This window comes from Triticum dicoccoides, chromosome 1B, assembly GCF_002162155.2.
Source record: "Triticum dicoccoides isolate Atlit2015 ecotype Zavitan chromosome 1B, WEW_v2.0, whole genome shotgun sequence".
Classification (NCBI taxonomy): Eukaryota; Viridiplantae; Streptophyta; class Magnoliopsida; order Poales; family Poaceae; genus Triticum; species Triticum dicoccoides.
The window spans coordinates 677,827,515-677,899,603 of NC_041381.1; the positions used below are offsets into that span (position 1 = coordinate 677,827,515).

General features: G+C 46.5%; 2 protein-coding genes, 1 long non-coding RNA gene and 1 pseudogene across 3 annotated transcripts; 3 read left to right on the forward strand and 1 right to left on the reverse strand.

Moving 5' to 3' along the window:
• Positions 1-8,254: 8,254 nt before the first annotated feature.
• LOC119350899 lies at positions 8,255-9,781 on the forward strand (annotated as a pseudogene).
• A 5,795-nt stretch (positions 9,782-15,576) lies between these two features.
• On the forward strand, positions 15,577-19,389 carry LOC119350900. Its single transcript, XM_037618514.1, has 6 exons — positions 15,577-15,671; positions 15,805-16,314; positions 16,432-16,554; positions 17,246-18,299; positions 18,383-18,517; positions 18,641-19,389. Exons 1-6 carry the CDS (start codon positions 15,577-15,579, stop codon positions 18,749-18,751), a joined length of 2,028 nt encoding a protein of 675 aa, XP_037474411.1. The 3' UTR covers positions 18,752-19,389.
• Positions 19,390-20,424: 1,035 nt separating this feature from the next.
• On the forward strand, positions 20,425-21,960 carry LOC119349606. The gene is made up of 3 exons (XR_005169465.1): positions 20,425-21,120; positions 21,246-21,332; positions 21,494-21,960. It is a non-coding gene; the product is annotated as an uncharacterized LOC119349606 (long non-coding RNA).
• Positions 21,961-47,795: 25,835 nt separating this feature from the next.
• LOC119350901 lies at positions 47,796-48,706 on the reverse strand. The gene is made up of 2 exons (XM_037618515.1): positions 48,488-48,706; positions 47,796-48,381 (listed from the first exon to the last, which is right to left on the reverse strand). Exons 1-2 carry the CDS (start codon positions 48,496-48,498, stop codon positions 47,796-47,798), a joined length of 597 nt encoding a protein of 198 aa, XP_037474412.1. The 5' UTR covers positions 48,499-48,706.
• Between the last annotated feature and the right edge of the window lie 23,383 nt (positions 48,707-72,089).

Sequence of the window (72,089 nt, forward strand, 5' to 3'; positions counted from 1 at the left end):
GCCCCACGCAGCCCATGTGCCCCCCCCCCCGGAGGGGTGGCCCCTCCCGGTGGACCCCCGGAACCCTTCCGGTGGCCCCGGTACAATACCGATATGCCCCCGAAACCTTCCGGTGTCCGTATGACAATGTCCCATATATAAATCTTTACCTTCGGACCATTCCGGAACTCCTCGTGACGTCCGGGATCCCATCCGGGACTTCGAACAACATTCGGTAATCACATACAAGTCTTCCTAATAACCCTAGCGTCACCGAACCTTAAGTGTGTAGACCCTACGGGTTCGGGAGACACGTAGACATGACCGAGACGGCTCTCGGGCAATAACCAACAGCGGGATCTGGATACCCATGTTGGCTCCCACATGCTCCTCGATGAAGTCACCGGATGAACCACAATGTCGAGGATTCAATCAACCCCGTATGCAATTCCCTTTGTCAGACGGTATGTTACTTGCCCGAGACTCGATCGTCGGTATCCCAATACCTCGTTCAGTCTCGTTACCGGCAAGTCACTTTACTCTTACTGTAATGCATGATCCCGTGACCAAACACTTGGTCACTTTGAGCTCATTATGATGATGCACTACCGAGTGGGCCCAGTGATACCTCTCTGTCATACGGAGTGACAAATCCCAGTCTCGATCCATGTCAACCCAACAGACACTTTCGGAGATACCTGTAATGCACCTTTATAGTCACCCAGTTACGTTGTGACGTTTGGTACACCCAAAGCACTCCTACGGTATCCGGGAGTTACACGATCTCATGGTCTAAGGAAGAGATACTTGACATTGGAAAAGCTACAGCAAAACAAACTACACGATCTTGTGCTATGCTTAGGATTGGGCCTTGTCCATCACATCATTCTCCTAATGATGTGATCCCGTTGTCAACGACATCTAATGTCCATAGTCAGGAAACCATGACTATCTGTTGACCAACGAGCTAGTCAACTAGAGGCTCACTAGGGACATGTTATGGTCTATGTATTCACATGTGTATCACGATTTCCGGATAATACAGTTATAGCATGAATAAAAGACAATTATCATGAATAAGGAAATATAATAATAACCCTTTTATTATTGCCTCTAGGGCATATTTCGAACATGTGGCGGCTGGGTTCTGTACAGGGAGGAGGGTGGGTGGAGGAGGCTATTTATGAGCAGTGGAGAGGCATCTAGAGTTAGTAGGCCTAGGTTTGTAAACATAACTGGGCCAGAACAAGCCCAGGTACAAAGCACTAATAAACACACTTCAACTATGTTTTAAAGATAAAAAAACACATAGCATAGTCCAGCAGTGCTTATCACTGACTCCATAACATAGCATAAGAGGGTCAAATACCAGTTCCAACATTCATTACAACATACTTCATAACTTAGCATTAAAGGTTCTAGCAGCATACTTAACATTGGCATAGACATAGACTAGATTAGCTTCACATTCCCCAAAATGTACACCCCATATCTTCACATCAGATTGTTAGGCCACATACTTATAAAGGCCTTGGATGTACTTCACCAACTGCAGAACACACTTCATGAATCAAGGATTTTCTCAAGTTTCTCCTTGCTTGCATGCCCATCATTCAGCAGCTCATTCACCACATGCTCAAGCTTGGCCTTCTCTATCTTAAGCAAATCTCTCTCCTGTTCAACCTCCTTCATCGCCTTCCTGGTGTTCTTGATAATGTGAGCTTGACTCTGTAAAATGCACCTCTGTTCCTTGGCAGGTTTGAGCTTCTCCATCTGAACCTCCAACTTAGCACTCTCTTCTACCTCCTTCTTCTTCTTCTCAAATTCTTCCTCCTCAACTGCCTTCTGGTAATCCATGTGGTCTACCCTACCATCCTTCCAATCAAACATCTTGGATACATCTTGGACAAGCTTTGTGTACTCAATGCACAACTTGTCATTTTCAGTCTTAACCTTGGCCAGATGCTTCTCATACTTCTGCTTATCAACTACCCTGCCACAATTCTGTTCATGGAACATGTCCCACAACCTTATCAAGCAATTCTGAAGAATTGGAGGCCAGGGCTGGTCAACCCACTCAGTAACACCACAGTTAACACCTTCACTCTACACAATTGATATACACATCACTAAGTGCACTGAATTTAATAACAACAAGTCATATCAGACTAAGTAACTGAAGGTGAGGCTTAATTAAACTGAATATGGTGTTTCATATAACAACTAAAACTGTAACTGAAACCCAACCTGCTTGTACGATGTTCATTCACAGATATATGCTTCCTATACAACAACTTGTCAACATAATACTATGTGGGTTCAATACCTTAAGGCATATTGCAGTTCATCCTTAAAAATACAGTGTAGGTTCAGAAGAGCAACTTGTCAACATAATACTGTGTGGGTTCAGAACAACAACTTGTCATCCTTGTAAAAACATGTGTGGGTTCTCTCAGAAAATGATTCCAAGTAAGGTACTATACCTGTTGCGCTGGACAACATAGAAACGCCTTCCAGTTAAGGTTCCTTCAAATGCCACACACTTAATTGGCCTCATGTGGTGCATCATGCAGGTGGGTTCAGAAAGCTTCCGCTGGCCACGGAAAAGAGGCTCCACGGTGGTGTCGGGGGTCTCCTACATGAACACATCAAAAAATCACCTTAGCTCACAGAACCAGACATAGATCAAAAATTAATTCCCCAATCCAGCAAGATCCCTAACCCTAACCCTAGTTTTGAAGCATACATAAACATAGCTCAAACAGCAACCATAACCCTGCCTACTAAATAACAGTAACCAAAGCTTACGCTAGCTCACAAAGATGAACCCTAACCTAATCTAGCTCCTAGATGAACCCTAACCCTAGCTCAGCAGATCGAAAAACTTACCCAAAGAGCCATGTCCATGCTTGTGATGTCGCACTCATCCTCTGAGCTCGTATCCTCGTCATTCCAGGAAGGCATGGCGGAGGTGGAGCTTCCACATCGCAAGTCACCGCCGGCGTCGAAGAGCAGAGAGGAGAGGAGAGTGAGAGTGAGAGCAGAGATGAGTGCGGGCAGGGGAGCCGAGTGAGAGGGAGGGAGACGACTTAATGAGCGTTGCCGACAGAGAGAGAAAGGGACCGAGCGAGCGGGTGCGGTCCGACCGCACCGATCGGTCCGAGTAACGGCCGTTAACAGCCTCGCCGTCACGCGCGGCGTTGACATGGCCTGACAGGTGGGCCTGGACCGTCAGAAAACGGTTTAAAATGCTAGCAACTGGCTATTTGGGTTTTTTGAGACAGCCGACGAGAAAAGTGATATCAGTCACAAATAAAAAAAGTGGTGATTTTTTGAAACCCTGGCATGAAAAGTGGTAGTTTCATGCTATTCACTCAGGCTAAGAACACAGGAGGAGCAGGCATGATCCTCCGGAACATGCGGGTGAGGTGATCTTTTTGTCCTGCCGCGACATTCTGTCTTGCTCTAGTGCTCTAGAAGCGGGGCTTGCCACGTACATGGAAGGGGTGGCTCTAGCGTTAGGATGGAGAGAGGACCTTTTTTTAATGGTGAAGACGGATTGTGCAGTAGCAGCTGACCTATGTTAAATGTGATGTAGATTAATAGGTCTCCGGCGGCAGTCTACGTACAGAAAACGAAGAGTAGCCTTAACTGTAGGGAGCATGTGATAATGCACGTTAGCAGAGACAGAAATGTTTTAGCCCCCTTCTTGCTCAATGGGGCGTTCTGTCATCTGTGCCCAGAACGCCGGTGAGGATTCGTAACACACCCGTTGAGATTGGCTCCTTATGCCAATTGGACTCTATTGCCAATGCTTAATTATTACAAGTCTGCTTTCGCAAAAGAAAGAAAATAGTGATAAGGGCATCTCCAATGTTGACCCGCAAAGCGAACCAACCTGTGGTTGGATGGTTAAAGGGACTGTGGTAACCCCAGCCCACCAGGGTGAGTGTATGCGCATATGAGCACTTGCGTCTGTACTATGTTAAAAAAAAACGTTGACCCGCAAATTCCTTCGGTATATGTCTGTTTTTATGTTTGGACATGGTCCGCGGACATGATACGGGAGAGAGTCATCCAACGCTGATTACAAAGTATCCAGCTGAGAGGAGAAAAAACTAGGTGGGGATCATGCATGTGGTGGGATATTTGTGGTTTAGTGTCTGGTTGGGAGGAGATACAAGAGGGGGACCATGCATGTGTGGTTGGGAGGAGAGAGAGAGAAGAGAGGGACACACATGTAATCGGTCAGGTGCATATCCGGACTCCGGCAAAACTTACTCACGTTTGTCTCCAAAATACTAGAATTTGGAAGTCCTTCACGGACGGATACGGGTATCTATTGGTTTACAAAATGAACAAATGTGTCCGATCGAATATATACTGTGTTTTGCGGGTCTCCCTTTGACATGCCCTAACACGATCTAAGATCTTAGTAAACATGAGAAAATCAGATGTTGGTTCCAAATTCTTCCTAGCGAAAATACACCCATGAGCTAAATATATGTGAATTTCATGTATTTTCATATAAATGTATTGTGCACCTAGACTGCATGTTGGTGCCAAATTATATTCTTCGCCTTAGGGTATTTCTAACCGAGTCCCTATCCTAACTTCTCAAATGCTCTCTAAATCTTAACTCCTCGAAACCTGACCGAATCCCTATATTTAACTCCCTAAAAAATTGATTAGTTTTTCCATCCTTTGTCAGATACATTTCAAATAATTGCATGATATGTCATCAATCGCTTGGATGATGCAAATTGGCCACATGCAACAATTCAACATACAAACATACATATAGTTCACCCAATGAAACAAGTCAAATTAGAACATGCATATCCAAAAGCCACCAAATCGATCAAGTTTAATTTGATATAAAAAACATGACGTAGCATGTCTTATGTAATGGATCAAGCCCTACCAAATTAACACTACACGAACTCAAACACTCCCATGCTCACCATCACCACAACCACCATTATCACCATCTCCACATCCACCACGACCACCCCACCACCACGATTGACCTCCGATTGGGCTAAGATCTCCCTAGGAGTGAGTCCCCAATACTTCCTTGGCGTGGCATTTTCGTGCTCGGATCCATGATAGCATGCTCTTAGGCCTTCTTGCTTTTTGCAAGCCTCTCCTCCTCGAGTGCAATCCTCCCCTCCTCTGCTCCTCCTTCCTCGCTTGGGCTGCCAGTTTTGCATTTCACTTCTCATCCTCCATCAACTTGAGATCGTTCCACCTTGTCGACTTGTCCTCTTCGCGTAAGATTTCTTTGTATCAATTGTAGCACGAATCTCCTCTCTTTAGGCGCCGACACCTATACATGCCTCTTCCTCTATTTGCAATTCTTTTGCCCATCCGGCCTTTCGTGAGGATTGTCATCCTACTCATCATCAGATAATTTGCCCTTGATCTTGTATTTCTTCCGGCAGTTAATTGCCCCCAATTAAGTGTTGTGGTGTATTGTTCAAAGGATATTCTAATTCGTGACCTTTTCAGTATGGTTTTGAAATTCCTCCAGATCGACTTCTCGTTGCCAACTATTACCTTGTAGCAATGGTGCAACATGAATGCTTTGCCGCCACCCTTTTTGTTGTGTTGCTTGTATAGATCTTGGATGATAGACTCATATCCCTTGATTGGCACTCCATTCAGTGGTGCATGCTTTACTTGATCAACACAACCGGACCACCGATTGCATTACTCTTCTATCACACTCCAACGGTGGGCAAGAGAGCCTCAAGTGCAGCAGGATTGGACGGTCACATTGTTGCAACTGTAGTCTCCAATCCTAGTCCAAAACCTCTCATTCGTTTGATATGTACCAACCGAGGCGTCAAGCAAGACATTCATCCAAGCAAGGCACAAAAGCAATGTCCTCTTCTTGGCGTAGTTCATTGACCTTGTCTTCTTACTGCTTGCTTGTGTCTCCACGAGATCATCGATCTCCTCCCTTCAGGATCATCGTCCTCCTCGCTGTGATGTTCTTGATCATACCTCGCGCCATCAGTTCGTTGACCTTGTCCTCTTACTGCTTGCTCGTGTCTTCACGGGATCATCAATCTCCTCCCTTCAGGATCATCATCCTCCCCGCTCTCTTGTTCTTGATTATACCTCGCGCCATCATCAAGGTAGAGTATGTGTGACTCATCCAACCGAGACATGAAAATTGCAACATTATGCTCCTCCACAGTACAATCACCAAAAACAAGCATATCACAAGATCATCGCCACAAAGCATTACCAACATCCATAGCAAAAAAAATTTACCTCTCGGGCATTTTGCTAGACACTTGGTGGGCATGGACCTCGGCCCCGGCTACGATGACCGTACCTGCTAGAGGAGGAGGTGCTGGGGTGTCTAGAGAGGGGCTACGAGCACCGGAGTGGGAAAAGACATCGGTAAAAGTAAGTTTGCAACTGGATAGTTGTTACACTCCTTTCCACTGCACCAATTGCTCTATTATTGCAGAGCAACCGGTTTGGATCCAAGCTGCCAATCCACATATGGCGTGTGAACAAGGAAAATTGTGTACAATAGTCAGTACTTAGGCCGCACGCCTCGACGTCACCATCTTCCAGCGACCGCGCACCTCAATGGCTCCCTCACCCAATGGCCGGATCTGGCCACGGCGGGATCCGATCAACATGCTTATGTTGCGCGCTGGAGCATGGTGACTCCGCGTCGAAGCTAGCTGATTTGGTTGTGGCCATGCGCTTCAATAGCTCCGTTGTTAGCTGAGTCGGACCAAGACATTTCTACCTAATTTTATTCTGTCAAGTGCGTGTTGAATCTCAACAACCGTTGATGCTAGCTTCAATTGCCGCCACAACTAGCTGATTTAGTTGAGCCCAACGAGGCAGCGGTTTGGCTGTCGGCCGGTAGAGACAACGACCGAACTATGCCCGACTGCTGCGTCAATCTGAATGTGTCTAGAATCTCTCGTTTCCGGTTGGACTTGACGGCTGACCACCGCAATTGGCGCCACATTTGTCGGATTTGACGCCAGAACGCTTCACGCCCTTCCCCTCACACATAATCGGGGGAATTGGGAGAAGAAGCACGGGGCTCCAACTTCAAGCACAAGCGGCCAAAAGGAGGTGGACTGGCCGTGGTGGCTTGCCGGATCTGGCCACGACGAGCTGGCGGAGCGGACGAAGGTGACGCAGACGAGGCAGTGGAGGGCGGTGTCGTCACCGGAGAAAATGATCGGCCGGAGATGTTTTGTTTTGTAACAAAGGCCATGTTGCAATCGCAACAAGCCTCTTCTTGCCAAAGGGCCCTATTTCAGCCTTGCCACGAAAAAACTTACAGTTTCTTTTCTACAACAAGATCTTTGTTGCGAAAAATTTCTACAACAAGACATATGTTGTGAAAATTTTCTGCAACAAGACCTCTGTTGCAGAAAATATTGGAACGCCACTTTTGTTGCAAAGGGGTAGCTGCTTATGCGGGCACATCAAACCAGTGAAGCTAGCCGGAGTAAGCTATGGGGTCATTGCTAATTTTAAGATTATTGTCTTCACAATATACAGTACTTATAACAAACGCCAGAATTGTGGGGTCAGCTTTACTTCAAAAGTTTTTAGGCTCTTTACTTCAAAAGTTGTGGGGTCAGCTGACTCCACTGCTTATAGGTAGAATTGCAACTGCATCAGATGGTCATTAGCGGGTTCATCCAGTGGTCAGGGAAGCGGTCGATTTTTTTCAGTTACTCGCCGACTGACGTGTAGCGTGACCCTTAAAACAAACGCCAGAAAAAACAACGGATAATATTACCTGACGACCGTTCGCTAGGAATACATGACATTTCGAATGATTTCGATGGCTTTTTCCTAGAAAATGCATGTCGCTCTGATGAAACTGTCACACGGACACACAAATAAAAATATCGTCGAAATCGTTCGAAATGCCACCCGTCCCTGGCGAACGTTCGCCAGATATGAGGGTAAAAAAAGGCCAAAAGAAGAAGGGAGAGATCGTTTTGCAGAATCCATACGGCATCAATCTCCAGAGATGTTCCTTCTTTTTAGGTAGATGTTCCTATTCTTTTGAGAACTTGAGATCACACACGATCTCTTAGCACCCTATTTGTAAATAAATCAGCAGTCCTTGGTGTTTGTAGTACTCGTGTACGGCAATATATATGAGACGAGGCGTGCGATTCAGCAGCCCGTACGATCCAAGTCTTCCCTGCCGAAAACCTATCTTACTTCGTCTCCAACCTTCCAGCCACACCATGCGCTCTGCCAGGAGGCGTAGATGCGTTGGAGCAGGCGACGCCGCCTCCTCGACGAGGTGCTCGGCACCGTCGTCTCCCTCCTCCCCACCATTGACGGCGCCCGCACGCAGGCCCTCTCCCGCCGCTGGCATCCCCTCTGGGGCTCATCCAATGCGGCGCTCAACCTCCAGCATGACCTCTTCCCCTACATCCCAGTGTCCAAGATCCTCTCCGACCACTCAGGCCCGGCTCGCTGCTTCTCCATCCACGTCATCATGAACGAAGAAAAGATCGACGGCTGGTTTCGTACGTGCCAGGACCCTCGCAGCCGGCCTCCAGGACCTCGAGGTCGCCAACCTGATGCATATGCCTCACTACCGTCTGCCGTCGCACGCGCTCATCCGCTTCGCGCCCACACTTCGCCTGCTCAAGCTCGTCCGCTGCCTATTCCCCGACCTAGCCACACCGAATTTTCCGCTTCTCAAGCAGCTCATCCTCTACGAAGCCACTATCTCGGAGAAATCCCTTCAAAGCATGATCTCCGGATGCAGGGTTTTGGAAAACGTTTCGCTGCACGACATTGTATTCGGTCGCCTTTGCATCAACTCCCCGACTATCAGGAGCATCGGCTTCTATGCGCCTCGCCAAGTAGAAGTGGAAGGTGGCATCCCTTTCCAGGAGCTGGTCATAGAGGACGCCACTTCCCTTGAGAGGTTAGTACCAATTGATCCAGACTGTGGTTCGACGACCATCCGGGTAATTCGGCCACCTAAACTGAAGATACTGGGTTTGTTATCCAAAGGCATATCCACACTCTGCATTGGAACCACAGTTTTTCAGGTTAGCTGCAAGGTCAATCGTGCATTCACCATTTCTGTATGCAAGAAGTTAATTCTTATATATCACACATACTTCTTCTGTTTTTCGCCAGAAAATGGTTGCCGTCAGCTTGACGACCAAAATGCGCACAATGAACATTTTGGTTATTGACTCTGTTGGTCCTAATCTGGGTGAGGCTGTTGACTTCCTCAAGTGCTTCCCTTGCTTGGAGAAGCTTTATGTCATTGTGAGTATTCTTTACTTTAAAGTTTAAACATGCATGCATGTCACCATTGGATCAGAGTTATGACAAGTGTATTAGTATTTACCAACTGCCTTTATATCGTTTCTTTTCATACCCCCAGTCTCAATTACAAGAGGATATGAAGAATGTGCTGGAGTATGACCCACTGGATCCGGTTGAATGTCTTCAGTTCCATCTAAAAAAGGTGGTGCTGAAGAATTATGATGGTGATAAGAGGTCATTCGCTGACTTTGCCAAGTTCTTTATTTTGAATGCGAAAGTGCTAAAGAAAATGGAAATCGGAGTCATCAACGATCACAGCGACAAATGGATGCATCGTCAACGTAGTTAGCTAAAAGTGGAGAATAGAGCTTCTCAAGATGCACAAATTGAACTAAAAAGGGATGTAAAGACAAGCTTCAAACACCATAGCCATACCCATGAATTTTCAACGGCCGATCCGTTTGATAGGTCCTCATGTGGATGCTACAAGTGTGCTTGGTAGCTTTTTCAAATATGGTGTCACCCTCTCGCCAAAAAGAAAAAAACATGGTTCCCTTATTTTTTGTCTAATGTTATCTTGCTCTTGTGGTGCTCCGCAAAATGACTACTTTATTCAACAAAAGACTACTGTGTTACCTACTCATTCTGGAGCCTGAGTTAAATCCAGAACTCTTTGAGTGTTAGTGTTTATGTATTAAGTATTATGTGCTCCCTCCGTCCCATAATATAAAAATGTTTTTCACACTAGTGTAGTGTCAAAAACGTTCTTATATTATGGAACGGAGGGAGTAGATGGTACTGGTGATACCTCTCCCGCTTTGGTGTCATATTGTAATTTTATAGCACCCGCGTGCTGCAGCTAATATATTTATGTGCCTGCCACTTTATTGAAAAAACAGTGTGTTTTTGTCTAAATGATGCAGTGGTATAAAGCCTATTTATCTGCCTTCAGGTTGTCAGAAAGTCGTTAAGATTAGTATTTCAAATCACTGACATACAAGCATAATATTTGCAACCATGTTTGTTGTCCTAGTTTAGGCAAGATGTATGTCTAGTCAGCAAAAGTCATCTCCTTTGTAATTTGTTGCTGCATATTTATCGTTACTTCTTTTGTTCTCATAAAGAAAAGTATGTAAAGCATTATTGTTGTCTCTTCTGTATACATTTAGCTGGCACCAAAAGGGTAAATATTTCAGCGCTGTACGTGGTTAATAGTAGTTCCCTGATTTCTGATTGTGTCTTTTTTTTAAAAAAAGGAGGATTACCCCGGCCTCTTCCTTAGAGTGATGCATGCGGCCCCTTTATTAATCAAAGTATCCGAAAAGTCTGAGATCTAGAACAAGCTCGCTCTAATTGTGTCTTAACTTGTGAAAAATGGAAAAGGCTGCATTTAATTTGTATGTCAGCGATTTGAAACAGTAATCTTTACGACTTCCTGACAAACTGAAAGGGTGTTAGTCTTGTTTGCTTCGTTGTGTATTTGGCTACTTGGTCCTCTCAGATATTTGGAGTCTGGGTGCAAAATAGTCCCAGTTTAGTGATGCGCTGATAGTTACGGTTGTTTCAATTCTGAACGCAACCTCCTCCGTGTTCTGCCGGTTTAGAGCATCTCCAGCCGCGCCCCCAGGAAGGCCTCTCCATGCGCTTTTTTCGCGCCGGCGCCGGAAAAACGGACCAGTCGCGTCCCCAAAGACCCATTTTTCGCCGCTCGGACCGAAATTGGCCCCGGCGGACCCAAGCCGAACCCGGCGCGCTGGGGGGCGCTTGGGGTCGCCGGCCGAAACGTTTTTGGCGCGAAAACCGGCGGGCCCTCCTTGGCAGCAACTCGGCTCTTCTCGCCGCTTCGTCATCCTCATCGCCTCTTGAAGTTTTCTTGAAGATCGGCGATTTGAGACTCTTTGGTCTTTATATCAGCCTACAAAATCAGATGATAATGCGGTTAATATCTCTTAAAGTCCCAAGTGCATAACAAGTTATACGCTTGGCACTTGGGGGCTAATGCGGATTGCTTCTTAAAACGGATATATTAAAAGTCCCAAGGTTCAATACAAGTGTTAAACTTAGCACTTGGGGGCTAATGTCCAATTGATCAGTTACATCCATGCTGAGGGCAGTTGATAGAGACAAAGTGTTAACAGAAAGTCCCGGTTCATCTTGATAAGGTAAACCGGTCCTTGGGGGACTACTCAATTGAAGTATTCTTAACATTAGAAGACCCGGTTTGTCTACAAGAGATAAACCGGCCCTGGGGGCTACTATGGAGTTGATATGTTGCAAGCAAATTTAAAGTGTTCTGAAAATTACCTCATAGCGCTCCTTCATTAAGTTCACCAAACCGGCTTCATAATCCCGGCTTGTGAAGAGGCGGTTTAAGAATCCGGAATGAAGTTCCTCGGCGCTAAGGTTAACAAAGATGGACAAATCTGTCTTCCCCTTCCCTTTGCCCATAACTGCAAATTCCTCCTTGGCAGTGTGCTTGGACAAAACAACTGGGTTGCCAGGGGCAGTGAAACAATGACCAGTGATAACAACATCATCATCGCCACCTTTTAAGGGGGTTGGCGGATTGACAGTATCCCTAGCTGGGCTTGACAAATCGTCGCCCTTGGCTGGGCTTGGAGGATCAGCATGCGGACTGGACGGATTGACTTCTGGCGCTTCAACATATGTATCCTTATTTTGCGGTACAGGGTCATCAATGGCAATGTCAGCTTCTTTGTCAGCTTCTTCTGAAATTCTATCCGGTCCAACTTCTTCAGTAGTAGGGACAATGGTCTTTGCTTTCTTGCTCAGACGAGCTTTGGTGCTGTGATATTAAAACAAGAGGTTAGTTGGTAAACCGGTGCAAAAAGACAAAATTAAAGACAACATTCTTACCCAGGGACTGTCTTGAGGGGAGGCATTTGAGTGGTTGATGAACCGCCAGATGATGAATTAGAAGATACCTGGTAATTCAGATCAGACGGATTAAGAGGGTCACGGAAGCAACCTTTCAAGGGATAAAGACTTTCGGGAGAACAAGCAACCTCTGGACGATGCTTCCGGTTTGGTGTATCCGGTAAACCGGAAGAAGTGACATGTTGGCCGCTGTGCCGGGTTGTGCGACGACCTTCAGTTTGCTGTGTCTTCAAAGAAAATTGCGGATCCAAATGAGCAGGAAGGTGAGAGTGTTTTACTTTCCGAACAGCGCGGCGAAATCTTTGAACCGGCACAAGGTCAGAATCAGAGGAAAGAGAGATTACCTCTACATGGTCCACACGGCTGGCCTCCGCATCATCCTGGGAATAATCAGTGTCAATAAGGCGTATGAAAAATGAACCAAGGGAGTCAAGTTCTACCTCTAGATCCGACTCATCAACATCCTCAGGCGGATCAAAAGACTCGGCGGTTTTCTTCTTAGCCGTTCTCTTTATGACTTTGCTTTTGGGGCGATGAGTCCTTACCGGTTTGTCTGAAGATTTCCTCTTCCAGAAAGAGTTGTTGGCCTGTAAAAACAAAACAAAGGATTATCAGAATAAGGTTAAAGCGGAAACGGATCAATAAAGATGGAAAAGAATAAAGTTCTTACTGCTGGCGGTTTGTTGGAAGTACAAAAAGGAGCCAATCCGGTCTTGCTGCATTGAGCAATCGGTTCATCCAACATCTTCTTCACAGCTTCAGTAACTTCCTCATCCATTTTTTCTATCTCATTAGACCGTTGAGGGTCTTTTACATCTCCGGTATACTCATGCATCAAACCGGGGCGGCGGCTTAAGGGAAGGATACCCCATGAAACCCAGCATCGAACAAGGTCAATGCCTGTTAAACCGTTCGCTAGGAGGGCCCGGAGCTTAATGATTTGCGGTGCATAAACTTGCCGCTCTTTAGCAGTGAGCCGTAGAGGCAGAGGATGGCCATTGCTAAGTCGCTGCGCATGGTAACCCGGCAGAGGGTTTTCATCAGCAGGTGCGGTGTTCAGACAGTAAAACCAAGTTTGATTCCAATCATTTGGATGGCCGTGGTGTTTTGCATGAGGGAAGTCAACTTCTTTCCTTTTCTGAATTGATACGCCAGCAAGTTCAGTGTTGGGGCCGTCAGAGAATTCGGTCCGACGGTTTAAGTGAAAAAAGTCTCTGAAGAGCTCAACAGTTGGTTCCTCTTGAAGATAAACTTCGCAGAACACTTGGAAATTGCATATGTTGGACACCCGGCAGAGGAAATTCCAATATCCTGAGGATGGAGTTGAAAACTAGGAAGCACATCCTGAAAAAACTTTGAACCGGGCGGGCTAAAACCCCGGTCTAGATGCTGCATGAATACAATCACTTCCCGTTTTGAGGCTCCGGAGGGCAACTCAGGGCCAGGAACTCGCCAATGGAGGGACGTCTTTCTTGGCTAAAGCGCCGGTCAAAACATATCCATTGAGCCGTGTTTCGGTGATCCAGGAAGGAACCCAGTTGCATGCGGTGAATTGCTTGGTCATATTGGAAAGGAAACTGAAAAAAGCACGAAGGCCGGTTTATGATTCGAAGTTCATGTATACCAACCAGAGTTAAACCGGGAATTTATACATGTTAAACCGGCTGCTACTACTCAAGTTCAATGGCGGTTTAAGTGAGGGCTAATGGTACCAGGCGGATTATGATTTTTCTACAAGTTAAAACCGCCTATGAGGGAAGCAACAAAGAAGAAATTCGCTAAGTATTGTAGAAAACAGGTTTCACACAATGATGAAATTAATTTGGATCTACCATGCTTCAGTAAAGAAAAATTGCTGCGACCTATAAAGGCGTTAGGCAGGACAGAGAAGTCCGTGCGTTCTACTAAGGATTCTTTACTAAGAAGAAAGATCTACTAGTGCCGAAACTGGATGCGGAGCAACTACCGCACGAGATCTACGCTACTGTTAGATCAAAGAAACCATGGCAGAAGCAAATGCGAAGAACTGAGATGAACGAGGAACTGTACAGATGAACTTGCTAACCCTAGCATGGATCTAAATATGCGGAGAAGGGGAAAACTTACAGCAGCGGTCTGTTGCGGAGGGACGCCGCTCTTCTCTGGAGCGTTTCAGGTTGATGCAGCGGCCTGGTCGATGCAGAGTTGAAGGTCGACGGCGGCGGCGGCACTTGAGTTCATCAGGGTCGCGAGGAGGAAGACGAGGCGAAGAGGAAATGGGAGAGAATGGAAATACCCCCCGGCTTTATTTATAAGGAGAAAGGGATAAGTGGCAGGCGCGAGAATTGAGGAGCCTGAAGCGGTAAAAGTGGGCGCAGTTGTCGCCTCGATCTTCGAGATACCATTAATGAAGGGAATCTTTTTAATCTTTTTATACAGAGATGATGTCATGATGATCTATTGCCGTGTCCAGAGGGTGACGTCACGACGGTTTAACAAAGTTTACAGGAGAAGACATCATGGCGGTTTACAGAATATAAGGAGATGTTCACAGAATTTCTTTAAATATTGAAGATTGACATGAACAGGTTCAAATCAATCTGGGGCCTAATGTTGGGGATATAACTACTGAGTGTAAACCGCCCAGAAGGGGCCGGTTCACCTTCAACTATATTGAAGCCCACGAAGACCCAGAAGATGGCGCTTTACTAATGAAGCTTAGAGGCCCGGAGCCCAAAGGCGGATTAGGGCGCATAGTGGTAAACCGCCATGGTTATGTAACTTGTATTGTAAGTTATAGGAAAGGGAGACCGAGCCGGACACTTGTATGAGCCGGCCTCGGGACTATGTAGACTGGCCGGGCATCAACCTATGTATGTAAAGGGACGACCCGACGGCGGTTCAAGGGCAAGAAACAACAACTCGAGACCCAGGCAAAGCGTATTTGCTCCCTGGTCATCGAAACTCATCAATTCCATCACAACTAGACGTAGGCTTTCACCTTCATTGAATGGGCCAAACTAGTATAAAACTCTCGTGTCCCTTGTCCGGTTTAACCCCTTCAAGCTAACCCGTTGCGATGGCTCCACGACTAAGTCCTTTCATGAGGACATCTGACGTGTTAATTCCACGACAGTTCCCGCGACGAATCAATGCCAAAGCTGCCGCGCGCTGCCGCGTCGGTCAGCCTCCATTGATGCCTCACGGGCGGTGCAGTGAAGACCGGACGACGCGCGTCCCTCGCCCGCCACGCGTACCCACGGCGGCCACGCGTACGCGCGGCGCCTCCGCCTATATAAGCCACCCCCAGCGCGCCGGTGATGCACAGACACTGCATCACCGACGCCCCGTTCCTCCCTCTCCCCCCACCGTCGCTGACGCCCCGTTCCTTCCTCTCCCCTCCCCGTCTCCTGTTCAGCCATGGCCGAGCGTTTCCCAGGCGACGGCACGGCGGCGAACGGCTTTGGCCGCCGCCACCTTCACGAGGACGAAGCTCGGCTCCTATTTGAGGTCGAGTACCCGGTCCCGCCGGACATGCGGGTGCCCGGGGCGTGGAGGATCAGCGCCGGCGGGGTCCCGGTGCCACCACCGCCCACCGGGGCGGCGCGGCGTGCGGAGATCGCGCGTATCCGCGCCTCTCTGCCGCAGGCGGCGAGGGAAGGTCCACGATACACCCCCGACAGCCCGCTGTGGGGGCCCTTACTTCCGTCGCCGCCACGCCGAGCAGCTCGAGGCCACCAACAGCGTCGTGCCCTCCGGGAGGCTCAACTCCGAAGGCCGCCGCCAATGGTGGGGCCTGCCCGGTCGCACGCTGGAGTCCGTCCTTGAGTACATCGAGGGCGGCAACACGCCCATGCTGGAGTACCCCGCTCCACCGTCCTTCTCCTGCCGGCGTGGGAGCTCGTGGACGCCGAGGCACACGGAGGTGTCCTCCTCCTTGTCCGGTCGCTCGACCGTCTCTACCTGCCTCCACCCCGTCAAGCCGGAGCCCCAGGACACGCCGGTCAGCCACCGCACCTGCAGCGCCGACGTCCACATCGCCGACCCCTCCCCCACCTATGGACGCCTCGTCCTCGTCAGGCCGAAGGTGGAGCCCGACCTTCTCTCGGAGTACGAGGCCATAGCTCAACGCGGCTTCTCCGACGAGGAGGCCCTAAAGTGGGCGTGGGACGACTACCTCCGCGACGAGATGGTCCGGCAGCGCCGAGCCTTGGAGGAGATAGCCGCCCGCAGGCGTGGGCGCGAGGACGAGCACGATGTGGTGATCCTCGACAGCGACGACGACGAGGACGCCCCCGGATCGTCCAAGCCGTCGCGCCAACCTGGGGAGGGGTGCAGCAGGGACGGCGGCCGCGACGACGACGACGACTGCACGCAGTTCTACAGGCGCCTCGGCATGTAGAGCTTCAAGGGCGCGCGGGTGGCGAGGAGCGGCGAGGGCGAGGGCGGGCCTAGTAGCGTTTTTTTATATAATATTTTAAATATGTATGAACTTGCCGAAGTTTGGTTGAATTTAGCCGTGTTTCAAACGAACTCACCGAACGTTTTCTTTAAAAAAAATTAGATGCGCCTGGGAGCGGTCCTGGGGCCGGTGACTGAGGACCAACTCGTCTCCAGGCGGCGATTTTAGGCGCCTCTTGGGGACAAACGGCTGTAGATGCTCTTAGTGTATTCCATAACACAGAGAGAGAACTAGATAGCCAATCACGTCAAAATCAAGCAGCTTTGTCCCTTCGGGGACATCCGATAAAAATCAAGCTGCTTTCATTCAACTTCAGTCTAGCACATCGAACACAGAGATATTAGAAGACATCGAACACAGCTAGCAAAATAGACGCCTCTCCTATTTATCTTTTTCACAACAGCTATATGGAGCCCTCCCAACCCCTTTTTGATGTCGTCCACAATTGGTTTGCAGTCGCAGGCGATTACCAAATGATCCAAAAAATTAGATCAGCCGCAAGTGCCAGGCCTCGCGACATGCTATGGCCTCCAGAACAATTGAATTATTAATTAACACCAGGTAGAGCAATAGCCAATAGGCGTCCAACTCAGATTTTTTTTTTTTGAGACACGCCATCCAACTCAGATGGCCCAGGCGAGGAACCATCTGGGCTTGGGCTGTGGTTGTCACTAGAGCCGAAAGAAAATCCCCAAACCCTTCTTCTTCTCCCTCTGCTCGGATTTCATTCCAGTTCACCAGACCAAACCCTACCCTGCTTCCCCGATCCCCAATCCCCAATCCATGGAGGAGGAAGCCCCCACGAGGCGTAGTAGATCCGTCGGATCCGGCGACCAGCAGGCACCACCGGGGGGCGAGGGGCGGCGGGGAGGAGCATGGAGGCCTCGACGTCGACGACCTCATCAGCCGCCTTCCCGACGAGGTGCTCGGCACCGTCGTCTCCCTCCTCCCCACCAAGGACGGCGCGCGCACGCAGGCCCTCTCCCGCCGCTGGCGTCCCCTATGGCTCTCGCCCAACGCGCCGCTCCACCTCGGTGACGACATCGACATCCTCGACCTCCCGATCTCCAGTATCCTCTCCGACCACCCAGGCCCGGCCCGGCGCGTCTCGCTCTACCGCAGGTTCCTCCCCGACGAGATCGACGGCTGGTTCCGCTCCGGGTCCCTCTCCGGCCTCCAGGACCTCGAGGTCGTCAACCTGGAATGGGACCACCAACTGCCGCTGCCGTCGCACGCGCTGATTCGCTTCGCGCCCACGCTCCGGCTGCTCAGCCTCAGCCACTGTCGATTCCCGGACCTGGGCGTGCCGTCGAGTTTTCCGCACCTCAAGCAGCTTTTCATGTACGATGTCGGTGTCTCGGATAACCATCTCCAAAGCATGATCGCCGGATGCGTTGTTCTGGAAAGTGTTTCACTGCACATCATGGGATTTGGTCGCCTTTGCATCACATCCTTGACTCTCAGGAGCATCACCTTCTACGGACCGTCGAAAGGGGAAGGTGCCGTCACTTTCCAGGAGCTGGTCATTGAGGACGCCCCTTCCCTTGAGAGGTTGGTAACACTTGATCCATACTGCGGTCCTGCGACCATCCACGTAATCCGGGCACCTAAACTGGAGATACTTGGGTCGTTATCTCAAGGCATATCCACACTCGGCACTGGAACCGCTTTCTCTGTTCAGGTTAGCTGCAAGCCCAATCTCTCCATTCACCATTGCTATATGCAGGGGATTATTCTCATTGTCACACTTGTTATTTTCTCCAGAAAATGGTTGCTGTCAGCTTGACATCCAAAATGCACACGGTGAAGATTTTGGTTCTCGACTCTATCGGTCCTAATCTTGATTCGGTTGTTGACTTCCTCAAGTGCTTCCCTTGCTTGCAGAAGCTGTATATATTTGTGAGTATTCATACCTAATGTCAAACTCGGCAGTGGGTCAGACTTATGTTCTAGTGAACTGGTATTTTGTTCCTAATTTGTTAACACATGCCTTTATATCGGGGTTTCTTTTTCTATCCGCAGCCGCATCGAGGAAATTATGTTAGTAATGTGCGCGAGTATGACCCACTTGATCCAATTGAATGCCTTGAAGTCCATCTGAAAAAAGTTGTGTTGAGGAATTACAATGGTTAACGAGGCCAGTAATTGACTTTGCCAGGTTCTTTATTTTGAACGCAAAAGTGCTAGAGGAAATGGAAATCGGAGTATTCAGCCACCGCAAGGACAGATGCTTGCGCCGTCAAGGTAGAGAACTACAAGTGGAGAATAGAGCTTCTCGAGATGCACAAATTGGACTAAAGATGGATGAAGAAACTATTTTGAAACACCATGATCGTACCCATGATTTTTCAAAGGCTGATCCCTTTGATAAGCCCGGTGGACGCTTGATACATATGTTCTAGATGACCTTTCATGAATGTGGTGCTTAAACCTAAGTTTGAAATCGAATGCTTTGTTACCAACTTTGAAGCAAACCAGGATCATGGAGGTGGTGCTTAAGCCTAAGTTTGAAATCCAAACTTGCTGATGTGCAAGACGCATGAATGTTACTATAGTACGTATGTGGTTATGTTTAGTTTGTACTGGTTGTTTCTCTCCTGTTCCGTGTCCTATGTAAGCTGGTAGCTCTGGTATGTGTTATGTTTAGTAGGTACTGGTTGTTTTTCTCCTGTCTCATGTCCTATGTAAGCTGGTAGCTCTGCAGGCTGCTGCTAATATATCTTTGTATGCACTGCTTGCTTTAATGAAAAAACTGTTGTGTTTTTTGTCTAGAAGCATGTAGTATATAGTTTTATTTCTTTGCATGAAAGTTATTCAACTTTGTCAGCAAGTTATTAATATTGTTTAGCCAGGGATTGAAATGGTCAGTCATAATTTGCAACCTTCTGTCTGCTGTTTAGCCAGGGATCTATGTTTGTTTTACAGGAATCATTTGTTTAACACATTTGAAATTGCACTCAAGTTACTTATTGTATTCCCGTAAAAAGAAGAAACTACAGTTTGAATGGTGATTTTATTCTGTGTAGAATTAGGTGGCATTAGAAGGTGTACTTTTCACAGCTATTTTTAATGATTTCCTGACCTCATTCTGACACAAACTGTGTAGTTGGAACAAAAGAAGAAGAAAAAATATGGTTTATCTACATGGCTATGAATGATTGTTATATTCTAGTGGCGACATTATCAGAGTTCATCCTCTGCTATCAAGTCTGTTTTTGTGATTCAATGAATGGTCATTGATGCTAATGCATGAACTTGTCTTGAGAAAATGGTTGCAATGCCATTGTAGTTCTCCAGGGAATGTTGTGTGCTCTGGTTGATTGATTAGCATATATAGATCATTTGTGCAAGTCACTATAATCAGAGGTCTTTGTGAGTTTCCTGATTCCTTATGAGCTCTTGTTCTTCATGAAGATTTGTTGCGGCTCTCCGTTCATTTCTCTTGTAAATTTTCGGTGTGTTGAATGAGCTCATCTGGCTGGTACATCATACCATTATTGGGAAAGCAGGAGTTTGTAATTCAAGGAGAGCAGCATGCAGTTAGTCTCCACCTTGAAACCTACTTGCTGGTACACTGCCTTCAGTTCAGCATCCCAGAGAAAGAAATAAGTCCAGTAGTAGTCATCATTCCTTTCAACTGGTACGTTTTACTCAGGAAGTGACCTGCACAAGACTATATAGTTTGTTCATTCCAAGCTAGAAAGTGTGCACCTGAAAGAGTGTTCCAGGATTCCCTGAAACAATATAAACCCATTATTATTGGAGGGAGAAAAGGCAGGGCAATCTTCCTTGAGAATGTTTAGAAGTCAATGTACCCAAAACTATGAAATTTCTAACATACCTAGGTGAATATTCTAGGTTTCTATGGAAGCAGCATCGGTGCTTGGTTAAATTCTGGTTGCAAAATATTGGCTGCGTATTTGGCTGTGTATTTGGCTACTTGGTCCTCTCAGATATTTGAATTCTGAACGCAAAATATTCCCAGTTTAGTGTTGCGCTGATAGTTATGCATCTTATGATGGCTTCAATTCTGAATGCAATCTCCTACGTGTTCTAGCAATTCTAGCGCAGTCTCAGATGCAGTCCAGTCACAAGTGAACTTCTGCCAAGCTTTGTGCAACGAGTAGGCAGGGCCTAATACATACATAATGTCTAACGGAGAACTAGATAGTCAACCAACATCTACACACGTCAAAATCAAGCAATTTTGATTCAACTTCTGGAAACCAGTACATCAGGCACAGAGATATTACAAAAGATGCATAGCTCAATTCGAATTTTTTTTCAAATCGCATGGAAACAGTAACAGAGTTCTGCTAGGAGAAGAGTCAAATAAAATTCAGGGACTCACGCTTCCCCAGCAGCAAAAAATAACAACATTTACTCCTTGTTTGTTCTACTCAAGAAACAACCCAACAGGAAGGGAGGCAGGCAAACAGATTTAGGAAACAACAAGCAAAACGCCTTGAATGCAATTGATCTACTCAACAAATTCACTTCAGGTACGTGGTATATCGCTCGGGAAATACACGTTTTTCATAGAAATTGTACAATTGCAATTTACTCGCAGTAGCATTCCTTTATCGGCTTCAGTTAAAACTTACAGTTAGACTGTATGCTTCTCTAGATAACATGCAAGGACTTCCCTCACTCGCGCCATTTATGTTGTGAATTGCCCTTCAGCACTACTCCTCACATCAAGCATTGTAGCATGGTAAGTGACAACCATTTTCAGTCTTTCACTCCCTGTCCCTGATGTTGTGTCTCTGTTGGCAATATGATTACGGTAGCAGACTAGACATCAGGGATTTTGTAATGCTATTACTTTGCTATTTTTTCAAATGCGGTGCTACTGTTTTGTGTGTGATGCTTCAGCTCCATGCAAGCATCGGGGAAAAGGAATACTGAGGCAAGCGTTCAAGTCTGAGTCTGCCTGCATCTTATCCAGAGAAACACCAGAATGTGGTTCGCTGAGCCAACAGGAATATTACGAGCAGTACACACCCGAGGCGTACTTCAAGCCGGACGAGGAGGCCACGGTGTGCATCGGGAACCTACCCTATGACATTGTGCTCTTTGGGTTGGCTGGAATGGGATCATTGTGTTGTCGGAAGCGAGCTTTATTAGTTAGCTCTTCATTGTCCTTGTCTGTCATTGATGTGTGAAAATAATGCCTCAAATTCCTGATTCATCTGCAGTGTATGCACACAAGAAATAGACCTGCAATTATTGTAACGACATCGCATAGTTCTGAGGTGAGCCTTATGGCTGCTCTGTGAGCTTGTGCGATAGTTTAGGTTGCAGTTGGTAGCTGTATGATCTTATTTTGAACGCTGTTTGTGTTGTGTGGAGTTGCTGTTGACAACAAGCTCTTATCCGAGTCATGGCTAGCCACTTGGATTGTTCATTAAATCATCATACTCCTTAATTGTCGGGCGTGCAGTACGTTCTGTGATATCTGTTTCGTCAGTGTTGTTGATACTTGGGAGGCAGTTAGAAAATACAGTTATTAGGACAGGTATGTGTTGTCTTTGTTCTGAAACACCGTTTCTGCTTTGTGTCTGTGCAGATCATTTATGACAAGGAAACAGGCAAGAGCTGTGGCTATCGGTTTGTCAGTATGAGTACAGTTGAGGAGGCCGAGAAGGCCATCGATGTGCACAATCTCCGCGTGAGTATATTTGATAAGTGATAACCTGTTGCGGCTAGTATCCTCAAGTTAGAAGGGACCTGTTTTCCTATGATAGGTGCCGCTTGTGTGTTCATAGTTGACCATGTATTTGATTGCACTACCGGTGGAATGCCTTCCCCCAGATTGCATTTGCATTTTTTTCCCCTTTTTTTTCCAAAAAGGAGGATGTCCCCGGGCCTCCGCAAGATGCAACACAGCCAATACGCATACCTTTCCTGTGGTAGGTTCCCGTGTGCTAATATGATGTGGTACTGGATTCTGCTTTACATACAAAGTTAATCATTTTGATATACGAAAAGGTGTGGTAGCTCCCGGGGGTCGGGGCACCCCATTATCCTCTCCGTCTGACCTCGCTGAGATGATTTGATGCTACTTTGTGCGCACCATTTTTTCTTGTGCCTATCGAGTATGATGACATGCCCCTTTCATGCTTTGATTTGAGTTTTGCAGGTTTGGAAGGGACGGAAACCGCTGAAGGTTTTAGTTGCTGGGTTTTGCACGTTTAGCTAGGAGCATCATAGCACGTATCATACTGGTCTAGATTCAGTCAGAGCCTGCATTAGCTTTTTTTCAGAAAGACGGGGAGGCTCTCCCCGGCTCCATTGCTTAGAACGAAACCAAACGAGTTTGTGTCTCTTACATCAGCTCGCTGAGAGGAGCAGTTTGAAAGGAAATAAAAGTCTGATTACAACTTAGCTAAATCCCACAACAAACTATGCGATACATTAATGCAGGGTGACAGCGGCAGATCTTCAGCTCCAGGGAAAGCGAAAGCTCTGATATCTTCACACTGCCGAGCAAGCGATTCTGGGGCTGATCTTCTGGTCTTCAGTGGTGGGGCAAACACTGCTTGTGGTGACCAGCGAGCAGTGAGCGTGGACACATGGCTGGCAACAATAGTCTTGGCTCCAGAGTCCCTTTTCTTGGCTGGTGACACGAAGCCGGCAGCCTCATCACTGATCCTGAGCTTGCTCCAGGGGTCTCCAGATTTTGGAGTGTCCAAGTGCACCTGGGGCATTTCAGTCAGCCACTCCTGATACTCAGAGGATACTGAACGAATCTTGCCAGGAATGTTGAGAAGTCCATCAACCTTGCTCTGCTCTGGAGACAGAACAGCCCAGTATCTGATAGTTCTTAGAAGTTAGAACTACCCTCTACACCTGTGTAACAGAGATCCAATTGGTGTTGTTAAAAATCATAGAGTTCCTATATTTCCACGAGCAACAAAGAATCGCAGCGCTAACAGTATTCAAAGCCGAGTTCTTTTTATTTGAAATCCAATATCTAGCTATGGATGATTATCTCTAGTCATTAACTTATTATTAGAGAAAATCTAAAGGAAAAACATGGATCTTTGGTGGAACTTTAAGGTTCGAGACAGCATGTAGATATATAGACTGGTTGGACCCCTCTAAAGTTGGTGTAGTAATGTCCTTTGTTTTCTAACTGCCAGATCAAGGAATCAGCTTCTTCAATCAAAGTCACACTCTTAGCAATCTCCACTAATTGGTACCAATCTTCCATCAGTTTGATGTCAAAGTTCCTCAAAGAAAGTTTTAGTTGCTGGCGATCCCAGACTTCATTAATGCATTTAGTTGATGTCAAAGTTCCTCCAAGAAAGTTTAAGCTTCGTGTAACAAAAATCGGCCACAGCCCGCCCAGCCACTAGCAAATGAAATGGACGATTCAGAGAAGACTGAGCTGTGAAAAAAATAGTGAATTTCCTTTGTACTGTCCCACACACCTTTAATAGTGTAGCTCTGCCACTGGCAAATAGTATAGACAAGCCAAAACTATACTGCTAAGGGGGAGGTGCCAAACGACGTGTCCTCCCAAAATCTAATTTTATCCCCCTTCCCCACTTTCCATCTATACCCAAACTTCATGGTTGGGGTGATGGATTTAACACCTTTCTAGATGCTAGAAACATTTGGGTTGGGGTTGTGTACAAACAAAACCATACATATATTTATGGTATATCATTTTTCTCCAGGGTTTCCCATTTCCTTCATAATATCTCTTGATCCAAGAACCAAGGAGGCAAAGGTTAATTTCCTAGAGATTTGGGATTCCTATGCCACCAAATTCCTTTTTCATACACACCAACCTCCAGTTGGCTAAATGTATCTTCCTATGACCTTCAAATTCATTCCATAAACAGTGAGCCATTTGTGAACTAATTATGTCTATGTCCCATTTAGGGAATTTGAAAAAAGATAACAAGTAGATGGGTATACTGTCTAGACGGGTTTGATTGTTTGAATAAGAATGAGCCTCCCTCTGTACGAGAGTAGTTTCCCTCTCCATCTAGCAATCCTCTTCACATTTTTTATCTATCTTGATGTCTTCTCTTTTGGGCTTGTCATGGTGTAAGGGAATTCCCAAGTATTTAATAGGGAACTTACCCCCGCCTGCTACACCCTAATAGGTCAAGGAAGATGTCAAACTCCTCACACTCACCGTTTATGAGGATAAGCTCACTTTTGTTATAGTTGATTCTCATTCTTGACACCTGCTCAAAGCAATTCAACACTATCTTGAGGTTTTGAGCATGGTCAATATCTAGGTAGAGAATAGTGTCATATGCATACTGGATGCAGATAATGCCTCCATGGCAGACATCTATATAGAGCCCACTTATATGTTGGTGGTCTGCAGCTTTGGAAAGCATCCTAGTTAACACATCTACTACAAGTTTGAAAAGCAAAGGGGAAAGGGGATCCCTGGCCTGAGCCCTTTACCAATGGTAAATAATTCACTCTCAACATTGTTCAGTTTCACCCCCACTGAGCCATCCTGAGTGATTAACTTAGTCCATCTTAACCACTTGGACCCAAAACCTTTGATCCTTAGCAGCTTAGTAAGAAGTTCTAGGTCGACTTTATCAAAAGCCTTTTCATAATCTAGTTTGAGTGCCAACCCTTGTTGATTACTAGAGTGGACAGAATGCAGGACCTCATGAGCAGTAACCACACTTTACAATATATATCCTCCTTTTAGGAAGGTAGATTGGTTACTGGCTTGATCTCCGGATGCTCTTCTTTGAAAAGTGCTTCATAGTACAACATGGAATCTCGTCGTGTTTGCATCAAGTCGTCGACCATCAGGAGCATCAGCTTCTACGGCCGTTGGGTCACTTTCCAGGAGCTGGTCATTGAGGACTCCCCTTCCCTTGAGAGGTCAGTACCACATCCAGACTGTGGTCGGGCGACCATCCACATAATCCGGGCACCTAAACTGGAGATAATTGGTTTGTTATTTAAAGATATATATCCACACTCCACATTGGAATCATGGTCTTTCATGTTAGCTGCAAGCACAAACGCTCATTCTCCATTTCTATATGCAGTGTATTATTCTCATATCACACTTCTCCTTTTCTCGAGGAAACGGTTTCTCTTAGCTTGACAACCAAAATGCACACGATGAAGATTTTGGTTCTTGACTCTATTGGTCCTAATCTGGATTCGGTTATTAACTTCCTCAAAGTGCCTCCCTTGCTTGCAAAAGCTATATATCTTTTGTGAGTATTCATATCTTCCCTTGCTTGCATACTTGTGTTCTAGTAAAATAGTATTTTGTTGCTAATTTGTTAACAATTGTCTTCATATTGGGTTTGTTTTTTCGCAATCCCATGCAGAAAAGGATATTAGTAATGTGCAGGAGTATGTCCCACTTGTTCCAATTGAATGCCTTGAACTCCATCAAATAAAGGTGGTGTTGGAGAATTATGATCGTAACAAGAGGCCATGAATTGACTTTGCCAAGTTCTTTATTTTGAACTCAAAAGTGCTAGAGGAAATGGAAATTGGAGTCCTCAACCATCGCAACGACAAATGGATGTGCTATCAACATAGACAGCTACAAGTGGAGAATAGAGCTTCTCGAGATGCACAAATTGAACTAAAGAGGGATGTAAAACCGAAATGCAGAAACCACCAGCACACCCATGATTTTTTAGTGGATGATCCTTTTGATATGCCGTATTGACGCTTGCTAAAGGTGATCTAGGTAGCCTTTCCGGAGATTGTGTCACTGCTTGCCCTTGTTTGTCTGTCTAATGTTATCTCACCCTTGTAATGCTCTGCAAAATGATCTACTTCATTCATCAATGGAATGCTTTGTGACCCACTTTGAAGCAAGTGCTGCACTGCATATTCTATAATGGATATATTTGAAGATATTATCCTCAAATATGCGCCCGATATGAACCAATCTAAGTTGGGCGTGAGAGGGGGCATTTGCCCCTTACCCCCAACATGATATCTTGGTTGGCATATTGTTTATATTTCACATTATCCATGTTACTGCATAAATAATTGAGATGCATGGCTAATTAGTAACGCTAGGTTGTACTAGTAACGTTGCGCTCCTGAATGGGGACGAAGACGACGTCATCGACAATGCCGAGGTGCCACTCCTCAACTAAGACGACGACGGCCTCGACCACGGCGCTCTCCCAAACGGTTTTGAGCTCTTCGTCCCGGAACAGGATGGCGGGAACTTGCATTTTTCATACCATAGGGAGTCGAGCACTTCGTGGACCGAGACGATGCACTCTTCAACGTCAGCGACCCTGCCAGTAGCGTGGATGGCGGCGGCGGCGAGGAGGGGTACCTCACCGCAGCAGCTTTTGACTCATTGAGAAGAGCCACTTATGTATAGTATTTATCCCTAATTTGTTAGGAATTTTGTGAGTTACCTACCTCTGGTCTGTTTTGATAGATTCTAGTGCAACTATTGTATTTGCCTTTTATTTTTCCATGGTAAATTAACCATAATTGACATGGCAAATTTACCTGAATCGCCATGGCAAATATTTAACTTTTATTTCTATGGCAATTTTTTACTTTTTATTTTGCCATGGCAATTTTACATTTATTTGCCATGCAAAAGTTACAACTATTTTCATGGAAAAATTACTTTTATATACATGTCCATTATACTTTAATATTTTCATGGAAATTTCCCCTTTTTTTCATGGCAATTTAATTTTCCATGGTCCATGTCCATTTTTTGCTTTTTATGTAAAGATGATGGCAACCTTTTTTCATGGTCTTTTTGTAACTTTTGTGTTTTTGAACCATGGTTATTTTTTAGTAAAAAAATCCATGGTATATTTGTATTCATTCTCTATACGCCATTTTTGTTTTTTCCTTTATTTTTGGGAATGGAATTTTTGTTTATAGCAGGGCAAAACATTGGGCTTTATTCGTCACAGCCGAAAAAGGGCTTTTGTTAGCCGACGCAAAAAACTCAGAAATGTGGGCTTTACTTTTATTTCATTATCATTATAGAAGGCCTGCACGTTCTCTGGTTTGTTCGGGCTGGGGGTTTCTCTGGCCGAACGAATTCGTTCGGTCCTTTCTCCCTTCCGGCGCGAACGACTCGTTCGGTACGGTCGGGCGATATCTGGGTCTTATTGTTTATATTTCACATTATTCATGTTACTGCATAAATAATTGAGATGCATGGCTAATTAGTAACCCTAGGTTGTATTAGTAATGCCGCGCTCCTGAATGGGGACGAAGACAACGTCGCCGACAACGCCGAGCTGCCACTCCTCAACTAAGACAACGACGGTCTCGACCATGGCACGCTCCTAGACGGTTTTGAGCTCTTCGTCCCGGATTGGGATTGCGGGAACTCGCGTTTTTCATACCACAGGGAGTCGAGCACTTCCTGGATGGAGACGATGCACTCTTCAACATCAGCGACCCTGACAGTAGCGTGGATGGCGGCAGCGGCGGCGGCGAGGGGTACCTCACCGCAGCAGCTTTTGACTCATTGAGAAGAGCCACGTATGTATAGTATTTATCCCTAATTTGTTAGGAATTTTGTGAGTTACCTACCTCTGGTCCGTTTTGATAGATTCTAGTGCAACTATTGTATTTGCTATACAATTGCATAATTATCGGTCCCTTCTTGGTCAAGAGGACCTATGATTGTGCTCTTTACTGTAGCTAATATTATGCCATGTGACAGCCCCCGCGTCGTCTCCCTAGGAGGCGACTCGGGGGGGAACCAGGTCCGCCGCCGCCGGCCCCCTTTCTCCAGCGCCTCCCCTCGCCGCTGCCGGCTAACATGGCCGGGCGAAGCCCGCCGGCGGCTGGCAGCAGTGGGCGCAGCCCCGCGCGGGTCCCCCCCTCTGTTGGAAATATGCCCTAGAGACAATAATAAAATGGTTATTATTGTAGTTCCTTGTTCATGATAATTGTCTATTATTCATGCTATAATTGTATTGACCGGAAACCGCAATACATGTGTGAATACATAGACCACAACATGTCCCTAGTGAGCCTCTAGTTGACTAGCTCGTTGATCAACAGATGGTCATGGTTTCCTGACCATGGACATTGGATGTCATTGATAACGGGATCACATCATTAGGAGAATGATGTGATGGACAAGACCCAATCCTAAGCATATCACAAGATCGTGTAGTTCGTTTGATAAAGCTTTTCTAATGTCAAGTATCATTTTCTTAGACCATGAGATTGTGTAACTCCCTGACACCGTAGGAGTACTTTGGGTGTACCAAATATCACAACGTAACTGGGTGGCTATAAAGGTGCACTACAGGTATCTACGAAAGTGTCTGTTGGATTGGCACAAATCGAGACTGGGATTTGTCACTCCGTATGACGGAGAGGTATCTCTGGGCCTACTCAGTAATGCATCATCATAATGAGCTCAATGTGACTAAGTAGTTAGTCATGGGTTCATGCATTACGGAACAAGTAAAGTGACTTGCCGGTAACGAGATTGAACGAGGTATTGGGATACCGACGATCGAATCTCGGGCAAGTAACATACCGATTGACAAAGGGAATTGCATACAGGATTGCTTGAATCCTTGACATCGTGGTTCATCCGATGAGATCATCGTGGAACATGTGGGAGCCAACATGGGTATCCAGATCCCGTTGTTGGTTATTGGCCAGAGAACGTCTCAATCATGTTGGCATTGTTCCCGAACCCGTAGGGTCTACACACTTAAGGTTCGATGACGCTAGAGTTGTTATGGGAAATAGTATGTGGCTACCGAAGGTAGTTCGTAGTCCCTGATGAGATCCCGGACATGACGAGGAGCTCCGGAATGGTTCGTAGGTGAAGATCGGTATATTGGATGAAGGGTATTGGAGTCCGGAATTGTTCTGGGGGTACCAGGTGATGACCAGCGTGTCCGAAAGGAGTTTCGGAGGCCCCAGCAAGCGTTGGGGGGCCTTATGGGCCAAGGGGAGAGGGCACATCAGCCCACTAAGGGGCTGAGCGCCCCTCCCACCCCATCTCACGTAACCAGGAGAGGTGGGGGCGCCACCCCTAGGGCAGCCGCCCCTCCCGGCTTGGGGGGCAAGTTTCCTAGGGGGTGGGGCGCCCAAACCCATCTAGGGTATCCCCTGTGGCCGCCGCCCCTCCCCTAGGGAACCCTAGGGTGCCTCCCCCTCCTTCCTTCCCCCTATATATAGTGAGGGAGAGAGAGGGCAGCCGTACCCTTCCCCTGGCGCAGCCCTCTCCCTCCTCCAACTCTTCCTCCTCCTCCGTGGTGCTTGGCGAAGCCCTGCTGGAGAACCATGAACTCCACCAACACCACGCCGTCGTGCTGTCGGAGTTCTCCTCAACTTCTCCTCTCCCCTTGCTGGATCAAGAAGGAGGAGACGTCCCCGGGTTGTACGTGTGTTGAACGCGGAGGCACCGTCCGTTCGGCGCTTAGATCGGAATCGACTGCGATCTGAATCGTTGCGTGTACGACTCCACCAACCGCGTTCTTGTAACGCTTCCGCTTAGCGATCTTCAAGGGTATGAAGATGCACTCCCTCTCTCTCTTGTTGCTAGAATCTCCATAGATTGATCTTGGTGTTGCATAGAAAATTTTGAATTTGTGCTACGTTCCCCAACAGTGGCATCATGAGCTAGGTCTATTGCGTAGATTCTATGCACGAGTAGAACACAAGTTGTTGTGGGCGTTGAGTTTGTTCAATATGCTTACCGTTACTAGTCCTATCTTGTTTCGACGATATTGTGGGATGAAGCGGCCCGGACCGACCTTACACGTACACTTACGTGAGACAGGTTCCACCGACTGACATGCACTTGTTGCATAAGGTGGCAAGCGGGTGCCAGTCTCTCCCACTTTAGTCAGATCGGATTCGATGAAAAGGGTCCTTATGAAGGGTAAATAGCAATTGGCATATCACGTTGTGGTTTTGGCGTAGGTAAGAAACGTTCTTGCTAGAAACCTATAGCAGCCATGTAAAAAACTTGCAACCGCAATTAGAGGACGTCTAACTTGTTTTTGCAGCATATGTCGTGTGATGTGATATGGCCAAGAAGGATGTGATGAATGAAATATATATAATGTATGAGATTGATCATATTCTTGTAATAGGAATCACGACTTGCATGTCGATGAGTATGACAACCGGCAAGAGCCACAGGAGTTGTCTTTATTTATTGTATGACCTGCGTGTCACTGAATAACGCCATGTAATTACTTTACTTCATTGCTAAACCGTTAGCCATAGTAGTATACGTAATAGTTGGCGAGACAACTTCATGGAGACACGATGATGGAGATCATGGTGTCATGCCGGCGACGATGATGGTCATGGAGCCCCGAAGATGGAGATCAAAAGGAGCAAAATGATATTGGCCATATCATGTCACTATTTGATTGCATGTGATGTTTATCATGTTTATGCATCTTATTTGCTTAGAACGACGGTAGTAAATAAGATGATCCCTCATAATAATTTCAAGAAAGTGTTCCCTCTAACTATGTACCATTGCGAAAGATGGTTGCTTCGAAGCACCACGTGATGATCGGGTGTGATAGATTCTAACGTTCACATACAACCGGTGTAAGCCAGATTTACACACGCGAAACACTTAGGTTGACTTGACGAGCCTAGCATGTACAGACATAGCCTCAGAACACAAGAGACCGAAAGGTCGAGCATGAGTCATATAGTAGATACGATCAACATGAAGATGTTCACCGATGATGACTAGTCTGTCTCACGAGATGATCGGACATGGCCTAGTTGACTCGGATCATGTATCACTTAGATGACTAGAGGGATGTCTATCTGAGTGAGAGTTCATTAGATGAACTTAATTATCCTAAACATAGTCAAAAGGTCTTTGCAAATTATGTCGTAGCTCGCGTTTTAGTTCTACTGTTTTAGATATGTTCCTAGAGAAAATTTAGTTGAAAGTTGATAGTAGCAATTATGCGGACTGGGTCCGTAAACTGAGGATTGTCCTCATTGCTGCGCAGAAGGCTTATGTCCTTGATGCACCGCTCGTTGTGCTGAACCTCGAACGTCGTCTGTGGATGTTGCGAACATCTGGCATACACGTTTTGATGACTACATGATAGTTCAGTAATGTTAAACGGTTTAGAATTATGGCGCCAAAGACGTTTTTGAAACGTCGCGGAACATATGAGATGTTCCAAGGACTGAAATTGGGATTTCAGACTCATGCCCACGTCAAGAGGTATAAGACCTCCGACGAGTTTCTTAGCCTACAAACTAAGGGAGAAAAGCTCAATCGTTGAGCTTGTACTCAGATTGTCTGGGTACAACAATCACTTGATTCGAGTGGGAGTTAATCCTCCAGATGAAATAGTGATGTTTCTCCAAAGTCACTGCCACCAAGCTACTAGAGCTTCATGATGAACTATAACATGTCAGGGATAGATATGATGATCCTTGAGCTATTCGCGATGTTATACACCGCGAAGGTTGAATTCAAGAAGGATCATCAATTGTTGATGGTTAGTGAAACCACTAGTTTCAAGAAGGGCAAGGGAAAGAAGGGATACTTCATGAAACGGCAAAACAGTTACCGCTCTAGTGAAGAAACCAAAGTGAACCCAAACCCAAGACTAAGTGCTTCTGTAATGAGGGGAACGGTCACTGAAGCTCTAGATACTTGGTAGATGAGAAGGCTGGCAAGGTCGACAGAAGTATATTGGATATACATTATATTAATGTGTACTTTACTAGTACTCCTAGTAGCACCAGGGTATTAGATACCGGTTTGGTTGCTAAGTGTTAGTAACTTGAAATAAAAGTCTATAGAATAAACGGAGACTAGCTAAAGGCGAGGTGACGATATGTGTTGGAAGTATTTCCAAGGTTGATGTGATCAAGCATCGCATGCTCCCTCTACCATCGAGATTGGTGTTAAACCTAAATAATTGTTATTTGGTGTCTGTGTTGAGCACAGACATGATTGGATTATGTTTATCACAATACGGTTATTCTAAGGAGAATAATGGTTACTCTATTTGAATAATACCTTCAATGGTCTTGCACCTAAAATGAGTTTATTGAATCTCGATCGTGGTGATACACATGCCAAAAGATATAAGATAGTAATGATAGTACCACATACTCGTGGCACTGCCATTTGAGTCATATTGGTATAAAACGCATGAAAAAGCTCCATGTTGATGGATCTTTGGACTCACTCGTTTTTGAAAAGATTGAGACATGCGAACCATGTCTATTGGTATATACGCATGAAGAACCTCCATGCAGATGGACCATTTGGACTCACTTGATTTTGAATCACTTGAGACATGCAAATCATACCACATGGGCAAGATGACTGAAAGCCTCGTTTTCAGTAAGATGGAACAAGAAAGCAACTTGTTGGAAGTAATACATTTTGATGTGTGCAGTCCAATGAGTGCTGAGGCACGCAGTGGATATCGTTATGTTCTTACTTCACAAATGATTTGAGTAGATGCTGAGTATATTTACTTGATGAAACAGAAGTCTGAATTATTGAAAGGTTCAAGTAATTTCAGAGTGAAGCTGAAGATCGTGGTGACAAGAGGATAAAATGTCTATGATATGATCATAGAGATGAATATCTGAGTTACGTGTTTGGTACACAATTAAGACATTGTGGAAATTGCTTCACAAGTAATACCGCCTGGAACACCATGGTGTGATGGTGTGTCCGAACATCATAGATGCACCCTATTGTATATGGGGCATACCATGATGTCTCTTATCGAATTACCACTATCGTTTATGGATTAGGCATTAGAGACAACCGCATTCACTTTAATAGGGCACCACGTAATTCCGTTGAGATGACACCGTGTGAACTATGGTTTAGAGAAACCTAAGCTGTCGTTTCTTGAAAGTTCGGGGCTGCGACGCTTATGTGAAAAAGTTTCATCCTAGTAAGCTCGAACCCAAAACGGGTAAATGAATCTTCATAGGTCACCCAAAATAGTTGGGTATACCTCCTATTTCAGATCCGGAAGCAAAAGTGATTATTTCTAAAACGGGTCCTTTCTCGAGGAAAAGTTTCTCTCAAAAGAATTGAGTGGGAGGATGGTGGAGACTTGATGAGGTTATTGAACCATCACTTCAACCAGTGTGTAGCAGGGCACAGGAAGTTGTTCCTGTGGCACCTACACCAATTGAAGTGGAAGCTGATGATAGTGATCATGAAACTTGGGATCAAGTCACTACCGAACCTCGTAGGTCGACAAGGACGCGTACTGCTTTGGAGTGGTACGGTAATCCTGTCTTGGATGTCATGTTGCTAGATAACAATGAACCTACAAGCTATGGAGAAGCGATGGTGGGCCCGGATTCCGACGAATGGCTCGAGGCCATAAAATCCGAGAGAGGATCCATGTATGAAAACAAAGTATGGACTTTGGAAGAACTACTTGATGATCGTAAGGCTGTTGGGTACAGATGGATTTCAGAAGGAAGATGGACAATGATGGTAAGTGTCACCATTAAGAAAGCTCGACTTGTCGCTGAGAGATTTTCCGACAAGTTGTAGGAGTTGACTACGATGAGACTTTCTCACTCGTAGCGATGCTAAGAGTCTGTTGGAATTATATTAGCAATTACTGCATGATTTATGAAATCTTGCAGATAGAATGTCAAAACATTGTTTCCTCGACGATATTCTTGAGGAAAGGTTGTATGTGATACAACTAGAAGATTTTGTCAATCCTGAAAGATGCTAACAAGTATGCAAAGCTCCAGCAATCCTTCTAAGGACTGGAGTAAGCATCTCGGAGTTGAAATATACGCTTTGATGAGATGATCAAAGATTTTGGGTTTATATAATGTTTATGAGAAACTTGTATTTCCAAAGAAGTGAGTGGGAGCACTATAGAATTTCTGATGAGTATATGTTATTAACATTGTTGATCAGAAATGATGTAGAATTTTTGGACATCATATAGGGTTATTTGAAAAGTGTTTTTCAATGGAAAACCTGGATTAAGCTACTTGAACATTGAGCATCAAGATCTATAAGAATAGATCAAAAACACTTTATAGTACTTTCCAATAAATACATACCGTGACAAGATTTTGAAGGAGTTCAAAATAGATCAACAAAGAAGGAGTTCTTGGCTGTGTTATAAGGTGTGAATATTGAGTAAGACTCAAGACATGACCACGACAGAAGAGAGAGAAAGGACGAAGGTCGTCCCCTATGCTTCAGACGTAGGCTCTATAGTATGTTATGTTGTGTACCGCACCTGAAGTGTGCCTTGCCATGAGTCAGTCAAGGGGTACAAGAGTGATCCAGGAATGGATAACAGGGCAGCAGTCAAACTTATCCTTAGTAACTAGTGGACTAAGGAATTTTCTCGATTATGGAGGTGGTAAAAGAGTTCGTCGTAAAGGGTTACGCCGATGCAAACTTTGACACTAATCTGGATTATTCTGAGAAGTAAACCGGATTCGTATAGTAGAACAGTTATTTGGAATAGGTCCAAATAGAGCGTGGTAGCTACATGTAGGAGATGACATAGAGATTTGCAAAGCACACACGGATCTGAAAGGTTCAGATCCGTTGACTAATAACCTCTCTCACAAGCGAGATATGATCAAACCCCATGGGTGTTGATTCATTACAGTCACATAGTGATGTGAACTAGATTATTGACTCTAGTGCAAGTGGGAGACTGTTGGAAATATGCCCTAGAGGCAATAATAAAATGGTTATTATTGTATTTCCTTGTTCATGATAATTGTCTATTATTCATGATATAATTGTATTACCGGAAACCGCAATACATGTGTGAATACATAGACCACAACATGTCACTAGTGAGCCTCTAGCTGACTAGCTCGTTGATCAACAGATGGTCATGGTTTCCTGACCATGGACATTGGATGTCATTGATAACGGGATCACATCATTAGGAGAATGATGTGATGGACAAGACCCAATCTTAAGCATATCACAAGATCGTGTAGTTCGTTTGCTAAAGCTTTTCTAATGTCAAGTATCATTTCCTTAGACCATAAGATTGTGTAACTCCCTGATACCGTAGGAGTACTTTGGGTGTACCAAACGTCACAACGTAACTGGGTGGCTATAAAGGTGCACTACAGGTATCTCCGAAAGTGTCTGTTGGGTTGGCACGAATCAAGACTGGGATTTGTCACTCCATATGACGGAGAGGTATCTCTGGGCCCACTCGGTAATGCATCATCATAATGAGCTCAATGTGACTAAGTAGTTAGTCAGGGTTCATGCATTACGGAACAAGTAAAGTGACTTGTCGGTAACGAGATTGAACGAGGTATTGGGATACCGACGATCGAATCTCGGGCAAGTAACATACCGATTGACAAAGGGAATTGCATACGGGATTGCTTGAATCCTTGACATCGTGGTTCATCCGATGAGATCATCGTGGAACATGTGGGAGCCAATATGGGTATCCAGATCCCGCTGTTGGTTATTGGCCGGAGAACGTCTCGGTCATGTCTGCGTGGTTCCCGAACCCGTAGGGTCTACACACTTAAGGTTCGGTGACGCTAGAGTTGTTATGGGAAATAGTATGTGGCTACCGGAGGTAGTTCGTAGTCCCTGATGAGATCCCGGACATGACGAGGAGCTCCGGAATGGTCCGGAGGTGAAGATCAGTATATTGGACGAAGGGTATTGGAGTCCAGAATTATTCCGGGGGTACCAGATGATGACCAGCGTGTTCGAAATGGGTTTCGGAGGCCCCGGCAAGCATTGGGGGGCCTTATGGGCCAAGGGGAGAGGGCACATCAGCCCACTAAGGGGCTGAGCGCCCCTCCCACCCAACCTCACGTAACCAGGAGAGGTGGGGGCGCCACCCCTAGGGCAGCCGCCCCTCCCGGCTTGGGGGGCAAGTTTCCTAGGGGGTGGGGGCGCCCAAACCCATCTAGGGTATCCCCTGTGGTCGCTGCCCCTCCCCTAGGGAACCCTAGGGCGCCTCCCCCTCCTCCCTTCCCCCTATATATAGTGAGGAAGAGAGAAGGCAGCCGTACCCTTCCCCTGGGGCAGCCCTCTCCCTCCTCCAACTCTTCCTCCTCCTCCGTAGTGCTTGGCAAAGCCCTGCTGGAGAACCACGAACTCCACCAACACCACGCCGTCGTGTTGTCGGAGTTCTCCCTCAACTTCTCCTTTCCCCTTGCTGGATCAAGAAGGAGGACACGTCCCCGGGTTGTACGTGTGTTGAACGCGGAGGCACCATCCGTTCGGCGCTTCGATCGGAATCGACCGTGATCTGAATCGTTGCGTGTACGACTCCACCAACCGCGTTCTTATAATGCTTCCGCTTAGCGATCTTCAAGGGTATGAAGATGCACTCCCTCTCTCTCTTGTTGCTAGAATCTCCATAGATTGATCTTGGTGTTGCGTAGAAAATTTTGAATTTCTGCTATGTTCCCCAACACCCCCCTCCCCCGATCTGTCCGCCCCTTGCTCTCCTTGGCGTCGGCTCGATCTACGTGCCCGCCCTCGATCTGCGGAGCCCACGCACCGACTGGCTGGCCCCCTTCCTCTCCGTCCCGTGGGGGGCGCCAGCTGGCCGGATTCGCTCGGCCTTCGCCGGTTCTGGTGGTTGCGTGGCGGCGGCTCGATCTGCGCCTTATCCGTGGAGCTCGCGCATCGCCCGGCCGATCCCCTTCCTCCCCGACCTCATGGGGGTGCTTGGGGGCATCTTCTTGGATTTTTGGTGCTTCGGGTGGACTCGCCTCTTGCTGCTCCATCTCCACCTCGGCTTCGGTCCTAGCTGGCCTTTGTTCTAGGCGACTCGAGTGGAGCTCGCTCGATGACACGCTGCCCTTCGACCTCGGTGACAGTACACCGGTGTTGCGCCCTTCGATCTCGGTGGCGCGTTGCCTTCTCGGCTTCGCCGGCGGCACACCGGTGCAGCCGATCAAACTCGGCTATCCGACGCTCTTTGTTCGCGCCAGTGATGCTTCTCGGTATGCTTCTCCTTTGGTGTCTCCTTTCCGTCAGGGATGTGCTTCATGGTGGCCCGGAGGACGTTTGCGTGGACATCCTGGGGTGGCCTCGGCAGCACGCTGCCCCTTCGACCTCGGCAGCGGCACACCGGCGCCGCGCTCTTCGGTCTCGGTGGTGCGTTGTCTTTCGGCTTCGCCGGCACACACCGGTGTCGCCGCATGAACTCGGCTATCCGACGCCCTTCGTTCGTGCCGGTGATGTTCCATTGTGAGTTGCTGTTTTGGTGCCCGTCTTTTTCTCCCTAGGCCTTGTTGTGGTCCGTCGTCCGTGGTGGAGCAAGCTGCTCAGCGGAGCTCGCTACCGAGTCGTCAGCCTCCAGGGGTTTCGGTTTGGTTCTGTAGCCAACCTTCCACTCTGTTGTTTCTTTCTTCTAGTTTTGTGCTTTCTCTTGGTCCTTCTTCTGTAAAAAAAATTTTGCGTATCGTGTGCGCTTACATATACGTGTACTGACTGCCAAGTCACCTTCGAGTTGGAATATAACAAGCGGTGGGTTTTTTTTTCCGTCAAACTCAAAAAATATTATGCCATGTGTTTGATGATTTAAATACAGTAAGTATAATTATTTAACATTATTTACGAACCAAACCAGACTCACAGTTTATTGAGTGTTATGATTTGAATTCGAGGTTCACTTCATTAGGGATGCCATCACAATCGCAAGCCGCCAGGAGGGTTCCCTGAGAAAATATAAACCCAATTCAGGGCAATCTTCCTTCAGAATCTTTCCATGTAAATGTACCTGAACCTCTGAAATTTCTTCCGTACTTGAGCATGCAAGCCTTGAAAAATCAGAAGAATTTTCGGATCAGTGGATAGGACCAGCACATCAAGCGTATATGCACATTACAAAGGATGCATAGCTCGATTCGACATTTTTTCTTCTCAAATCGCAATGCAAACAATAACAGAGTTCTGCTAGGACAAGAGTCAAATAAAATTCAGGGACGGGACGCAGGCAAGCTGATTTGGGGAAGAAAGACCTCACACTACAGGCAAAAAGCAAAACACGTTGAATACAATTGACCTACTCAACAAATTCGCTTCAGAAATTAGCCTCGTATATCGCTCGGGATACAGATCCAATGTTGGTGGCTACTGACTAGCGCCCCGAGTTGAGTTGCCTTACGGGAACATTTTCTTATTGTTTCAGAACGAGGAATGTAGGGCATGTTTTAGACATTTTTTTTCTTCTTATGTGGCATTTGAAATACACAATAGCTAAATGCCAGTCGGATTTACCAAAAAAGGCTTCCGCCCTGCCTTATATACAAAGCAAAGATCAACATTACCCGGTACAAACGCACGCCACCACCACACACCCAAGGCACAATATATAGGCGCTGACCGCAGCAACACCACTCCTAGCACTACCACCACGAAGAGATGAAGCCTCATACGACGAACCGTGGACTCTAAGACGGCGCCTTCAGGAAGGATACGACACTGAAGCGCCGTACCGCCCGATCCGAGGATCAGAGTTTCCCCTGGAGCCGCACGACGGGCAGTGAGAGCCGCGACGACGCCTTCAAGAAGGGAACGAGCCTCGCCGCCGCCGGTCCGTCTGAAGATAGAACATGTTTTAACCCCGGCCAACACTCACCGCCACCGAACGCCACACCCCAGCTACCACGTCGCCCACACGGCCATGGCCACTGGACAGCACCAAGCCACGGGCTCTGCCCAAGAGCACCGCGCTATCGCCACCAGGGTTGCCGCCCCGGCGTCCAAGACCTTGACACCACCTCACCCGAGACCCGCCGCTACCCCAACCAAAGAGACGAGCGGAAACATCCCACCTTTCGCACCCCTAGGCGACCCCCAGCGTCGAGACCCAATAGGCCGGCCAACACTGGCATCCATCGACACGTCCTGTAGCCCCGAGCGCGGGACGAGTTCGGTCCTGCAGCACCGTGAGGGGGACAAGGTCAGCCCTGCTGCACCGTGTGCGAGACGAGCTTGGTCCTGCTGCACCGGGCGCGAGACGAGCGATGGACCGCAACTGGGAGAGGGCCAACCCTTTGATGGAAGTAGCGCCCAGGCGACGAGGAGATGGGACGAAGGTCAAAACGGTCCGATCGTAGATGAGCTGACGCCCGAGAAGCCGGCCACCGTCGCAGGCAGAACCGTCGAGCCACCGCGAAGCCGCCACGACACCAGGAGGCCACTACCATGCTGGACCTCCCCACGCTGCTGCCCATGGCCGGGGCAACGGCCACGTCCGACCGCTGCCCTACCCGTGTCGCCTGGTGAGCTCCAAGCGCAGGAGCCGCCGGGCACGAAACACCGCTGCCATGCGCCTCCATCCGGCCCCTGCCCTACCCGTGTCGCCTGGCGAGCTCCAAGCGCCGGAGCCGCCGGGCACGCAACACTGTTGCCATGCGCCGCCAGCCGGCCCCTGCCCTACCCGTGTCGCCTGGCGAGCTCCAAGCAACGGAGCCGCCAGGCACGCAACACCGTTGTCATGCGCCGTCGGCCGGCCCCCATCGCCAGATCCGCCGGATCCAATCATGTAGCGACAGCCTCCCATGACCCAAGCCGTCCTCGGCCCGCGCCGCCTGAGGGCAGAGTAGCAGCTGCCGCCGCCGCCTGTAGCCCGTTGCCGCACCAGCACGCCCCACAATGTCCAGACCGCCGTGCTACCGTCACGCCGCCGCGCCATACCACGCCGCCCCGCCCTGGATCAACGGGACACCCCCGATCCAGATTCGCCAGCCCGTGTCGTGGTCGCTGGGAGAGGGGATGAGGAGGCCTCGCCACCGCCGCCACCGGCCAGGCTTCCTCGGCCGTGCCCTTTGGCGGCGGCGAGGGAGGAGGAGGAGGTGGGGGTAGGGAGCTGGCGGCGGCGCTCTAGGGTTCCTCCCCGTCGCCTCGCGGGGGCGACGCGGGAGGGTTGGTCTGTTTCTCGCAAGAGATCTCTTCACGCTGATTTGCGTCAATCGATTTTGAGAAAGAAGAAAAAGGTGCCGGAGATGAAGAAGAAGACGGCAAAGCCGCCGGCGCCGGGAAGAACAACCCCACTAGTGGCGGGTGCAGGTTCGCTGGAGTTTTCCGGGATGGCTAGGTGTGGCAGCAAGTCCCGTGGTGGAGGGCGGTTCAAAGGAGGGCGATGCGATGAGGCGGTCGCCGGCGGTGCGGCGATTCGAAGGGAGAAGAGGAGGGCGCGGGAGGTTGAAGAAGGATATCCGACCATTGGTTTCGCATCGAATGGCTCAAAAAATCGACTGGCCCAATTCTTCTTTTTTTCAGGCAAGGCTGAAACAATCAGTTTCAATCTGGAGTTCTGCAACACCTGGAAACCTCCCCCGCGAAAAAATTACTGCTTTACGAGTCCAGCTCGGATTACACTTCTCGCATGCAGGAACACTTGAAGGCGGACGGGAGACGGACACTAATTAACGAGTCCAAATGCGAATCCAAATGTGAATCTGAGTTCATTCTGCACACGGATCGATGGCATATCAACCGCAGCGTCCCTCATCGACCCGTCTCTCCCTGTACTATATATATTTACACCCCAGGATCGGAGGAATCACGCCCTGAATCTACATACGGCCACGATCGACATTGCATTGCACCTTCGACGACGATGTCGCGACCTTGCTCGTCATCGGCATCGTCTTCCGGCACGGCCGGGGAAGACGCCGAATCCCGGCCGGCGGTGGTGTCCCTCGCCCACCTGCTGCAGGGGCCTGACGCGGCGCCGCCGGACTACCTGACGCTGTCGCTCACGCCCGCCGGGGAACCATGGCCACGGCGGAAACAACCCGGGGAGGTGACGCTGAGGCATATAGACGCGCCGCGTGACTACCTGAAGCTCTCGGTCGCGCCATCGGATGAGGATGAAGCGAGCTCCGTCCCCGGCGATACGTCGAGCGGCGCGGCGGAAACAATAATGCTGCCACCCAAGAAGCGGAAGCTTGCGCCTTGTGTTTACCAAGAAACGGTGGCCAGCAGCTCACGGTCGCTCGCGCTGGCGCTCGTGACCCACGGCGACGACAACGCCTCGCAATCCTCGAGGGCACACGGCAAGACGCGTTCCCCGGAAGCCATGGCCACTGAACCAATCGACGCCGTCCCGCTGCAGGCGATGTACTACGACCATGCCAGGATGGCCTCGCACCTGTTAAGGCTGCGCCACGGCGGCGCCAGAGAGAACACAACGAACGACGGCGCGTCCACCTCAGGCAGCGCCGTGGCGGCGCCGTTCTCTGCTGAGCCCATTGACGCCGTTCCGCTGCGGGCGGCACCGCGCCGGTACATCCCTCTCGCCGCCGACGCAGCCCCGACGGAGCCGGCCTGGATACGCACGACGCTGGGCCTCCCCGCCGGACTGCGGCTCAGCTTCATCACCCAGAAGCGCATCGAGCGCTCGGACCTCGACTTGCAGCAGAGCCGCCTGTTGATCCCGAGCGGTGATGTGGCCCGCCTCCTCCCGCTCCTCTCCGAGGACGGGCGCCGCGCCGCCAACCTGGACAAGCCCTGGACGAGGCAGAAGCGGCAGGCGTCCGGCAACCACAGCAACAGCAGCGAGGAGAAGAAGGCGAGGGCGCAGGGGAAGAAGCACGGCGGGCTGGTCGTGCCGGTCAACGTCAACCATGCCGGCGATCGGATGAATGCTGAGCTGACGCGATGGACGTCCAACGGCAACACGGTGCTGAAATTCGGAAGCCACCGGAGCTTCGTCGACGTGAGTGGGCTGCAGGTGATGGATGAGATCCAGATGTGGGCGTTTCGGCAGGACGGTGGTCTCATGTGTTTGGTGATCGCCAAGATATAGACGGCGGCGAGACAACGAACGGCAGCGCCACCGGCGGCAGCATTAAGGCAGCAAAGCAAGTCGCCTCTAGGGTAGGATTGGATGTCTGGATGTGATTGTTTAGTTTTTGTTTAGACATGGAGGGATAGCAAAACAGAGATCATGAAACCAAATTGCCATGCAAATTATTCTTTCCTTTTCGTTATTTATACACGGCGTTATAGATGAAGAGAATCTCGAAACACAATAGATAAAGATTTACAGGATTTATGAAATTATTTTCATGAAAAATCAATAAATAATTGTCGAATTGTCTGTTAGAGCATCTACAACCACACCACAATTTGCTAATGCCAGCTGACACCGACAGACAACGACGCTGATCTTGTGGTGCACCATACGTACCGACTGACAGGATGTTTCTGGCATGAACAAAATGATATTCTTGCATGAAGAGATAGCAAAACTGAGATCATGAAACCAGCAAATTATTCTTTCGTTTTCGTTATTATACACGGCGTTTTATGGATGAAGAAAATCTTAAAACACAATAAAAATTTACAGGATTATGAAATGTTCCCATGACTTACCTAATGGTTATTTTGTAAGACATCATTCATTGATAAACAGATAAACGTTTACATGATTTATGAAATGCTTTTCATGAAAAACATATGAAAATAATTGTCACATTGTTTGTGATGGGGGTAGAAGAGCATCTCTAACCGATCTCTTATCATTTAACTCTATGTATGCCTTTTTAAATTTAGCTCCTTAAAATTTTACTCTTGTAACGATCGCTGGACGTGACCGATCCCTTAAATTCAAGTCAAACAAATTGATCACACATTTTTCAACAAAGGATGGATTTTATTATTGACTCAAAATGAAACATCGAGTAGATACAAACACAATGAGCACACACCCGACCTTTGCATAGATAAGGTGCACACAACCAACATCAACGCGCGCGCACACACAGACACACATACAAAAACACGATGGCAAAGAGCAAAATCATATAGGACCAAAGCTATGCCTAAACGAGGAAAAAGAAAACACCCCAAAGGGATCAAATTCTCGATCGACAAACAACATCCATTATCGTATCCACGCCAAACATCTTATGACACCACAAGGATGATGAGCTTCTTCAATAGCAACGCTTTCAGGAATGAAGCGGCGCTCAAGCACCGTCGTCACCAGACTCAACACCGAAGGAAAATTCTAGGTTTTCACCCTAAAGAACCATCTGAGCATACCCGAGCAATGCCTTCAACAAGGTAACGATGCAAAACATTGCCATTGCCAGGTATGACCCACTTTGTGCCACTTTTTCCTTTTCATTTTTCAAGTTTATTATTTTAAACTATTCCATAAAGTGTTCATGTTTTTCGAAAAAAATCATACATTTCAAAAAATGTTTGTGTTTTTCATAATTTTTTAAGACATGGAAAAAAGTTGTTTGTTTTTCATAAAATCATCCAGGTTGTGTGGCCCTTAGGCCATGTGCGTGCACCAGGCTAGATAAATGCCTTACGTCCATGTAATTGAGATGAGTTTTTGGTTTGTTTTCAGAGTTATGAAATATACAGAAAAACGTCCAAGTTGGGGACGACCATATCATGTATATCATCTGTGATTTTCTCATCGAGGAAATTTACTAGCGACGGAGGGTTGATCATCACATCGACGCCTACGTGCTGATCCAAGGGGATCATTATTTTTGTTCGTGTATTTTTGTACGCGGGTGAAAATTATTCTTGAAGGTTGCAAGGAGGAACACGGGGACAAACTGTTGATCAAGCATCGCTGTGAAAGATCGGGTCATCTACACGCGTGAATTAGCATCTCGCTAGTCCGTGCCTCATCAAGTGGTATTCAGAACTAAGGTTAGTCACGGCGATTCAGTTTGCTATAACATCTACGGAGGCAAGCATCAACATGTTGAGCAGGAACATATTGATGGAGGAGGAAGGCATCGGCAAGGTTGTTCTTTTTCACACCCGTTGCGTGGTGAAGGAGCGGTGTGTTAATTTAACGATTGATGAAGGTCCTACGGTCAACATGGTGAGCATTGAGGTAGTGGAAAAATTGGGGCTGAATATGGCGCCTCTTGAAAGACCGTATACAGTAAAGTGGTTCAAAGGTGAAATCAAAATTACGCATCGGATTTTACTAATTTTTGATTTGGGAAAATATTGTTGTGCGGAATTTTTTCACGTTTGTCCAGTGCCCATGGTGTCGTGTCATCTGCTACTCGGGAACCCATGGTGCACGCGCGTCGGGGCTGTTCAAAACGTCAGGAAAAATACTTACTCTCTATCATGGAAGGGTCAACGAGTGTGTTTTACTCCAATGCCAACGGATGTATTCGTTGCAGATTGGAAAAGTCGTTTAATGAAAAGAAGAGAAGATCAAGAAGAAATAAAGGAAAAAATTGATGCACCGATAGAGGGGCTGAATCTTTTGGTGGAGAAGGTGAAAGATGATTGTGGTGCAAAGCGACAACGGTGGAGTGTTTTTAAAACACTTTGCAAGATTAAGGACCGTGCATGCAAGATGATAATTGATGGTGAAAGTTTTACCAATGCCATTAGCAAAGATCTTGTGAAAGAATTGGGTTTGTCTATGTGGAAGCACCCTCAACCGCACCATGTGGAGTGGCTATACAACTCCGGTAAATTAAAGATTACACACAAGGTACATGTAACTTTTGCGGTTGGAGATTATATTGACAAGGCGGACTGTGACGTTGTACCGATGGATGTGTGTCAGTTGCTATTGGGAAGACCATGGCAATTTGATCATAATGCAGTGCATGCCGGAAGATCAAACACATACACTTTCATGCATGATGGAAGGAGACACGTGCTGAAACCGATGGCAGATAGTGCAATCACCCTAGAGGTGCAGATTCCAGAGAGAAAGGCGGGACAAAAATTGGAGACGAAACCGAGGACGATTTTTCTTCAAGAAAGGGAGGATGATGTGAGCATGCTATCATCAAATTTTGATGTTACTCAAGGTAAAATTGTTGAAGCAGTGAACACCAATTTAATTTCCAAGTTAGATTACAATGTTGGTGCAGAACAGAAGAAGGCGAGCATCAATGACAATGTTGTCAGGAAGGTCGTTCATATGTCTAATCTACGACGAGGTAGAGATGGAAAGATACGCTTGATATGTGGACCTGGGTTTGCGGACGTGGCGAAAGTAGACAACTTGAAACATAATCAGATATATCAACGTGTCATGCCTGTACAAGGATTACGGAAAAATAGAGCTAAAGGCGAATCACATCAAATATTGCCAAAAATGTTTGTTACGTATCAAGGAGATCACCGGACAATCAAGCAAAATCCAGCGCCTGCCAAGATTGTTCCAAACTTCCGTACACCTCCTGGAAATATCAGGATTGGCCATTTCCTTTTAAAACTGCATGCATGCAGTTAATATTTGAGAGGATCTGCGTATAACTATTAGTCTCGTCCGCTGAGAGGATCTTTTTTGGTAGTGGCCGTGAGCCTTTTAATTACCTTCTAGAGATAGAGATTAGCACTAATAGTTTTTTTTCCTTCTACTAATACGTAAGTACCTAGGAGTCCAGGTTGTGTGGCCCTTAGGCCATGTGCGTGCACCAGGCTAGATAAATGCCTTACGTCCATGTAATTGAGATGAGTTTTTGGTTTGTTTTCAGAGTTATGAAATATACAGAAAAACGTCCAAGTTGGGGACGACCATATCATGTATATTATCTGTGATTTTCTCATCGAGGAAATTTACTAGCGACGAAGGGTTGATCATCACATCGACGCCTACGTGCTGATCCAAGGGGATCATTATTTTTGTTCGTGTATTTTTGTACGCGGGTGAAAATTATTCTTGAAGGTTGCAAGGAGGAACACGGGGACAAACTGTTGATCAAGCATCGCTGTGAAAGATCGGGTCATCTACACGCGTGAATTAGCATCTCGCTAGTCCGTGCCTCATCATATGACCCACTTTGTGCCACTTTTTCCTTTTCATTTTTCAAGTTTATTATTTTAAACTATTCCATAAAGTGTTCATGTTTTTCGAAAAAAATCATACATTTCAAAAAATGTTTGTGTTTTTCATAATTTTTTAAGACATGGAAAAAAGTTGTTTGTTTTCAAATTTTGTTGCCGAACTCAAAAAATGTTCGCTTTTTTCAAAAAATGTCCGGAATTTTAGGAAATGTCCGTTCTTTCCCAATGTAGTTCAGAAGTTCAAAAATGTTCCTGTTTTTTTATTCCCAAAATCAGAAAAAGTTTTTTATTTCTAATTTTGTTCGTAGTTTCAAAAGGTGTTCAGAAGTTTAAAATATGTTCCTGCTTTCAAATTTGCTCATAAATTCAAAAAGTTCATGAATTCGAAAAAAATTGTCATTTCCAAATTTTATTCAGAGTTTCAAAAAAATTCACAGAAACAAAGATGTCCATTTTCCGAAAAATTAAAAAGTTCCATTTAAAAAAATTAATTAAATAAATTGTTCCCATTTTTTAATTTGTACATAAAATCAGAAATTGATCACATTTTTTAAAAACTTTTTTCTGTTTGCCAAAAAATATTCAGGATTTAGAAACTGATCCCATTTTCATTATTTTCCAAAATTCGTAAATGCTTCTTGTTTTTATTAAAACAATCATAAATTGGTCACAATTTTTTGAACTTGTTTGTGTTTTTTTAAATGTTTGGTAGTTTAGAATATTATTCAGAATGTTCGAAAGATGATTGAAAAAGCGGAAAAACATTTGGATATGCCGATATAGTTAGTTCTAAGGTATTCGCGCTGCTTATTCGTCACCAGCTCTAGTGGCTAGGTACTTGTATCTACTAGAGGGGAGTCTCTAGTTCTAACCGTGGCCAACACACCACATTTTGGTGGTGTTTTTATACCGATGGCTGCTCATACGTGGGCTAGCCCAGGCGGAGGACTGCCTTGTATAAAGACCGACCATTCAACCGCATAATGCGGCAGATAGGAGGTTACTTTTAGCAATGGCTCACGCCGTGTGCCATGAAAACGATTCTAACAACGGGCCAACATCACCACGCCTCTTCCAGTTAGTATTTAAGGCAAGGCCTGACTAAAAGCTTTAAGTTCTAGGGTCCCTATTACCCCCTAATTCTCTTAATTCTGGACTTGGGGAGCAATATTCAATCACTTCGGCCTCGCGAGCGGATCATCCTTGTTGCTATTGGTGGCCCGAACTTTTCTAGGAAGATACGTGAACCTTTCTAAACATGAATTTAACTTTTTGAATATAGGAACACTTTTTAATACATCATGAATTTTATTCCATTTTATACATTATACCTTTCATATAGTTTTTTAGAGTTATTCTGACAATATTTCCTCTATACTCCCTCCGTCCGAGAAAAGTTGTCACCAACGCAGTTCAGTTGTAATTTTGTCAAAAAGACCTTACCATTTTAAATCTCATGCTAATCTGCCCTTCTTCCTCCCCCGACGCCCACGGGCACCGCGCGCCCCAGCCTCCGGCTCCCCCCGTCGCCGGCGGGCACAGCGTGCCCCAGCCGTCGTAGGGATCAGCCGGCGACGAAGTCCCACTTGCGCCGCCACCCACCTGCCCCGCTGCTGCAAACTTGAGCCTCCCCTGCTTACGTGCGCACACGGAGGCGAGCTTCGCATCCGCCCGCCTGCTCCTCTCCGGCGACAACTCGACGGGCGGCGGCTCCATGACTGATGGGCGGCATCTCCTTGTCGTCTTGCTTGCGACCCAGCACCGCCGCCCACCTGCGCAGCTGCCACAGAGGTGACCACCGCCGCCTACCTGTGCCGCTCGCAGGGCCTGGGCCGTCCGCTTCGGCCGCCGGCATGCCCCCTTCCGCCACTCCGGCCTCTTCTGCTGTTGCCATCTTCCTCCGCCTCTGCTGCTTATGCTAGTGGTGGTGCAGCTCCCGATCTTCGTCCAGGCAGCCCCAATCTTCTTCTTTGTCCCCCGCTGTGCTGCTGTTGAAGGTACCAGCGCCCCCGCCCTGAAATTGTTGTCATTTGGACAAATTGGTGTGAGATTGTCTGGGTAGCATCATGGCAGCATCATTGTAGATCAGACTGATGTGAACTTGATGAGGATTAGAGCACCAGCGGATCATCCAGTTGGATCCTGAATCAACACATTCACGGCCTCCTCTTCATCGTCCCCTTCTTGACTGAATTACGAGCAAGCTTTCTCTGGTTACGTCACAATTTCACCTGTAGCAAGCTTCGATTGATGAGTCATCTGTGTACCTAGGCTCAATATGCATGTGTACCACAGCCTAGGAAGAATAGAACGGTGAACAAGTCATTATTAACGATAATATCACAGCAGGGTCAATAAATTCAGAGAGACAAACTTAACAAGGCTAATTTCCATATAATTTTTTGGAACAATATTCATTTTTGATTTGAACTTGCAAAAATAGGCAACTGTTGTTTTGAACTCTTAACTACAGTAAGATCTTAGACTCACTCCTTACTAAAATATCCTCTCCCTCCTTGCTGCCTTTTTCCTTTTCTTGTGCATCCATTCAGTGTTCTACAGGTCATGTTGAGCGGCACATGCTGCAACAGAGGGCCGAAGACCAAACCTTGAATTACAGAATATTTTAGCAGAATCAAGGACCAAGTCTTAGACCATTGATAACAAAACAAAGTACTTAAAGAAAAATAAGAATATGAGAAAATTAGTTCTGCTAATAGCCTCTTCAACTCTGATGCTTGCAGTCTAGAACATCTGATGCAAACCAACATATTGTGGACTAAATCAACTTGTGTACAGTAGAGCCTAAGAAATCTGGTCTTGTGTTCTAACCACTGAACATTGAAGTTTAAGTGAACAATTTTGCATCGACTGCTATCAACTTGAAGCTTCTTGCATCTTAATTCATGTTCTGGTTGAAACACTCTGCAGTACACTGAATTTTGTACTACATGAACTTTTGAAATGAATACAGTACATGTTCTGCTTGATTGCTACTGTATCTTGATTCAATAAACTGCAGTAAACTGAATTTTTGCTCTGAATAGTGCATAATTATGCAATGAACTGCAGTAAACTATAGTAGTTTATTCCCTCTCAGAGTCAAACTGAATTTTATACTTGAACTTTGAAATGAATAATGTACTCTTAAAACTTTGGATAGCTGAAAAATCTCACATCATCTAATGTTTTGACTAAAACTCTGTCAACATTCAGTTTTGACCAAGAAACAGGGAAGCAGGTGGGAATTTGTACAGTAATGGCAAGATGCAAAATGGTGCTAGTAACTTCAGTTCTGCAAAAAACAAGAATGATGCTTACTGCAGTTTTGCAAATTTTGAAAACATACACTCATGTTTCAGTTGACAGTAACAATTTTGCAAGCACTAACTTGGAAAAAATCCTACTGTAGTTTACTGTTGATCAAGAAAATTCAGACTAATGCTGACCTTGATCTTGATTGAATCGTACATGGAGGGCTTGACCTTGAGTTGCTGCTCCATGGCTGCCCGTCATTCTCAGTCCTCCTTGATCTTGATAAAGGAAATGCTATCACATGTCCACACAAATTCAGTATCCACATGTCCACAAATTCAGTGTTAACACAAATTCATTATTCAGTGCTACCACATGTCCACACGACGACATCAGGATGATTGATAAAGAAATGCATAACACTACATTAACACCATATTTGTGCAGATGTTCTTATTTGAGTTGAAGATGTTCTCAGTATTGTACTGCTCCATGATACTCCATGGAGTATTCGTGATCTGTAACTTAAACTGAGACACAAAAATTTGAGTGAATACTCCACTGTTTTCAGTGAGCAGTGCAGCTTTGACAGTACTCCACTATTCAACACTTTGCAAACTGAATTTCAACATTGTTTGCGAACTGAATTTCAACAAAGGGGGATGCTTTGCAAACTGAATTTCAACATTCTTCTCCCCATCAATTCAATTACATGCAATGGGGAGCATAAAGATCAGTGTTTTAGATCTTTAAACCTTACCAGTACTGCACTCAGTTGCCAAGCAAATGGGGATCTGTTCTTTCTCTTGATAATCAAATTGCGCCCGTGCAACGCAAGCAAGCAGCGCATCGCAGGGAGTGAGAGGTAGTGAGAGGGGGGCACTGACGATCCTTGGGGCCCATGGTGACCTTGACGACGTCCGCGAGGTCGTTGACGCACCGCGGCATGGTGGCGTGCGCGCCGAGGCCGAAGGTGACCTCCTTCGCCGCATGCTCGCGCGCCCACTGCTGCTACTCACCTGCGCCGCCACCGCGGGTGAGCTGCCGCCGCAACGCCGAGGAGGAGGGCCTGGAAATGGCCGCCGCCGAGCAGATCGAAAGAAAAAATCAGCCTTCTCCTCGTCGGGGATCACCATGGGGAACGAGGAGGGGAACAAGGAGAGGGAAGCTGCGGGGGAGGCGTGGGGTGGGGGAGGCATGGGTCGGGAGAGCTCTGGCGATGCGGGGAGCTGCGGGGGAGCCGCTGCGGGGGAGCTGCGGAGGAGCCGAGCTGCGGGGGAGCGGACCTCCGACGCGACAGAGGAGCGGGGGAGACGGCGGGAGCTGCGGGTTTGTCGGGAATTCGCTGGGGGGTTTTCAGAAAAACACCACGCGGACAACTTTTCCCGGACGGAGGGAGTACGTATTAAACATTTTTTCAAAAAATAAATAAAAAATAAACCTGCAGTTAATGGTTCGTGTTGTGTTCGGCCATATTAGGACCTGTGTAATCCTGATCCGACCCGTCTCCTAGGCATCAAGCCAAATTTTAGGAATCTTTATCTTTACCTACTAATAAAGCGGCTATTGCTTCTGGTCGTCCGTCATTAAAATTACCCTTCAAGTTAGTAAAAATTACACACCAATACCACCCATAAGTGAAAAAACGATTCAAATATTCGGACCAAATATCGCCGCCCCGTTCATTATTTTATAGAGGTGCGATGAGTACATGTAACAGGATGAGGTGCACCAGGGTGGTTGGCCGATCGCTCCTTTATCGACCAGACCAGAGTTCGATCCCCCGTTTTGCAATTTTTATCTTTCTTTTCTCACGCATGTGTGGGACTTCACTTCCCTGTTTTTTATTCATTTTACTTTTTTTTCTCATTCTGTTTTCTTTCTTCTTTTCTCTTTACATTAATTTGGGATTTGAATATTTTAAAAGTTGCGCTTTTTCAAAAAAAAAATCTTTGAGAAATCATAAAATATATGTGAATTCAAAAATGTTTAGAAAATCATAAAAATTTTGCAGATTAAAAAAATGTTAGTGGTTTTGCAAAACTGTTCGCAAAATTATAAATAAATCATGATTTAGAAAAAATGGTCGGCAAATAAAATCATGTTCATGATTTTAAAAAAATGACCGTGTATTCAAAACATATTCGGGAATCTGAAAAAAATGTTCATGACATTTTTGAAAATGTTCACAAAAATAAAAATAAATATTTGTTCCATAATTTTAAAAAAATTCATCGGTTCTAAAAATGTTTGTTGGGTCAAAAATTGTTAATGAATTCGGAACCGGTTCATACATTTAAATTCTTTTGTAAAGAAAACTAATCTTTATCATTTTTTTGAGAAAATCAAAAATTTCAAAAAAAAATTGTTTGTCTATTCGAAAAATTGTTCACTGATTCAAAAGTATTTTATGTCTAGGATTTGATTAGTTTTTCGAAAGTCTTTATATGTCTTGGCGTTGGGAGTATTTCGTGGTCAATGAGATTTGTTTTTAAAGTTTTAAACGTTCCCTTGCGCAACAAAATGACACGTGTGGCATGCACCGGCGAACTCATAGCCTTGGGATTTACCGCGTCGAATGCATTGTGATCACGTGGACATCGCGGCCATCATCGGCTAGGGTAAAAAAATGGCAACATGATGAGCCACTATGTTAAAATAGAGTACGCTTATATATCAGGATATTGAGTCATACTTATTTGGTTAGCCATAATTTTTTGTCTTCCGTTGCAACGCACGGGCATATTTGCTAGTAGGAAACAACTAAAAAAACTCCGCTCATGGCTACAATCCCTACTCGACGCTTATTACGACAAGTTGTCACCATTTTGCACAGCCCATTTAACGCTTCTGAGATGGGACTCTGGTTCCGGTATTAAGAAATGTTCTAGGAGGTTCCAGCCTGGGTTTTAACGGTTATAAGACCCTTTGTTCTTGAGCATTTTTTTTCCTTCACTTTTTTCCTTTACAGGTTTTCCAGTTTTGTTCTCATTTTTTCATGTATTCTTTTTCTTTATTGATTTCCTTTTCTTTTAGAAAATTCATGAAATTTAAATCAACAACAACAACAAAGCCTTTAGTCCCAAACAAGTTGAGGTAGGCTAGAGATGAAACCCATAAGATCTCGCAACCAACTCATGGCTCTGGCACATGGATAGCAAGCTTTCACGCACCCCTGTCCATAGCTAGCTCTTTGTCGATACTCCAATCCTTCAGGTCTCTCTTAACGGACTCCTCCCATGTCAAAATCGGTCGACCCCGCCCTCTCTTGACATTCTCTGCACGCTTTAGCCGTCCGCTATGCACTGGAGCTTCTGGAGGCCTGCGCTGAATATGCCCAAACCATCTCAAACGATGTTGGACAAGCTTCTCCTCAATTGGTGCTACCCCAACTCTATCTCGTATATCATCATTCCGGACTCGATCCTTCCTCGTGTGGCCACACATCCATCTCAACATACGCATCTCCGCCACACCTAACTGTTGAACATGTCGCCTTTTAGTCGGCCAACACTCCGCGCCATACATTGCGGGTCGAACCGCCGTCCTGTAGAACTTGCCTTTTAGCTTTTGTGGCACTCTCTTGTCACAGAGAATGCCAGAAGCTTGGCGCCACTTCATCCATCCGGCTTTGATTCGATGGTTCACATCTTCATCAATACCCCCATCCTCCTGCAACATTGACCCCAAATACCGAAAGGTGTCCTTCCGAGGTACCACCTGGCCATCAAGGCTAACCTCCTCCTCCTCACAGCTAGTAGTACTGAAACCGCACATCATGTACTCGGTTTTAGTTCTACTAAGCCTAAACCCTTTCGATTCCAAGGTTTGTCTACATAACTCTAACTTCCTATTTACCCCCGTCCGACTATCGTCAACTAGCACCACATCATCCGCAAAGAGCATACACCATGGGATATCTCCTTGTATACCCCTTGTGACCTCATCCATCACCAATGCAAAAAGATAAGGGCTCAAAGCTGACCCCTGATGCAGTCCTATCTTAATCGGGAAGTCATCGGTGTCGACATCACTTGTTCGAACACTTGTCACAACATTATTGTACATGTCCTTGATGAGGGTAATGTACTTTGCTGGGACTTTGTGTTTCTCCAAGGCCCACCACATGACATTCCGCGGTATCTTATCATAGGCCTTCTCCAAGTCAATGAACACCATATGCAAGTCCTTCTTATGCTCCCTATTGTTGGAAATATGCCCTAGAGGCAATAATAAATTGATTATTATTATATTTCCTTGTTCATGATAATCGTTTATTATCCATGCGAGAATTGTATTGATAGGAAACTCAGATACATATGTGGATACATAGACAACACCATGTCCCTAGTAAGCCTCTAGTTGACTAGCTCGTTAATCAATAGATGGTTACGGTTTCCTGACCATGGACATTGGATGTCGTTGATAACGGGATCACATCATTAGGAGAATGATGTGATGGACAAGACCCAATCCTAAGCCTAGCACAAGATCATGTAGTTCGTATGCTAAAGCTTTTCTAATGTCAAGTATCATTTCCTTAGACCATGAGATTGTGCAACTCCCGGATACCGTAGGAGTGCTTTGGGTGTGCCAAACGTCACAACGTAACTGGGTGGCTATAAAGGTACACTACGGGTATCTCTGAAAGTGTCTGTTGGGTTGGCACGAATCGAGATTGGGATTTGTCACTCCGTGTAAACGGAGAGGTATCTCTGGGCCCACTCGGTAGGACATCATCATAATGTGCACAATGTGACCAAGGGGTTGATCACGGGATGATGTGTTACGGAACGAGTAAAGAGACTTGCCGGTAACGAGATTGAACAAGGTATCGGTATACCGACGATCGAATCTCGGGCAAGTACCATACCGCTAGACAAAGGGAATTGTATACGGGATTGATTGAGTCCTTGACATCGTGGTTCATCCGATGAGATCATCGTGGAACATGTGGGAGCCAACATGGGTATCCAGATCCCGCTGTTGGTTATTGACCGGAGAACATCTCGGTCATGTCTGCATGTCTCCCGAACCCATAGGGTCTACACACTTAAGGTTCGATGACGCTAGGGTTATAAAGGAAGCTTGTATGTGGTTACCGAATGTTGTTCGGAGTCCCGGATGAGATCCCGGACGTCACGAGGAGTTCCGGAATGGTCCGGAGGTAAAGATTTATATATAGGAAGTCCTGTTTCGGCCATCGGGACAAGTTTCGGGGTCATCGGTATTGTACCGGGGCCACCGGAAGGGTCCCGGGGGCCCACCGGGTGGGGCCACCTGCCCCGGGGGGCCACATGGGCTGTAGGGGGTGCGCCTTGGCCTACATGGGCCAAGGGCACCAGCCCCAAGAGGCCCATGCGCCTAGGGAACCCTAGAGGGAAGAGTCCTCAAGGGGGGAAGGCACCTCCGAGGTGCCTTGGGGAGGATGGACTCCTCCCCCCCTCTTGGCCGCACCCCTTTCTTGGAGGAAGGGGCAAGGCTGCGCCTTCCCCCTCTCCCTTGCCCCTATATATAGTGGAGGGGAGGGAGGGCATCCATACCTGAGCCCTTGGCGCCTCCCTCCCTCCCGTGACACCTCCTCCTCTCCCGTAGGTGCTTGGCGAAGCCCTGCAGGATTGCCACGCTCCTCCATCACCACCACGCCGTTGTGCTGCTGCTGGATGGAGTCTTCCTCAACCTCTCCCTCTCTCCTTGCTGGATCAAGGCGTGGGAGACATCGTCGAGCTGTACGTGTGTTGAACGCGGAGGTGCCGTCCGTTCGGCACTAGCATCATCGGTGATCTGAATCACGACGAGTACGACTCCATCAACCCCGTTCACTTGAACGCTTCCGCTTAGCGATCTACAAGGGTATGTAGATGCACTCCCCTTTCTACTCGTTGCTGGTCTCTCCATAGATAGATCTTGGTGTTACGTAGGAAAATTTTGAATTTCTGCTACGTTCCCCAACAGTGGCATCATGAGCTAGGTCTATTGCGTAGATTCTTTGCACAAGTAGAACACAAAGTAGTTGTGGGCGTCGATATTGTTCAATATGCTTGCCGTTACTAGTCTTATCTTGATTCGGCGGCATCGTGGGATGAAGCGGCCCGGACCAACCTTACACGTACGCTTACGTGAGACCGGTTCCACCGACAAACATGCACTAGTTGCATAAGGTGGCTGGCGGGTGTCTGTCTCTCCCACTTTAGTCGGATCGGATTCGATGAAAAGGGTCCTTATGAAGGGTAAATAGCAATTGGCATATCACGTTGTGGTTCATGCGTAGGTAAGAAACGTTCTTGCTAGAAACCCATAGCAGCCACGTAAAACATGCAAACAACAATTAGAGGACGTCTAACTTGTTTTTGCAGGGTATGCTATGTGATGTGATATGGCCAAAAAAAGGATGTGATGAATGATATATGTGATGTATGAGATTGATCATGTTCTTGTAATAGGAATCACGACTTGCATGTCGATGAGTATGACAACCGGCAGGAGCCATAGGAGTTGTCTTAATTTATTTGTGACCTGCGTGTCAACTTAAACGTCATGTAATTACTTTACTTTATTGCTAACCGTTAGCCATAGTAGTAGAAGTAATAGTTGGCGAGGCAACTTCATGAAGACACGATGATGGAGATCATGATGATGGAGATCATGGTGTCATGCCGGTGACGATGATGATCATGGAGCCCCGAAGATGGAGATCAAAAGGAGCAAAGTGATGATGGCCATATCATGTCACTATTTGATTGCATGTGATGTTTATCATGTTTATACATCTTATTTGCTTAGAACGACGGTAGTAAATAAGATGATCCCTTACAACAATTTCAAGAAGTGTTCTCCCCTAACTGTGCACCGTTGCGACAGTTCGTGTTTCGAAGCACCACGTGATGATCGGGTGTTAGATTCTAACGTTCACATACAACGGGTGTAAGACAGATTTACACACGCAAAACACTTAGGGTTAACTTGACGAGCCTAGCATGTACAGACATGGCCTCGGAACACGGAGACCGAAAGGTCAAACATGAGTCGTATAGAAGATACGATCAACATGAAGATGTTCACCGATGATGACTAGTCCGTCTCACGTGATGATCGGACACGGCCTAGTTTGACTCGGATCATGTAATCACTTAGATGACTAGAGGGATGTCTATCTGAGTGGGAGTTCATAAGATGAACTTAATTATCCTGAACATAGTCAAAAGGCTTTTGCAAATTATGTCGTAGCTCGCGCTTTAGTTCTACTGTTTTAGATATGTTCCTAGAGAAAATATAGTTGAAAGTTGATAGTAGCAATTATGCAGACAGTAGAAAGTTTATGTCCTTAATGCACTGCTCAGTGTACTGAACCCCAAACGTCGTTTATGGATGTTGCGAACATCGGACATACACGTTTTGATAACTACGTGATAGTTCAGTTAAAAGGTTTAGAGTTGAGGCACTAAAGACATTTTCGAAACATCGCGGAACATATGAGATGTTTCGAGGGCTGAAATTAGGATTTCAGACTCGTGCCCACGTCAAGAGGTATAAGACCTCCGACGATTTTCTTAGCCTGCAAACTAAGGGAGAAAAGCTCAATCGTTGAGCTTGTGCTCAGATTGTCTGAGTGCGACAAATCACTTGAATCGAGTGGGAGTTGACCTTCCAAATGAGATAGTGATGTTTCTCCAAAGTCATTGCCACCAAGCTGCTAGAGCTTCGTGATGAACTATAACATATCAGGGATAGATATGATGATCCTTGAAATATTCATGATGTTTGACACCGCGAAAGTAGAAATCAAGAAGGAGCATCAATTGTTGATGGTTGGTGAAACCACTAGTTTCAAGAAGGGCAAGGGAACAAAGGGATACTTAATGAAACGGCAATTCAGCTGCTGCTCAAGTGAAGAAACCCAAGGTTGAACCCAAACCCGAGACTAAGTGCTTCTGTAATAAGGGGAACAACCACTGGAGCAGCATTACCCTAGATACTTGGTAGATGAGAAGGCTGGCAAGGTCGATAGAAGTATATTGGATATACATTATGTTAATGTGTACTTTGCTAGTACTCCTAGTAGCACCAGGGTATTGGATACCGGTTCGGTTGCTAAGTGTTAGTAACTCGAAATAAAAGCTACGGAATAAACGGAGACTAGCTAAAGGAGAGCTGACGATATGTGTTGGAAGTGTTTCCAAGTTTGATGTGATCAAACATCGCACGCTCCCTCTACCATCAAGATTAGTATTAAACCTGAATGGTTTATTGAATCTCGATCATAGTGATACACATTTTCATGCCAAAAGATATAAGATAGTAATGATAGTACCACTTACTTATGGCACTGCCATGTAAGTCATATTGGTATAAAATGCATGAAGAAGCTCCATGTTGATGGATCTTTGGACTCACTCGGTTTTGAAAAGTTTGAGACATGCGAACCATGTCTATTGGTGTATATGCATGAAGAAACTCCATGCAAATGGACCGTTTGGACTCACTTGATTTTGAATCACTTGAGATATGCAAATGATACCACATGGGCAAGATGACTGAAAAGCCTCGTTTTCAGTAAGATGGAACAAGATAGCAACTTGTTGGAAGTAACACATTTTGATGTGTCCAATCCAATGAGTGCTGAGGCATGCAGTGAATATCGTTATGATCTTACTTCACAGATGATTCGAGTAGATGTTGAGAATATTTACTTGATGAAACACAAGTCTGAATTATTGAATGGTTCAAGTAATTTCAGAGTGAAGTAGAAGATCATTGTGACAAGAGGATAAAATGTCTATGATATGATCATAGAGATGAATATCTGAGTTACAAGTTTTGGCACACAATTAAGACATTGTGGAAATTGTTTCGCAATTAATACCGCCTGGAACACCATAGTGTGATGGTGTGTCCAAACATCATAGTTGCACCCTATTGGATATGGTGCATACCATGATGTCTCTTATCGAGTTACCACTATCGTTCATGGGTTAGGCATTAGAGACAACCACATTCACTTTAAATAGGGCACCACGTAATTCCGTTGAGATGACACCGTATGAATTATGGTTTAGAGAAACCTAAGTTGTCGTTTCTTAAAGGTTTGGGGCTGCGACGCTTATGTGAAAAAGTTTCAGGATTAAGCTCGAACCCAAAGCGGATAAAATGCATCTTCATAGGACACCCAAAACAGTTGGGTATACCTCCTAATTCAGATCCGAAAGCAATATGGATTGTTTCTTGAATCGGGTCCTTTCTCGAGGAAAGGTTTCTCTCGAAAGAATTGAGTGGGAGGATGGTGGAGACTTGATGAGGTTATTGAACCATCTCTTCAACTAGTGTGTGGCAGGGCACATGAAGTTGTTCCTGTGGCACCTACACCAATTGAAGTGGAAGCTTATGATAGTGATCATGAAACTTCAGATCAAGTCACTACCAAACCTCGTGGGATGACAAGGATGCGTACTACTTCAGAGTGGTACGTAATCCTGTCTTGGAAGTCATGTTGCTAGATAACAATGAACCTACGAGCTATGGAGAAGCAATGGTGGGCCCGGATTCCGATAAATGGCTGGACGCCATAAAATCCGAGAGAGGATCCATGTATGAAAACAAAGTGTAGACTTTGGCAGAAAAGCTCGATGGTCGTAAGGCTGCTGAGTGCAGATGGATTTTAAAAGGAAGACGGACAATGATGGTAAATGTCACCATTAAGAAAGCTCGACTTGTCGTTAAGATGTTTTCCGACAAGTTCAAGGAGTTGACTACGATGAGACTTTCTCACTCATAGCGATGCTAAGAGTCTGTTGGAATTATATTAGCGATTACTGCATTATTTATGAAATCTTGCAGATAGGATGTCAAAACATTGTTTCCTCGACGTTTTTTGAGGAAAGGTTGTATGTGATACAAACCGGAAGGTTTTGTCAATCCTGAAAGATGCTAATAAGTATGCAAAGCTCCAGCAATCCTTCTGAGGACTGGAGTAAGCATCTCGGAGTTGGAATGTATGCTTTGATGATGATCAAAGATTTTGGGTTTATACAAAGTTTATGAGAAACTTGTATTTCCAAAGAAGTGAGTGGGAGCACTATAGAATTTCTGATGAGTGTATGTTGTTAACATATTGTTGATCGGAAATTATGTAGAATTTCTGGAAAGCATGCAGAGTTATTTGTAAAATGTTTTTCAATGGAAAACCTGGATTAGGCTACTTGAGTATTGAGCATTAAGATCTATAAGGATAGATCAAAACGCTTAATAGTACTTCCAAATACATACCGTGACAAGATTTTGAAGGAGTTCAAAATGGATCGGCAAAGAAGGAGTTCTAGGCTGTGTTATAAGGTGTGAACATTGAGTAGGACTCGAAACCTAACCGCGGCAGAATAGAGAGAAAGGACGAAGGTCGTCCCCTATGCTTTAGACGTAGGCTCTACAGTATGCTGTGTACCGCACCTGAAGTGTGCTTTGCCATGAGTCAGTCAAGGGGTACAAGAGTGATCCAAGAATGGATCACGGGACAGCGGTCAAAGTTATCCTTAGTAACTAGTGGACTAAGGAATTTTCTCGATTATGGAGGTGGTAAAGGGGTTCGTCGTAAAGGGTTACGTCGATGCAAGCTTAACACCTATCTGGATAGCTCTGAGTAGAGATACCGGATACGTATAATGGAGCAACAATTTAGAATAGCTCCAAGTAGAACAGTTATTTGGAATAGCTCCAAATAGAACGTGGTAGCTGCATCTAGGAGATGACATAGAGATTTGTAAAGCACACACGGATCTGAAAGGTTCAGACCCGTTGACTATAACCTCTCTCACAAGCATAACATGATCAAACCCAGAACTCATCGAGTGTTAATCACATGGTAAATGTGAACTAGATTATTGACTCTAGTAAACTCTTTGGGTGTTAGTCACATGGGGATGTGACCTTGAGTGTTAATCACATATCGATGTGAACTAGATTATTGACTCTAGTGCAAGTGGGAGACTGTTGGAAATATGCCCTAGAGGCAATAATAAATTGATTATTATTATATTTCCTTGTTCATGATAATCGTTTATTATCCATGCTAGAATTGTATTGATAGGAAACTCAGATACATATGTGGATACATAGACAACACCATGTCCCTAGTAAGCCTCTAGTTGACTAGCTCGTTAATCAATAGATGGTTACGGTTTCCTGACCATGGACATTGGATGTCGTTGATAACGGGATCACATCATTAGGAGAATGATGTGATGGACAAGACCCAATCCTAAGCCTAGCACAAGATCATGTAGTTCGTATGCTAAAGCTTTTCTAATGTCAAGTATCATTTCCTTAGACCATGAGATTGTGCAACTCCCGGATACCGTAGGAGTGCTTTGGGTGTGCCAAACGTCACAACGTAACTGGGTGGCTATAAAGGTACACTACGGGTATCTCTGAAAGTGTCTGTTGGGTCGGCACGAATCGAGATTGGGATTTTGTCACTCCGTGTAAACGGAGAGGTATCTCTGGGCCCACTCGGTAGGACATCATCATAATGTGCACAATGTGACCAAGGGGTTGATCACGGGATGATGTGTTACGGAACGAGTAAAGAGACTTGCCGGTAACGAGATTGAACAAGGTATCGGTATACCGACGATCGAATCTCGGGCAAGTACCATACCGCTAGACAAAGGGAATTGTATACGGGATCGATTGAGTCCTTGACATCATGGTTCATCCGATGAGATCATCGTGGAACATGTGGGAGCCAACATGGGTATCCAGATCCCGCTGTTGGTTATTGACCGGAGAACATCTCGGTCATGTCTGCATGTCTCCCGAACCCGTAGGGTCTACACACTTAAGGTTCGATGACGCTAGGGTTATAAAGGAAGCTTGTATGTGGTTACCGAATGTTGTTCGGAGTCCCGGATGAGATCCCGGACGTCACGAGGAGTTCCGGAATGGTCCGGAGGTAAAGATTTATATATAGGAAGTCCTGTTTCGGCCATCGGGACAAGTTTCGGGGTCATCGGTATTGTACCGGGGCCACCGGAAGGGTCCCGGGGGCCCACCGGGTGGGGCCACCTGCCCCGGGGGGCCACATGGGCTGTAGGGGGTGCGCCTTGGCCTACATGGTCCAAGGGCACCAGCCCCAAGAGGCCCATGCGCCTAGGGAACCCTAGAGGCAAGAGTCCTCAAGGGGGGAAGGCACCTCCGAGGTGCCTTGGGGAGGATGGACTCCTCCCCCCCTCTTGGCCGCACCCCTTTCTTGGAGGAAGGGGCAAGGCTGCGCCTTCCCCCTCTCCCTTGCCCCTATATATAGTGGAGGGGAGGGAGGGCATCCATACCTGAGCCCTTGGCGCCTCCCTCCCTCCCGTGACACCTCTGTTGGGGAACGTTGCAGAAAATTAAATTTTTTCCTACGGTTTCACCAAGATCCATCTATGAGTTCATCTAAGCAACGAGTCTAGGGAGAGAGTTTGCATCTACATACCACTTGTAGATCGCGTGCTGAAGCTTGCAAGGTGATGATGTAGTCGTACTCGACGTGATCCAAATCACCGATGACCAGCGCCGAACGGACGGCACCTCCGCGTTCAACACACGTACGGGACGGGAGACGTCTCCTCCTTCTTGATCCAGCAAGGGGGAAGGAGAGGTTGATGAAGATCCAGCAGCACGAGGGCGTGGTGGTGGATGCAGGGCGTCACAGCAGCAGGGCTTCGCCGAGACTACGAGGGAGAGACGTAACGGGGGGAGGTGGAGGCGCCAGGGGCTGGTGTATCAAGTCCCTCCTCTCCCCCACTATATATAGGGGTGCCAGGGGGGGCGCCGGCCCTAGTAGATGAGATCTACTAGGGGGGCGGCGGCCTAGGGGAGGTTTCCCTCCCCCCCAAGGCACCTAGGGGTGCCTTCCACCACTAGGACTCCTCCTAGGGGGAAACCCTAGGCGCATGGGCCTATAGGGGCTGGTGCCCTTGGCCCATGATGGCCAAGGCGCACCCCTTACAGCCCATGTGGCCCCCCGGGACAGGTGGCCCCACCCGGTGGACCCCCGGGACCCTTCCGGTGGTCCCGGTACAATACCGATAACCCCGAAACTTGTCCCGATGCCCGAAATAGCACTTCCTATATATAATTCTTTACCTCCGGACCATTCCGGAACTCCTCGTGACGTCCGGGATCTCATCCGGGACTCCGAACAAAATTCGGGTTTCTGCATATACATATCTTCATAACCCTAGCGTCACCGAACCTTAAGTGTGTAGACCCTACGGGTTCGGGAGACATGCAGACATGACCGAGACGCTCTTAGTCAATAACCATCAGCGGGATCTGGATACCCATGATGGCTCCCACATGCTCCTCGATGTTGTCATCGCATGAACCACTATGTCGAGGATTCGATCAAACCCTGTATGCAATTCCCTTTGTCAATCGGTACGTTACTTGCCCGAGACTCGATCGTCGGTATCCCAATACCTTGTTCAGTCTCGTTACCGGCAAGTCACTTTACTCGTACCGTAATGCATGATCCCGTGTCCAACACCTTGGTCACATTGAGCTCAATATGATGATGCATTACCGAGTGGGCCCAGAGATACCTCTCCGTCATACGGAGTGACAAATCCCAGTCTCGATCCGTGTCAACCCAACAGCTACTTTCGGAGATACCTGTAATGCACCTTTATAGTCACCCAGTTACGTTGTGACGTTTGATACACCCAAGGCACTCTTACGGTATCCGGGAGTTACACGATCTCATGGTCGAAGGAAGAGATACTTGACACTTGCAAAGCTCTAGCAAAACGAACTACACGATCTTTTATGCCATGCTTAGGATTGGGTCTTGTCCATCACATCATTCTCCTAATGATGTGATCCCGTTATCAACGACATCCAATGTCCATAGTCAGGAAACCATGACTATCTGTTGATCACAACGAGCTGGTCAACTAGAGGCTTACCAGGGACATAGTGTGGTCTAAGTATTCACACGTGTATTACGATTTCCGGATAATACAGTTATAGCATGAATAAAAGACAATTATCGTGAACAATGAAATATAATAATACTTTTATTATTGCCTCTAGGGCATATTTCCAACAGTCTCCCACTTGCACTAGAGTCACTAATCTAGTTACATTGTGATGAATCGAACACCCATAGAGTTCTGGTGTTGATCATGTTTTGCACGCGAGAGAGGTTTAGTCAGCGGATCTGCGACATTCAGATCCGTGTGCACTTTGCAAATCTCTATGTCTCCATCTTGAACATTTTCACGGATGGAGTTGAAACGACGCTTGATGTGCCTGGTCTTCTTGTGAAACCTGGTCTCCTTTGCGAGGGCAATTGCTCTAGTGTTGTCACAGAAGAGTTTGATCGGCCCCGACGCATTGGGTATGACTCCTAGGTCGGTGATGAACTCCTTCACCCAAATCGCTTCATGTGCTGCCTCCGAGGCTGCCATGTACTCTGCTTCACATGTAGATCCCGCCACGACGCTCTGCTTGCAGCTGCACCAGCTTACTGCTCCACCATTCAACATATACACGTATCCGGTTTGTGACTTAGAGTCATCCAGATCTGAGTCGAAGCTAGCGTCGACATAACCCTTTACGACGAGCTCTTCGTCTCCTCCATAAACGAGAAACATGTCCTTTGTCCTTTTCAGGTACTTCAGGATATTCTTGACCGCTGTCCAGTGTTCCTTGCCGGGATTACTTTGGTATCTTGCTACCAAACTTACGGCAAGGTTTACATCGGGTCTGGTACACAGCATGGCATACATAATAGATCCTATGGCTGAAGCATAGGGGATGACACTCATCTCTTCTTTATCTTTTGCCGTGGTCGGTGACTGAGCTGAGCTCAGTCTCATACCTTGTAACATAGGCAAGAACCCCTTCTTGGACTGATCCATTCTGAATCTCTTCAAAATCTTATCAAGGTATGTGCTTTGTGAAAGACCTATGAGGCGTCTCGATCTATCTCTATAGATCTTGATGCCTAATATATAAGCAGCTTCTCCAAGATCCTTCATTGAAAAACACTTATTCAAGTAGGCCTTAATGCTGTCCAGAAATTCTATATTATTTCCCATCAGGAGTATGTCATCTACATATAATATGAGAAATGCTACAGAGCTCCCACTCACTTTCTTGTAAACGCAGGCTTCTCCATAAGTCTACATAAACCCAAACGCTTTGATCATCTCATCAAAGTGAATGTTCCAACTCCGAGATGCTTGCACCAGTCCATAAATGGATCGCTGGAGCTTGAATACTTTGTTAGCGTTCCATAGTATGCGGCAATTGCTAACATGATTCGGACGGACTTTAGCTTCGCTACGGGAGAGAATGTCTCGTCGTAGTCAATCCCTTGAACCTGTCGATAACCCTTAGCGACAAGTCGAGCTTTATAGATGGTAATATTACCATCCGCGTCCGTCTTCTTCTTAAAGATCCATTTGTTTTCTATCGCTCGCCGATCATCGGGCAAGTCTGTCAAAGTCCATACTTTGTTTTCATACATGGATTCTATCTCGGATTTCATGGCTTCAAGCCATTTGTTGGAATCCGGGCCCGCCATTGCTTCTTCATAGTTCGAAGGTTCATTGTTGTCTAACAACATGATTTCCAGGACAGGGTTGCCGTACCACTCTGGTGCGGAACGTGTCCTTGTGGACCTACGAAGTTCAGCAGTAACTTGATCCGAAGTACCTTGATCATTATCATGGTTTTCCTCTTCAGTTGGTGTGGGCATCACAGGAACGGTTTCCTGTGCTGCGTCACTATCCCGCTCAAGAGGTAGTACTTCATCGAGTTCTACTTTTCTCCCACTTACTTCTTTCGAGAGAAACTCTTTTTCCAGAAAGCATCCGTTCTTGGCAACAAAGATCTTGCCTTCGGATCTTAAGTAGAAGGTATACCCTACAGTTTCCTTGGGGTATCCTATGAATACGCATTTTTCCGACTTGGATTTGAGCTTTTCAGGTTGAAGTTTCTTGACATAAGCTTCGCATCCCCAAACTTTTAGAAACGACAGCTTAGGTTTCTTTCCAAACCATAATTCATACGGTGTCGTCTCAACGGATTTAGACTGTGCCCTATTTAAAGTGAATGTAGCTGTCTCTAGAGCGTATCCCCAAAATGATAGCGGTAAATCGGTAAGAGACATCATAGACCGCACCATATCAAATAGAGTGCGATTACGACGTTCGGACACACCGTTTCGCTGAGGTGTTCCAGGCGGCGTGAGCTGTGAAACGATTCCACATTTCTTTAAGTGTGTACCAAATTTGTGACTTAAGTATTCTCCTCCACGATCTGATCGTAAGAATTTTATCTTTCGGTCACGTTGATTCTCCACCTCATTCTGAAATTCCTTGAACTTTTCAAAGGTCTCAGACTTGTGTTTCATTAAGTAGACATACCCATATCTACTCAAGTCATCTGTGAGAGTGAGAACATAACGATATCCTCCGCGAGCCTCAACGCTCATTTGACCGCACACATCGGTATGTATGATTTCCAACAAGTTGGTTGCTCGCTCTATTGTTCCGGAGAACGGAGTCTTGGTCATTTTGCCCAAGAGGCATGGTTCGCACGTGTCAAACGATTCATAATCAAGAGACTCTAAAAGTCCATCGGCATGGAGCTTCTTCATGCGCTTGACAGCAATGTGACCAAGGCGGCAGTGCCACAAGTATGTGGGACTATCGTTATCAACTTTAAATCTTTTGGCATCTACACTATGAACATGTGTATTATTACGCTCGAGATTCATTAAGAATAAACCATTGACCATCGGAGCATGACCATAAAACATATCTCTCATATAAATCGAACAACCATTATTCTCAGACTTAAATGAGTAGCCATCTCGTATTAAACGAGATCCTGATACAATGTTCATGCTCAAACTTGGCACTAAATAACAATTATTAAGGTTCAAAACTAATCCCGTAGGTAAATGTAGAGGCAGCGTGCCGACGGCGATCACATCGACTCTGGAACCATTCCCGACGCGCATCGTCACCTCGTCCTTTGCCAGTCTCCGTTTATTCCGCAGCTCCTGCTGTGAGTTACAAATATGAGCAACGGTACCGGTATCAAATACCCAGGAGTTACTACGATTACTGGTAAGGTACACATCAATCACATGTATATCAAATATACCTTTGGTGTTGCCGGCCTTCTTATCCGCTAAGTATTTGGGGCAGTTCCGCTTCCAGTGACCCTTCCCCTTGCAATAAAAGCACTCAGTCTCAGGCTTGGGTCCATTCTTTGACTTCTTCCCGGTAACTGGCTTACCAGGCGCGGCAACATCTTTGCCGTCCTTCTTGAAGTTCTTCTTACCCTTGCCCTTCTTGAACTTAGTGGTCTTATTGACCATCAACACTTGATGTTCTTTCTTGATTTCAGCCTCTGCTGACTTCAGCATCGAGAACACTTCAGGAATGGTCTTTTCCATTCCCTGCATGTTGTAGTTCATCACAAAGCTCTTGTAGCTTGGTGGGAGCGACTGGAGGATTCTGTCAATGACCGCCTCATCTAGGAGGTTAATGTTCAGCTGGGTCATACGGTTGTGCAACCCAGACATCTTCAGGATGTGCTCACTGACAGAACTGTTTTCCTCCATCTTACAACTGTAGAACTTGTCGGAGACATCATATCTCTCGACCCGGGCATGAGCTTGAAAAACTAGTTTCAGCTCTTCGAACATCTCATATGCTCCGTGATGCTCAAAACGCTTTTGGAGCCCCGGTTCTAAGCTGTAAAGCATGCCGCACTGAACGAGGGAGTAATCATCAGCGCGAGACTGCCAAGCATTCATAATGTCTTGGTTCTCTGGGACGGGAGCGTCACCTAGTGGTCCTTCTAGGACATATTGTTTCCTGGCAGCTATGAGGATGATCCTCAGGTTCCGGACCCAGTCCGTATAGTTGCTGCCATCATCTTTCAGCTTGGTTTTCTCTAGGAACGCGTTGAAGTTCATGTTGACGTTAGCGTTGGCCATTGATCTACAAAACATATTTGCAAAGGTTTTAGACTAAGTTCATGATAATAAAGTTCTAATCAAATTATGAACTCCCACTTAGATTAGACATCCCTTTAGTCATCTAAGTGTTACACGATCCGAGTCGACTAGCCCGTGTCCGATCATCACGTGAGACGGACTAGTCATCGTCGGTGAACATTTTCATGTTGATCGTATCTTCCATACGACTCGTGTTCGACCTTTCGGTCTCCGTGTTCCGAGGCCATGTCTGCACATGCTAGGCTCGTCAAGTTAACCCTAAGTGTTTTCGCTGTGTAAAACTGTCTTACACCCGTTGTATGTGAACGTAAGAATCCATCACACCCGATCATCACGTGGTGCTTAGAAGCGACGAACTGTAGCAACGGTGCACAGTTAGGGGGGAACACTTCTTGAAATTTTATAAGGGATCATCTTATTTACTACCGTCGTCCTAAGTAAACAAGATGCATAATACATAATAAACATCACATGCAATTATATAGTTGTGACATGATATGGCCAATATCATATAGCTCCATTGATCTTCATCTTCGGGGCTCCATGATCATCTTGTCACCGGCTTGACACCATGATCTCCATCATCATGATCTCCATCATCGTGTCTTCATGAAGTTGTCACGCCAACGACTACTTCTACTTCTATGACTAACGTTTAGCAATAAAGTAAAGTAGTTTACATGACGTTATTCAATGACTCGCAGGTCATACAAAAAATAATGACAACTCCTATGGCTCCTGCCGGTTGTCATACTCATCGACATGCAAGTCGTGAATCCTATTACAAAGAACATGATCTCATACATCACAATTCATCATTCATCACAACTTCTGGCCATATCACATCACATGATCAATCGCTGCAAAAACAAGTTAGACGTCCTCTAATTGTTGTTGCATCTTTTACGTGGCTGCAATTGGGTTCTAGCAAGAACGTTTTCTTACCTACGAATCACCACAACGTGATTTTGTCAACTTCTATTTACCCTTCATAAGGGCCCTGTTCATCGATTCCGCTCCAACTAAGGTGGGAGAGACAGACACCCGCCAGCCACCTTATGCAACTTGTGCATGTCAGTCGGTGGAACCGGTCTCACGTAAGAGTACGTGTAAGGTTGGTACGGGCCGCTTCATCCCACAATACCGTTGAGCAAGAAAAGACTAGTAGAGGCAAGTAAGATGACAAAATCCACGCCCACAACAAAGTTGTGTTCTACTCGTGCAAAGAGAACTACGCATAGACCTAGCTCATGATGCCACTGTTGGGGAACGTTGCAGAAAATTAAAATTTTTCCTACGGTTTCACCAAGATCCATCTATGAGTTCATCTAAGCAACGAGTCTAGGGAGAGAGTTTGCATCTACATACCACTTGTAGATCGCGTGCGGAAGCTTGCAAGGTGATGATGTAGTCGTACTCGACGTGATCCAAATCACCGATGACCAGCGCCGAACGGACGGCACCTCCGCGTTCAACACACGTACGGGACGGGAGACGTCTCCTCCTTCTTGATCCAGCAAGGGGGAAGGAGAGGTTGATGAAGATCCAGCAGCACGAGGGCGTGGTGGTGGATGCAGGGCGTCACAGCAGCAGGGCTTCGCCGAGACTACGAGGGAGAGACGTAACGGGGGAGGTGGAGGCGCCAGGGGCTGGTGTATCAAGTCCCTCCTCTCCCCCACTATATATAGGGGTGCCAGGGGGGCGCCGGCCCTAGTAGATGAGATCTACTAGGGGGGGGCGGCGGCCTAGGGGAGGTTTCCCTCCCCCCCAAGGCACCTAGGGGTGCCTTCCACCACTAGGACTCCTCCTAGGGGGAAACCCTAGGCGCATGGGCCTATAGGGGCTGGTGCCCTTGGCCCATGATGGCCAAGGCGCACCCCTTACAGCCCATGTGGCCCCCCGGGACAGGTGGCCCCACCCGGTGGACCCCCGGGACCCTTCCGGTGGTCCCGGTACAATACCGATAACCCCGAAACTTGTCCCGATGCCCGAAATAGCACTTCCTATATATAATTCTTTACCTCCGGACCATTCCGGAACTCCTCGTGACGTCCGGGATCTCATCCGGGACTCCGAACAAAATTCGGGTTTCTGCATATACATATCTTCATAACCCTAGCGTCACCGAACCTTAAGTGTGTAGACCCTACGGGTTCGGGAGACATGCAGACATGACCGAGACGCTCTCAGTCAATAACCATCAGCGGGATCTGGATACCCATGATGGCTCCCACATGCTCCTCGATGTTGTCATCGGATGAACCACTATGTCGAGGATTCGATCAAACCCTGTATGCAATTCCCTTTGTCAATCGGTACGTTACTTGCCCGAGACTCGATCGTCGGTATCCCAATACCTTGTTCAGTCTCGTTACCGGCAAGTCACTTTACTCGTACCGTAATGCATGATCCCGTGTCCAACACCTTGGTCACATTGAGCTCATTATGATGATGCATTACCGAGTGGGCCCAGAGATACCTCTCCGTCATACGGAGTGACAAATCCCAGTCTCGATCCGTGTCAACCCAACAGTTACTTTCGGAGATACCTGTAATGCACCTTTATAGTCACCCAGTTATGTTGTGACGTTTGATACACCCAAGGCACTCTTACGGTATCCGGGAGTTACACGATCTCATGGTCGAAGGAAGAGATACTTGACACTTGCAAAGCTCTAGCAAAACGAACTACACGATCTTTTATGCTATGCTTAGGATTGGGTCTTGTCCATCACATCATTCTCCTAATGATGTGATCCCGTTATCAACGACATCCAATGTCCATAGTCAGGAAACCATGACTATCTGTTGATCACAACGAGCTGGTCAACTAGAGGCTTACCAGGGACATAGTGTGGTCTAAGTATTCACACGTGTATTACGATTTCCGGATAATACAGTTATAGCATGAATAAAAGACAATTATCATGAACAATGAAATATAATAATACTTTTATTATTGCCTCTAGGGCATATTTCCAACAACCTCCTCCTCTCCCGTAGGTGCTTGGCGAAGCCCTGCAGGATTGCCATGCTCCTCCATCACCACCACGCCGTTGTGCAGCTGCTGGATGGAGTCTTCCTCAACCTCTCCCTCTCTCCTTGCTGGATCAAGGCGTGGGAGACATCGTCGAGCTGTACGTGTGTTGAACGCGGAGGTGCCGTCCGTTCGGCACTAGCATCATCGGTGATCTGAATCACGACGAGTACGACTCCATCAACCCCGTTCACTTGAACGCTTCCGCTTAGCGATCTACAAGGGTATGTAGATGCACTCCCCTTTCTACTCGTTGCTGGTCTCTCCATAGATAGATCTTGGTGTTACGTAGGAAAATTTTGAATTTCTGCTACGTTACCCAACACCTATATCTCTCCATAAGTTGTCGTACCAAGAAAATGGCTTCCATGGTCGACCTCCCAGGCATGAAACCAAACTGATTTTTGGTCACGCTTGTCATTCTTCTTAAGCGGTGCTCAATGACTCTCTCCCATAGCTTCATTGTATGGCTCATCAGCTTAATTCCATGGTAATTAGTACAACTCTGAACATCCCCCTTGTTCTTGAAGATTGGTACTAATATACTCCGTCTCCATTCTTCTGGCATCTTGTTTGCCCGAAAAATGAGGTTGAAAAGCTTGGTTAGCCATACTATCACTATGTCCCCAAGACCTTTCCACACCTCAATGGGGATACAATCAGGGCCCATCGCCTTGCCTCCTTTCATCCTTTTTAAAGCCTCCTTCACCTCAGACTCCTGGATGCGCCGCACAAAACGCATGCTGGTCTCATCAAAGGAGTCATTCAGTTTAATGGTAGAACTCTCATTGTCCCCATTGAACAGCTTGTCGAAGTACTCCCGCCATCTATGCTTAATCTCTTCGTCCTTCACCAAGAGTTGGCCTGCTCCGTCCTTGATGCATTTGACTTGGCCAATATCCCTCGTCTTCCTCTCCCGGATCTTAGCCATCTTATAGATGTCCCTTTCACCTTCCTTCGTGCCTAACCGTTGGTAGAGGTCCTCATATGCCCGACCCCTTGCTTCACCAACAGCTCGCTTTGCGGCCTTCTTCGCCATCTTGTACTTCTCTATGTTGTCTGCACTCCTATCCAGGTATAGGCGTTTGAAGCAATCTTTCTTCTCTTTAAGCGCCTTCTGGACATCATCATTCCACCACCAGGTATCCTTATCTTCGCTTCTCCTTCCCCTGGACACTCCAAACTCCTCCGAGGCCACCTTACGAATGCAAGTCGCCATCTTCATCCACACATTGTCCGCATCCCCTCCTTCCTCCCAAGGGCCCTCCTTAAATACCCTCTCCTTGAACACCTGAGCTACCTCCCCCTTGAGCTTCCACCACTTCGTTCTAGCGACCTTGGCACGCTTATCCCGCTGGACACGAATCCGAAAGCGGAAGTCAGCAACCACCAGCTTATGCTGGGGTACAACACTCTC

What these genes read in the sequence shown, in the direction of transcription:
- LOC119350900 (XM_037618514.1), top strand. Translation starts at nt 15,577, where the DNA reads ATGGCCGAGCGTTTCCCAGGCGACGGCACGGCGGCGAACGGCTTTGGC. An exon ending in TCCGACGAGGAGGCCCTAAA is followed by an intron (nt 16,315 to 16,431) that starts GTGGGCGTGGGA and finishes GATCCTCGACAG; the next exon opens with CGACGACGACGAGGACGCCC. An exon ending in TGCAGAAGCTGTATATATTT is followed by an intron (nt 18,518 to 18,640) that starts GTGAGTATTCAT and finishes TTCTATCCGCAG; the next exon opens with CCGCATCGAGGAAATTATGT.